This window comes from Manacus candei, unplaced genomic scaffold (genome assembly GCF_025592945.1).
Source record: "Manacus candei isolate 608988 ecotype Guabito, Panama unplaced genomic scaffold, ASM2559294v1 h1tg000008l, whole genome shotgun sequence".
NCBI lineage: Eukaryota > Metazoa > Chordata > Aves > Passeriformes > Pipridae > Manacus > Manacus candei.
Window position 1 is genome coordinate 6,041,994 of NW_026138056.1, and position 54,566 is coordinate 6,096,559.

At 40.3% G+C, this 54,566-nt stretch overlaps 1 protein-coding gene across 1 annotated transcript; it reads right to left on the reverse strand.

Annotated features, from left to right (window-relative positions):
* Positions 1-9,447: 9,447 nt before the first annotated feature.
* On the reverse strand, positions 9,448-38,555 carry VAPA (VAMP associated protein A). The gene is made up of 6 exons (XM_051774032.1): positions 38,333-38,555; positions 21,634-21,786; positions 18,893-18,996; positions 16,814-16,894; positions 13,073-13,249; positions 9,448-12,118 (listed from the first exon to the last, which is right to left on the reverse strand). Exons 1-6 carry the CDS (start codon positions 38,406-38,408, stop codon positions 11,960-11,962), a joined length of 750 nt encoding a protein of 249 aa, XP_051629992.1. The 5' UTR covers positions 38,409-38,555; the 3' UTR covers positions 9,448-11,959.
* Positions 38,556-54,566: the final 16,011 nt, after the last annotated feature.

The window sequence follows — 54,566 nt, forward strand, 5'->3', positions numbered from 1 at the left end:
AGCAGGCAGGCACAATTCCCAACATCCTCTCCCATGAGAACCACAGTGGTCCTTGTCTGCTGTCATTTGCAAGACAGTCTGTTGGAAAATGAGAAAGAAAGCTGTGCAGGGTAGTGCTGGTTTTGAATAAATAAAAAAAAAAAAAGTGGGGAGAAAAAAGTTTACACTTGAAGATGTTGGGCATTGGGTCCCTGCTGAATTCTACAATTTCACACACAAAATTAAAACCAGGATCAAACCTACATACTCTCATCCAGAGGACAGATGCTTGCTGTACAGACATATGCATCATGAATTTCTTTAAATAAATGCCCAACTACTGGATCACTTTACTTTTAGCACCAACCAAAAACCCACAAAAATAATCAGAATTAGGTATGGGCATCAGCTGTATTAACTGCCCTATACGAGACCCCACCTGGAATGCTGCATCCAGCTCAGCACAAGAAGGACATGGACCTGTAAGAGCAGGTCAAGAAAAGGGGCAGAAAAATGATCAGAGGCTGGAGCACCTCACCTATGAGGAAATGCTGAGAGATTTGGCACTGTTCAGCCTGGCGAAGGCTCCAAGGACACCCTATTGCAGCCTCTCAGCACCTAAAAGGGGCATATAAGAATGATGGGGACAAACTTTTTAGCAAGAACTGTTGTGCTAGGACAAGGAGTAATGGTTTTTAACTGACAGAGAGTCGATTTAGATTGGGTATTGGGAAGAAATTCTTTATTGTCAGGGTGGTGAGGCACTGGAACAGGTTGCCAAGAGAAGGTCTGGATGTCACATCCCCGGAAGTGTTCAAGGCCAGGCTGGTTGGGGCTTTGAGCAACCTGGTCTGGCGGAATGTGCCCGTGGCAGAGGGGTAGGAACGAGACGATATTTAAGGTCCTTTCCAACCCCAGCCATTCTAGGATTCTCTCTCTAGGGCATTGCAGGAAGCAACCGCATCTTCCAACAAACACGACTGATAGTTTCAGCACTACAAACAAGAGACCCCCGAGCCCCTAGACACTCGGCCGCAAGAGGAGCCCCCAGCGCGGGCTCTCGGGGAGGCGGGAGAAGGGACGCGGCCCGTGGGTCCGCCCGGGAGCGGCGAGGGCCGGGGACACAGCTCCATCTGGCGGCTGGAAACTGCGGAACGCCGCCTCTCCTTCCAGCGTATCCCCGACAAAATCCACCGGGGACACGATCATGGGGGAGCCCAAACCCAGCCAGGCCGTGAGGCTCTGTCCCCTTCATGGAGAACAACGAGCAGCAGCAGAGCCCAAGGTAAAGACAGGCTCGTCGTGCTGCCCCTCGGGCTGGTTATAGCGATTAACTCGGAGCGCTTGGGATGGGAGAGCAGGAACTGCGGAGCAAGGTGAGAGGGCGACACGCCCACCTCTCACGAAAGGATCATCAGAGCCTGCGTAAATGTACAAGACAGACATGGAGCTCCTGGAGTGGGTCCAGTGGAGGGCTACAAAAGGACTGGATCAAAGGACTGGAGCATCTCTCTTAGGAGGAAAGACTGAGGGAGCTGGGACTGTTCAACCTCAATAAGAGATGACAGCAGGAGACCTCGTGTCTAAAGAGGGAGTGCCAAGAGGATGGAGACGGGCTCTTCTCAGGGGCTCCAAGCAGTAGGACAAGAGGCAACGGGCAGAAACTGATGTATAGGAAGTTCCACCTGCACATGAGGAAGAACTTCTTTACTGTGTGACTGTGCACTGGAAGAGATTGGCCAGAGAGGTTATGGAGTCTCCCTCACTGGAGATATTCAAGAAATGTCTGGACACAATCCCGTGCCATGTGCTCTGGGATGATCCTGCTTGAGCAGGATTGGACCACTGTGGTCCCTTTCTACCTGACCCATTGTGTGATTCTGTAATTGGGCAAATTAACAGAAAATGTGTATGAGTAATGAAGCCAGTTTCTCTACGGAGGCCATGGGTTTAGCATACAGAAAATAAAACATCTGTTGAAGATATTTTACAAATCTTCCCTGAGAGTGAGACTATCACTACAGTTTCATTCTACGTGATGCTCTCTCCTTACCAGAGGGGCACACCATCCACGGGAGTAGTAGTGATGAAAGAAATCACAAGAATTACACTCAGAAAAAAAAAGTGAAGTTACCCTTGCAAGAGCTAGGAAATGCCAAAATGAAGTTTTGCCCCCCAGCCTTAGCTGAAGCCCCTCCTGCATGCCCAGCACCATCCAATCAGGGCAAAACTTGAACTTACACAGTATGCACTAAAGGAATCCCTTCTCTGCACTCTGTAAAGGATACAGAGGACATGATTGCATGGTCTAAGTTGCAGCAACCATTTCTGCCTTTTCCATAGAAGGAGAATACCGTTACTAAACTGTAAACCTTGCATGTCCCATTGATCCATATTCTGCATCTGTTCAAAAATGTATATATAGGTGATGGCAACTGAAAATTGTAATGATATCTACACGTAGCTCATATGAAAGTACTTTATGCAGGGAATTACCAAAAATTTTAATAAGGAGTATCACACACTCACTAAAACTAAGAGCAACATAAACTCTCAAATACGCTAAATATGCACTGAACTTTGACAGATACACTATAATTTTAGAATATATTTAAAATATATTTAAAATTTTTACATTATTATTGTTTCACCCAGTTATATGCTTTAGTTTCCATGATTCTAACCAGAACTAAGAGATATCTATGCATATTTAGTGACATGGAATGGAGCATACAGAACTCAGAGACTGGGAAGAATCTCTTATAAAAGTAGCTTAATTTCTAAAAATCTAAATTCAAATTTCTTAAATCCAAAATTGCTTTTGCACTGACAGCACAGATCTTTAGACTTCACAAAAGCAGCAGCAATTGCTTCTGAATGTTGGAAGTTCACCTTGTGTCAGCATCCTCCTGCCTAAGCCTCCTGTTTCTCTTTGAAGGTCTCAAATTAACACTTGCAGAGGCTGCGTGCATTTCAGATGGGTTTTGGATAGGATGGCTCCCATTTGGCAAGAAGGAAGGAAGCGTTTCTGTACTCAGTCACCTTCAAAATTAGCAATTTTAAATAAATTGAAAAGGATTTGAAAAATCAAAAATTGAAGGAATAAAACAGATAAGAGGCAACTGAAGTGATTACAAACATATCACACTGTGTGAAGTCCCACAGTAACCCAGCCTGCTGTAACCACCACCAGCTCCCATACTGGCACACAGGCACCCAAGAAAGATTTGTGTTCAGATGTAAATATGGACATACACAGACACACACAATGGTTTTGCATAACCCCACTGTCACACCTGCCCACAGGGCAGTCAGTGTTTGTGTGGCTCACCCAACGAGCTGCGCCGTGTGCCAGAGGGCTCTGGTCATGTGCTGCTCTTCTCTGCTGCTCTCTCAGAGCAGAGCCAAGGAAAGCAGGAGGTTCCTTCCATACACTGCTGGTTACCTTGCTGAAAACGTTCATGTTTACTTTTGATTGGCTGCTTCATTTCTAAACCTCTAGTTCCACAAATACAATCTCTACACACTGTTAGAAGTGGACTTAGAAATCCACAGTTCACCTTTTAAACAACAAAAAAAAGAAATAAAAGCACTGGTCTACATGAAGTTTTGAGCTCAGTTATGGTTACTCTGAACATCAAACTTGTCCCATCTGTTTGCAGTCATTGAATTAGTGTTTCTGAAGCACCTGAACAGAGCAGATCAGAGAAGTGAGGATGCATACATGAAGAGTTATACTTTCTACCAATTTTTAGCATTTTTTACTTGTTACTTAGCAGTTTTCTTGCATCACCCCTTCCCACTTCCCAGTAGATCAAACCCCACTCCCACCTCCACAGGCTCTCCATGAGCTTACGCTGGTGACCGCTGTAGACCCCACAGTGACTGATAACCTGCTCCCTGGTAACCCACTCATCTCTCACCCACATCACTGACAAGTGCTGAGCAGCTGCTGGGCTATTTCATCTATGCCCATGCTGGCAGCTTGGCAAGGATGCCAGCACTAACTGGTCCAACAGCAGCAAGCAGGACACACATCTTTCCAGTTCACCATGCAGGTTTGCCCAGGATGAGAGCCTCAATTTAAATGTCTTGTATTTGAGCTCTAATTTTCCCTTTAATTGGAGGTAATTGGTGTCTGTGAAACACACACCTCTCTATCAAATGTGGCTTGAATTAGATTTCAAATCCACACAGGGAGCAGCAGCACAAAGATGCTGCAATCACATAAACCTTGTCTCTGTACGTTTTGTCTCTTAAAAGAGACAAGTTTTTCCACAAATACACTGACCTTCCTTTGCCATTGTAACCTGTTTCCTGTGGAGGCAGGATGAAGAGATTATTTCACCTAATCAGGAAAGCAATCTGTTCTGATTTTCTTGGAGCTGGGATGTGAAATGAGAGGCCCAAAGGCTAAAATATTTCCAGGTATTACACAAGAAAGTGCAGTCTGAAAGCACTGCCACGAAGCTGAAGGCTGCACTGGAAATCTGAGATTGGACAATCCTGGGCATGAATACAATGAAGATCCTTCTCCTGGCATTCTCTTTACAAGGCCGACCACTATGTTTGAGGCTTTACATCCTAAAACTGGAGAGAAATTCCCGTTCCTGGAGAAGGCAGAGCAGTTTCCAGCATAGGTCTGGAAAGAAGGCAGTACATACACTCCTTTCTAACAGACCTTTCTATAGTCCTGGGACTACAAAGTCATCACAAAGACACTTCTGAAGCAGTCCATCTTACCCTTCTCATGGCCATCTCTTCTTACCACACTCCTGTTTTCTTCACTTGACACCAGCCACTGAGGTGTGGAACAGGTATTTTGTATTTATGACTTCAACATTTTAAACTAGATGGAGATGATTAAGGCAATCAGGGAAAAATAACCATTGCACAAGCTCCCACCTTCTAAAAATCACTCACTTCATCATCAAAGCTGCATTTTCTAAAACCTGTGATTACAGCTCCAGAGGGTCCTCTATTTACCTCAGGGTTCAAGTTTTGTTTTCTGCAGATTTTCTTCCTAAACCTTTCTAAAACATGGTTCTATAAACTACACAACAATTTAAAGCAATGCCTCGCGACTGTTAAGAAAAAGAGCCCCATCTTTATAATTAAGATTCTCATTACTAATATTCCTCAGAACAGCCCTCATACCAGTGCACAAGTCTACTGCAGTCTGAAAAGCAGTAATAACAGCATTTACTAATTTTGAGTGAAAACACAGCACTGGATTTAACTTCTGAGTCAGTCTACTATTACTGGAGCACCTTTACTTGAAGGAGTAGAACATGTTTAGGTTTTAAAGAAAAAGAAGTGCTTTGGCTCTTCTGAAGTAGTCAGGGAGTAGCTGTCAGTATCACCTGTACCTGGGCTATCAAAGCAGCAATGGAAAAATATTTTTCCACTTCCATGGGTAGAGCAACTGTGGTGGTTTGACCCTGGCTGGATGCCGGATGCCCACCAAAGCTGCTCCATCATTCCCCTTGGAGAGAAAATACAATGAAAGGCTCATGGGTCGAGATACGGGCAGGAAGAGATTGCTCACCAATTACTATCATGGGCAAAACAGACTTTACTTGCAGAAATTAATTTATTGCCAATCAAATCAGAATAGAATAATGAAAAGTAAAATCAAATTTTAAAACACACACACCCCAGTCCCCCTCTTCTTCTCAGGCTTAATTCTATTCCCAATTTCCTCTCCCTCTAAACAGTGCAGGGGGATGGAGAATGGGAGTTGCCATCAGTTCATCACACGTTGACTCTGCTACTCCTTCCTCCTCAGGGGAAGGACTCCTCACACTCTTCCCCTGCTTCAGCGTGGGATCCCTCCCACGGGAAACAGTCCTTCACGAACTTCTCCAATGTAAGTTCTTCCCACAGGCTGCAATTCTTCATGAACTACTCCAGCATGGGTCCCTTCCGTGGGGTGCAGTCCTTCAGGAACAGACTGCTACAACATGGATTCCTCACAGGGTCACAAGTCCTGCCAGAAAACCTTCTCCAGCATCGGCTCCTCTCCATGGGTCCACAGGTCCTGCCAGAAGCCTGCTCCAGCCCAGGTTTCCCGCTGGGTTACAGCCTCCTCCAGGCATCTACTTGGTCCAGTGTGGGATCTCTGCTCCACCATGGCCCTCCATGGGCTGCAGGGGCACAGCTGCCTCACCCTGGCCTTCCCCATGGGCTGCAGAGGAACTCCTGCTCCAGTGCCTGGAGCACCTCATCCCCCTCCTTCTTCACTGATCCTGCTGTCTGCAGAGTTGTTACTTACGTATTCTCATTCTGCAGTTGCAATTTGCTCTTCTGCAGTAGCTTTTTCCCCTTCTTAACCATGTTTTATCCCAGAGCTGTGTGTTACCACCAATGCTGATGGGCTCAGCCTTGGGTCTGTCTTGGAGCTGGCTGGCATTGGCTGTGTTGGACAAAGGGGAAGCTTCTGGCAGTTTCTCAGACAAGCCACCCTGGTAGTCCCTCTGCTACCAAAACCTTGCCACAGAAACCCAATACAGCAATATACACCCCCACTAGCAGAGTACCTGTACAGTTTTAGGACTGTTTGCTTTCTTTTACAGTGAACAGCACTGGCTCCACAGAATTTTTTTGGAACAGACACTCACTTCTAGGACTATAAAAGCAACACACCCAAATGTTTAGCATATTTCCCCCCAACCCTTTACTGTCTTCGCCCAAGGTCAGGCATTATAATCCCAGTGAGCACATTCCACTGTTAAACACCTAACAGCCACATTTTCTGTCTGTTCAACACTCAGCTTCAGGGACAGACAAGGCAACAGCTAAGCCTTTAGGAAGGTGCTTTAAAAGACTATGAAAGATTTCTAAGCAACACTAAGCAGCATTTTTGAAATTCAACAACAACAAAAAAACAACCAAACCTTGGACGAGGCCCAAGGAAGGCTCGATGAGAAACAGGACAGTGTGTGCTTGAACTGCCCCTTCCCAAAAATTTGCCTCAACACTTGTACCTCAGGTCTCCCCATCTCTAAAGCCAGGAAAACCCATCCTTGACAAGGCAGACTGAGACACTCACAAGGATTGCGATTTAACTACTGCCGGTTCTGAGAACAGCTTAGACACTGATCCCTAGTGATAATCTCTCTGAACTCACCTATGCACGTGAACCTGCACCAGCATTAGTAAAAACTTTCCATAATATCCTGAAATAATTATTCCCAGATTATGGCAGTTTGTTGTTTGGTTGGTTGGGGTTTTTTTCTTGCAGAACTTGGATGATAAGCAGTCTAATTTAAAAAAAAAAAAAAAAAAGTAAAACAACTTACAAGGCTTTTTTTCTTATAAACAGATTTTAAAGGTAACTATTTCAGCCACCTTTCAATTAGTTTCATTTATTTCACATGTCTGAGTTCAGACTACTAAGCTGTAATTATAGCTGTCTGTCTCACACCTCTATGCCTGGTTACCGCAACACCCTTTAAATCTTTTCTAAAGAAGAAGGAGAAGATCAGCATTCCACCACTGCCAGCAACAGAGCAGCTATGGTATAAACAGGGATTCAATACCCTGCTGGCAGCGTTGTGAACATTACATAAAGTGGTACCAAGTTTTAAATAAAACAGCACTGTAATGTGGTGAGACATGTTTATACCACTTATAGTTACAACATAATGTGTAGGGGATGAAACAATAACTTCATCCAAAGCAGTTTCCAGACCCAGTTCACCACACACACATAAACCCTTGTCCTAGCAAACGAGGCACAGGCACTGACCTTACCACCACCTGGCAGTAATGACAAAGCCAGATAAAAGATATGAATCAATTGTTTCGCCTTTGCACAAGACCTCATTTCAACACGGCCCTTTGTCACATAAAGGGCAACTCAATGGAGGTGACAACACCATCACTACCTCTGCGCTTATGGAGCCGTGGCAGAATCAGCAATTCTTCTTGAACATACATTCACATGTACTCACATCTTGAACATACAACACACATTCAAAAAGATAAACAGACCAACCTCAATCATACCCTCGGTTACACTTATTTGAACACCCCTGTGAAAGACATTCAGACAGGAAATAACCTGTCTCATTTTACCATCATTAGTTTGCCCTTCTCACAGGAGCTCAAACCCTTGTGAAAACTGACTCCTGCATTTAGCTCCCCCTCTTGGTCCAATATTCCAATGTGCCACCACTCTTAAAAGCTGCCACAGCAGCTCAGGATCAGCAAAGACAGCCTTGCTGGCAGCAGTGGTGACTGCTACACACGGATGGGCCTTCCAGGACATCCCCCACAAAGCCATTCCACAGGAACCAGAATAAAAGGCAAAGCACTATTACATTCACAGCAATGTGGCTAAAAAGACAAGTTACAGAATTTCAATCCTGCCTGTAAACATGCAGAGCAGAGCATTTCGGTATTGTACTAAGTATTTCTTAGGGTTGCTCTGTAACTGCGTAGCTCCCATTCCATCTTTTGCCACAGAACTGAAGGAAGTGTTTGCTCTGCCAAGTCAGATCATACATAAATATCTAGCGACTCCAAACAGGAAAAATAAAACTCTTTGTCAAGATGATTCCTATAAATCTGACAGACCTATCAGTGTTGCCTGGATCCAGGCACCTGCTCTTCACTCCAACACTGAATCTTCATCCAAGGCAGCTTCATGCCATTTCCCAGCTGTACCTCAGAGCAGAGCAGTTACACTGTCCACAAGGTGGACAAGATACACCTATTCATTATCAGCAGTCCACAGAACGTAGTCAGGGAGAAGTTCCAAAATAAAAAGGACACTACTACGTTTTTCATAGTTTATTAACACTTCAACTTTTAATAACTTTGAAGAAGGCCTGAAAGATAAGTTTTGCTTATTGACTTTGTCTTTTCCCCTTTGGCAAAATATCACCTTTCAACTCCTCCCTCCACCCTCCCTCCTCCCAGGAGGATAATGAAGTTCCAAGCTGGTGTTTGGTTGCTTCTTGTAAGTGAATTGGCTTCAAACATAGCAGCAGAAACATGCAAGCCTGGGCAATAGTGTTTGTCAACAGCTTTTAGAGAATTAGTAGAAACGCACAAGTAACTTGTGCATTGATACAAATAACTTTTTCTTAAATGAACTTTATATATATATATATATATTTTTAATTGGGTTAAATTTGGTGCCCAGAATTACTACAGAAGCAGTATCTTCTAGTTAACTAGGCTTGTTTTTTCCCCCTGAACCATTCCACTCTTTTTTTAAAGTGCTATATTCATAAAAACTTTAAAATACTACTTTGATAAGGTATACTTGTTCTATCTTGCCCTTTTGAGAAATCAGAAGAGCAACCTGCAACATGTATTTAACTGAAGTTACACATTTACCCCCACATGACTTTATGGGCATCATCATCTGCTCATTTCACTAGGAGCAGTGGAGAGACTGTATTTCCCTGTGCTTACATACACAAGTAAGCAGGCAGACAAAGCAAGAAGTTCTAACCATTTCAGGAACAAAGACAAACAATTTAATCCATATTACATAATTCACTGAATACAGTTGATCTCATCCAAAGTGACTCCTGAGAGCAAAATAGTTTTAGCATTACATTTTATATACAGCTATGAAGGGATTACGGGAAACCAGGACAGTCTCCTTATACCATTACTGAGTACACTGGTTACGAGACCGCTGTACACTTTTACTTTGAAGACATGACCAAGTTTTACCACCAACTCTTTTGTTATTTATGGAAAAAGCTATTTCATTCTCATTTTATCATTATTTTTACCTTATTTCTGCTGCCAGATACCAAAACCTGAGTCAGCTGCACTAAGCAATGACTTCTTTTTCTGCTTCAAAGTCCTCTAAGTGCTAGCACCCTTGAAAACCTCCATACAACATGCTGTAAACATTTTGAGATCTTCCAGAGGGTTTTGTTTAGTTTTTCTCCCTTCAACGCAGAAATGACTGCTCTGTCTGAAGTAAACTACATCCTGCACAATATTGCTTTCATTATTTTCCACGTAATCACTTTGGAACAGGCTAAGAAAGTTTGATGTGGCAATGTTCTGTTAGAGAAAAAAAAAAAATCAGGAGAAATACACCATTCTGAACCAGTGGAACAAAAACAATCAAGACCTTAACATAGTTTTTTCCAGTCACTGGGGTGGAAGGAGACTTGAATGCAGACACTGGAACAAGTAATTGGAAACATCAGTGCTTGCATGCTTAAGTGAAAAGATAAGCAGTATTTGCATTTTCTCCATCATCTTCCTTGTACATGTGCAAGATTTTATAAAAAAATGTTTATCACAGAGAGCAATGACAGAACATGATGTAATTATTGTTTTCTTTTTTTAAAAAAGCACTAAAAATCAAAGGCAACCAAGATAACGTACATCACTTCCAGAACATTTTTCTCAGCTACATAAGGTGTGCATATACCAAGGTCTAACACACTTAGCTGCACCACATCAAGTCAAGCTGTCCAAGAGCATACACAATTTTGCTTACAGGAGTATACCCCTTCCACAGTTTTTCAAGTTTACAAGTAATTCCCTGTACTGGATTATGCTTACTTAGAAGTACAGATAATATTTTGTTTCAATACTACTGTTTGTTTTTATGACATATTCAGAGATGAGGCAAGACATAAGACTAAGTGCAGGGAAGCATTTCAGACCCCAAAAATGCATTCTTTAAAACTTAGCTATACACAGTTAACACAGGTAGGTCTGCCAAGAGTTGCATAAAAATGATTTTTATTTCTCAAAGGTGAGCAACTGAGGCTCACTCAGCAAATATCAACTCTTCTGCATCATGGAATTCACTATGGGTGTCTGAATGATTCAACTTGCATTTCTGAATATCGGCTCCAACAGAATTACAAACCCAGTAAGTTAGTATATGTGAATTAAGTACCCTTAAGAAATCAAAGAATAATACTGACTCCTGGAAGACACCCAGAAGATCCAAAGATGGAACAGAAGGTTGATTATTACACTCCTGCACAATCCAAGCAAATTGTTAATATACTGAAAGCATTCACGTCTGGTATTTGTACCTGCTGGATATCCAAATTATTCTGTTCCAAAAGAAGTTTGATAACCATCCTCTCTGTAGCTGAAAGCAGTCAGAAAACAGCCTAAACAAATGGAATGGAAACCTTTTTTTTCTTTCCCAAGCTTCAATTACAACAGTCTAAGCCAGAGACTTAAGCAAATAAACTTCAAAATAGCCATTTGTTACAAGTAGCAAATTACCATGAACAATGAACTTGTTAGGAATCCCTTCTAAAAGTACGACACACACAAACAGGCTACCCAGCAGAAAAATCTGTTAACAATTTTATTTCTTTTGTCATGTTAAATATTATGGGACAGGATTGTAAGGATGAAGAACTCTCAACAATGCCTCACAAGGAATAAGAAAGAAATTCTGCCATGATATTAGCAAAGTAAGGTAAGGAGAAAATTTACACAGTAAGAGGCACCATTTCCCCCAGAATACCTCTTGTATTCATATTCCTGAATGAGTGGGATTAGCAATCTAATAAATCATTTGTCAAGAGGTAACAGCAACAGATAAAATTTTAAAGGATTATTAAAATAACATTTACAAGACTCTGAACAATTTTTGAATTCTTATTAAAACCACAGAAAGAAAGAACAATTCTTTATTTATGAATTTTCATAAAGGACTGACTGTGCAACTGGTACCTGCTATTGATGACTTAATGTACAATTTTGTCCAGCAGCCGAACAGTTTGTCTTTTTCAGATTGTGTTTTCTAACCGTGCGAGATCATTAAAGGCAAAGCCTGTTATGATGCTGTACACAAAAAGGGCCACTTGGGCCATACTACCCATGATGTGGTAGGTAAACTTTTTTCTGGCCAAGAGAAAACAAAAAAACAAAACAAAAAACCAAAACAAAACGAAACAAAAAAAAAAAAAAACAAAACAAAACAAAACAAGGAAGCTGCACTTTTGCATGCTTCTCTCACTCATTCTTTCTACAAGATGAACTTCCCTAGAAAGAATCCAATGAAAATGGCTGCAATTACAACAAGAAGTGAAGGAAGAGAATTAGAGCCATTATCTCTGAGGGCCAAAGCTGTGGGTGATCCAGATTTATCCGAGTGCGCTACCTTTCTGAGCCTCAAGCCTTCATCCTGAGGGGGAGGAGAAAATACAGATAGAAAAAAAGTATAAATACATCTTCTTAACAATACTAAAAACTGAACTAAAAGGCCAAATTTACTGGCGAATATTTAAATGAAGTAAAAAAACCCAAAAACCCACACACACAACATCACACCACACTGAAATCCAAAACATGGACATAGAAAACCATAATATTTCAAATAAGAACAGATAATCCACTAGTCGCTCTCCATGTTCTGGTTAAAAAAGATTCAGAAAATCTTGACAAGCACAATGAAGTATTTTGCTTTTATTTACTATGTGTCAAAATTAAATAGCAGTAATTCCTTATCATTAAGAAACATCTGCTTTGTGTAAACTTCATCAGAATTGCAGGTGTGGAGACATCATTATTTTATGGTTCTTTAAAAGGCTATCATGGCCAATGAAATTGTTAGAACTGTTCCAAAAGCAAATATATAGAAAAGTCCCATAAAGTCATGTATTGACTAGTTACAGGTTACTGAAATGACACCTTTACATAAAGGTACTGGAAAGCAGTGTTTGCTTACCTCTGACCAGCAATTGTTCTTGTTCACTATCAATTTGTAATACAAAATGTTACTCGATCCCATTTACTCACTCTTAATGAAAAATAATGCACTTCAAATAAAAGCTACTAATGCACTATTTTTGATTTAGACTTAAAGTAACTAAGACCACCTTAAATAGGACAGTTGCATTTAAGAAGAAAGTTATGTAGCTTCAATGTCTCATCCATGACAATCGCAAAGTCTCAATCACTGACAAGTTCAAAATACACAGTATATACAGGACAGTAAAATTATATTACAAATCAATCTTGACATTCTAACAGTTTTATCTACTTGCTGAAATACACATCTTTTGACCTAATTACAAATCAGACCTTTCAACCAAGGGGAGTGAAGTCACTTCAATGTAAACACGGAAGCAGAACTTACCCTCAGGTGCCGATTTTCATCTGTCAGCTTCATAATCTCTGCTTGAAGTCTTTTGCACTCCTCCACCAGCTTCCTTGTTTCAGTATCATTAAGTGAAACACTATGTGGTTTTGGCATCGGTCCATCCTGCTTAGATGTATTCAGTACTGGGGCGGATTTGCTTGCATCTATATCATTCTACAAATATTAAGAATGACTTGAGAATTTTACTTCCTAGAGAAAAATCATCCACAGCTTAAAACTAAAACAATGAAGTTACTACTACAGTTCAATGAAGTTTATATTTACAGTAATCTGAACAGACAGTTCTGTTATCAGTTCAATTCTGATTAGCTCGAATATTAAAAAGCAAGAGAAGATCGCACTGTTTACATCTGGTACTACACACTACTGAGACACAAATTAATACTTCAGCTGCTTAACACTGACCCAAAAGGCATCCAAAAGAGAGCACAAAATACACCAAACAGCATTTGAACTTGAGGGGGAAAAATAAAATGAAGAAAGTAATCCTGCAATAGTAAGAAACAAAACAAAGTAAAAACAAAACAGGTCTTCTCACAAACTCCTATGAATTACGTATGACACAAATGTTCTGCACTTTCCTTTTAGTGAGGGAATATAGAGTATTGAACAAACATGAAATTTAAATCTCATAGCATCTGAGATACACATTAGTAACTTTGAATACTAGTGAAAAGTCACATAAAAAGCTGTGAAATAGCAAAAAATAAAATTAAAATTTAGTTCCCACAGCTCTGCTCAAAAACACAGAATCATAGGATGGTTTGGGTTGGAAGGGACCTTAAAGATCATCTAGTTCCAACCCGCCTGCCATGGGCAAGGACACCTTCCACTAGTCAGGTTGCAAGCCCCGTTCAACCTGGCCTTGAGCACTTCCAGGCACGGGGCAACCACAGCTTCTCTGGATAACCTGTTCCAGAACCTCTCTACCTTCTGAGTAAAGAACTTCCTCCAAATATCTAATCCAAATCTCTCCTCTTTTAGTTTAAAACTGTTCCCCCTTGTTCTATCACTATCTATTTGTGTTAAAAGTCACTCTCCTTTTTTTACATAAGCCCCCTTTAAGTACTGGAGAGTTGCAATGAGGTCTCCCTGAAGCCTTTTCTTTCCCAGGCTGAACAATGCCAGCTCCCTTATCCCATCCTTCCTAGGAGGGCTCCAGCCCTCTGATCATCTTCACGGCCCTCCTCTGGAGCCTCTACAACAGGTTCATATCTTTCCTGTGCCGAGGTCCCCAGAGCTGGATTCAGGACTTCAAGTGAAGTCTCACAAAGGCAGAGTAGAGATGGAGCATCACCTCCCTCAACCTGCTGGTCAGATTTCTTGTGATGCAGCCCAGAATGCTGTTGGCTTTCTGGGCTGCAAGCACACACTGTAGACTTATGTCCAGCTTTTCCATCCACAAGAACCCCCAAGACATGGTGTGGTAGTTTGGCCTAGGCCTTCCTTGGTGACCAGTTTGTAACCAAGGAAGGGTCCAGATTTACCCAGTATTCCCTACGATTTTTACGTGAGCCAGATTATAAGAAGAAAGGAGGAGAGGCCTTCACTCTCTTTCCTTCTGGCGGCTTGGAGGTGTAGGTTCCCTGCTGTTGAGTCTGCCGTGTTGGGGAGCGAGGCCTGGCAAGGCCTTGTCGACCTTGGGAGGCAGAGGTTGCTGGCGATCGTTCCAGTGTGACTCTCCGTTGTCCCAAGGAGAGTAGTAAGATAGTTTTTTGCCAATTCTTTTAGTTGCTAGATATTGGGCTACTAATCGGGATATATATATATTTTATTTTGGTTTTGTTCCTTTTCCCTTCCCCCTTCCCTTTCCCTTGTGAAATTATATATATATATATATTTCAATTGTATATAACTGTAACATAAGTGTAAATATATTTATATATATTGCTTTAGTTGTCTCTCTCTCGTTTCGGTTTTCTTGGTTGTTTTTTTCCCTCTTCTCCCTGAGGTTTGGGGGGGGGACACAACTTCTTGTGGTAAGGTTTGGAGACTTGGCAGGGAGCCAGCTTCAAACCATATCACCCAGAAAGCCTGACTTCCAGTGAAGACTGAGGCAAAGAACTCAAGGAGTACCTCAGCCTTTTCCACATCTGCTGCTACCAGTTCTCCCTGTTTAACAGGGGAGATTCACTCTCCTTGACCTTTCTTTTCTGACGTAAGTCATAAGAATTCCTTCTTGTTACTCTTCACATCCCTTGCTAAATCCGATTCCACCTGTGCCTTAGTTTTCCTGATCCCATCCCTACATACCCAAACTATATCCCTGTACTTCTTAAGTCACTTGTCCCTGCTTCCACTGGCTCTGCATTGCCTTCTTAACTCCTCAATGTGAGGAGCAGATCCTTGCTCAGCCATGCCGGTTTCTGGCCTGCCTTCCTTGATTTCTTACATATCAGGATAGAGATCTCTTGCACTCGTGGCCTTAAAGGGGCCTATAGCCCCTTAAGAGTGGCTCTAGAGAGCTGACTTAAAGAGTCCCTAGGAACAGTTTCCCAGGGAATTCCATCCACTTATTTGAAACAGCTGGAAGTTAGCTCTTCTAAAATTCAGGGTCTTGGTCTTTACCAGGTCTATGTTCCTTGAGATTATGAACTCAACCAGGGCAAGGTCACTACAGCCCAGGCTGCTCCAACCTTAACTTCTTTAACGAGCTCATCCACACTGCTGAAAGACAGGTCCAGCAATGCTTCTCCCCAGTTTCATTTGTCTAGTACCTGGATCATGGTTTTACATGCATGCATTCATGCTATTTACCCCTATACATGTGTTACAAACTATCATAAACTCTGGACAGTACTAAAAAAAAAATCTCAAAGCCATAAAGGCAGTAAGGTTGCTAACAGAAATCCTACTTAAGCTCTCTCATTCATGATGTTAAAAGCAGCACCGAAAAAACCCACCCACCCTCCCGAAAAAGGATATACAGTATTAAGACTCCGTAAATCAGAATTTCAAGTATGAGCGTAAAAAATATGTTAATGCTTAGGAATTTAGTCATATTCTGCAAAACTTCTAGGCAACTGACAGTTAACTATTATTCCAAATATCAGGCAACACAAAACAGACATCTTCAGTCTATATATAATTAAACTGTCATCTCCTACACAACCAGAATAGATTTTGTCTGAAGGCAAGAGCATGAAAGAGGCAATAATAGGTGCTTTTTTTGTCTGATTATTTGTCTTTACCACTACCTTATAAAAATGCACTTATATTCCCAAAGCATGCATTAATTCCTAATCAGTACTTTCTTCTCTAATTCAACTGAATTAGAAACAGTATTTCTAAAATTGAAAATAATTTTATACTTTATAAAGAAAAGAATGCAATTCGCTTTTCACGGTATGCAGTATCAAAGATTTTCTTTTTTTTTTCTTTTTTTTTTTTTTAAGTCTGACAGCAAATCAATAAGTAAAAAAAGAATAATAATTTCTGGCACTGGTCTCCATTGCTGGAGTTTTTTGAGATGTGGTTGACAGCATGCTCCCTTTCAGAGAAAAGGCTGAACCAGATGGTATTTCAAGGTCCCTTTAAAACTGGGTTGCTCTGATTCTATGAATCCTTAAAAAGTCATATACTGAACACCCCTCCTGTCTAATTTAGTACAAATTCCTTCGATCCATTTAATCATTAAATCAAACAGATTAAAAAAACCCTCAAATTTCTGTGGGATCCTATCAGTCAGTGTACGGTAATTTCTTACCCCTTACTTACCAGTTTATCATTTTCGTTGGGCATTTCAAACACACATCTCAATTTGGAGTCCATTAATTCATCAGGTTTTGCTTCTTTCCACTAAGACAAAAATTAATAGTTACTTAACTTGCCAGACTCATGCAAACATCTGAACAGTTCATAAGCTTGCTCTTAGTACTTGCCTCCTCTACAGCTGGATACTATCCTTACCCTAGCTGCAACTTTCAGACTTGCTTAAGAACTATGCTTTTTGTTCACATTGATTACTGTGAAGCAACAAAAGCCAGAAATGGTTATTCAAGTCTGGAAATTAAAGAGAGTAAACTGAATGTAAGGATGGATCCATCAGAGGTTTGTATGGGACAGGGAGGGGACAATGCAGCAGTTTCTTTAACACACAATGAGAAACAAGTACCACCTGAGTCAGTTTGAGAAGGAAGTTCTATTACGCCTCAGTAAATGTATTTCTTACATTCCATCTTGGAAGCACCAACTTTAAACAAGAGATTGAAAGACACTTTTTAATGACTCTATATTTGTTCCATAGTAAATTTCTTTAGTTCTTCATATTTTAGATTTTAAGCACTTCCTCCTTTTACTGCATATTACATAACAATTTGGGCCTAGAGAATTTTTCAAAGCTGTTTATAAAGAACATTTTAAATTCCAGTGCTTATCAATATAGTTAAATAACTGAAATACGCTAGAATTTCTCTGCTCAACTGACAATCACCTTTCAAAGCATACATCATGTAGTTTCCTTAAATCTTTAGGCTCAGAGACTAATCTGAAGTCCGCAGTAATTTTTCTAATAGGTCCTCTACAGTTACCTTGGAACTGTAGGAGTTACATACTTGAACACTCAGGTTTTTCATAGCATCCTTCCTATAATTTTTTTCTTCTTTTTTTTCCAGTGGCATTAGTTGCACAGTAACGTAGAACTACAATTACCGATTTTCTGCAAGATCTGTTTCTCAGCATTCTATACATGAACACACTAAGAAAGCAGTTATTTGAAAAGGTATTTCTAAAGTTGATTTTTACATCCTCAGTTACGCTTCATTTACCACACATAACCAAGAGCTATTACAGCATATTAAGAAAAACTAAACCAGACCAACAAGGAAGACAGATGCTAACTTTCTAGCTACAAATCTCAAAATATTCACAAAATCTAAAAGGTTTTCCACTGTTTTCAGTGAAGAGTGATGCCACAGTACTCTCTCCCTTCATAGAAGGGGACAGAGCCTAAACCTGAAAGCTCTAGTGGTCTTCAGTGATTTGTAAAACCTCATCTTTATTCTTTGTTTCCCCTCTCCTTCTCTGCCTTGAGAGAACATCAAATGTACTTGTGTAAACCCAGGCATTCCTTACAACAGTTTATAGAGACAGAAGCATCGTTGACCTCCATCTTAAAATACACACTTACGGGAGTCCACAAGCACCCTAAAAGGCTTGTTCTGACAACTGAAGGCTTCATTCCCATTGCAGCCAGCCAGTAATGTCAGAAATAGCTGCTCTACTTCTGAAGCAAAAAGCACAAACCTTTTTTCCGGATCAGACCAACCCTGTCTAAGAACTGAATCTATTAAAAAACAGAACATGTTTTCTATCATTTATGTCCTCTTTAGTCACTTGGTATCTTGTAGAAAGACACATCTTAGTCTTGAAATGTTTTAATTCATTATAATCCCATTCAACATTTCACTAAAACACTTTTCATACCAAATGCACCCCTTTCATACAGCTTCAGGCTTGTTGTTCAAATATACTCTTGATTCCTTCAAATACAATCTGTTTATCCCCTTTAAATTAGCTCCATATAAGGTACAACATGTACATATTTTCACACTGAACTGACCTGACCTCACCTTAGATTCACTACTATTTCCATTCAATAACTTCACTAGGCAAGTTCTAAGAACTGACCTTGTATTTCATATTAAAAACCCTGAATCACATATGAAGTCACCCTTGTTCAGAAAAAAAACAGTTCTTCTCCAAAAAGAAACTGCAAAAACATGAATCATTTCCAGGTAAGCCTAAATTTTTAAGAAAAAAAAAATACACAAGTTATTTTACTCCATTTTTACTTACCACTGCCTCCATATCTGTAATATTTGGTGGTGCATAGGTTGTTTGTACCATAAACTTGTGTTTACTCTTCTCATTTGGGTCATAGTCAAAAGGCTGCAGCATTACTGTTCCAAAGAAAAAATAAAGCATAAAACTGTGATTCTTCAGCTAATCCCTGTAGCAACCATGCTATCCACTTTAGATTTGCTCTTCACTGAACAACCACTGAAATTTAAAATGCAAAGCCCATGTTGAAAATAGAGCAGACATACACTGTAGCAACAGGTACTGAGAGGTCAGAGTCTGGTGTAGCTGACATAATTATTTCTCTAATTACTATAGCTAAAAGACATTTCATATACAAATATGAACAAACAGGTCCCAGAAAAATATTAAAAAAATTACATGGACTCCTGTACTAGGTATCTATACGTGTACCTATTTTACAGCAATGAAAAAACTGTAGCAGCAACACTGATATAGCTAGAAGAACACAGGAGCAGAAGGAAGAACAGTAACAAGTAACAGCAATAAGATGTGAAAGAAGAAGAGTAACACGTTGTATTATGAAAAGAAAAATCAACAACAAGAAATTGCTGTTAACAAGGTAACAACAAGCAATACATGATGTGATAATAAATAGTAAATTTAGGCATCAAGGTAAAGAAAAACCAAATTAGTGGTTTTGGAAAAAATGAATACACATGGCAGAAGAAGGTTACTTAGTGATTCACAACTGAATGATAAAAAAATGTCCATGGACTTCCTTAAAATGACTAAAATCACATCTCCCACAATGAAATTAAAAACTGACTTGGTTCTGAATCAGCACGATGCGTTAAACAGGCTGAAGACAGCTAACACTATCTCAACATTTAGTTTTGAACATAAGAGTTTCAGCCCACAGTATCCTATAGTTATTTCTCTCTGCACAACAATGTGAGAGAAATCTATTTTTAATTATATGAAAGATGACTCAGCACTGAAAACATTCAGTTGAGAGACTGATGAGATAAAGTGGGTCACTAGAAAAATAATCTGTGGATTTAGTTTACCAAGCGATCCGAAAGAAATTATATGCTTAAAAACAAAAAGATGAAGCTGACACTTTGGGGAAGAGAACTCAATTCTGAAAAGCACTGTGGAGTCACTATAACTAAACAACTGCACTTGAGAGCATCTTGGGGTCACTGTAGCTGAATAACTGCATGAGAATCCAGTAATACAGAAACAGGCAAATCAAAGATTCCCTGCTATGCAAACTGAAAAGTCGAGCAGTATGACACTGTTTCCCTTTATTGGTGATCCTGAAGCTGAAATATTGTTTACAGCTCCACTACTGACTCATGTAAAAAGCCAAAATATTTAAAGCATTAAAAGGATGATTTGAAAACTATGAAAACACATAGGATGGAATCCTTCAGTCTATTCAAATCCCTGAAGGGAAAGCCCATCAAGATTGTGATGTATGACTACCCATTGGAAAGATCCCGGATACCAGATCAAACAGACAGTTAGGACAAAATGGCTGTAAGTCGTAGCTGGAAATAAAGTAGGTTTTTGACTATATCTTAAACCAATTCTCAGTAAAATGATCTTTCATCCACAGGATGCTGGACCTCTTGCCTGTGATCTCTACAACCTAGCCTACAGGATCTCTACAAGACCATAGCCTATAAAAAGGGGATTCCCCTCTCTCTAAGCTGGGAAATATGGCAGGTCCAGAGAAATAAAAAGTTTCTCACCTAATACTGGTTTTAGAATTCCCTTTTTCTAGAGATTCTATCTCAACATCATCAGGAGAATGACCTACGAAAATCATTTGCCAAATCAGAACACTGATATCTAGTCTTTTCCCATTTTCTTGAGAATGTCCACTCCCACATTATTAAGACCTCATCTTCTGGACTTACAGTCCACTACAGGATTAGACTATTGGACATCCAGTTATCAAAATCAGTTATCAAAATTGTCAGTATGAAGTATGTAAACCAAACCCAGTGGAGGTTCATGCAAAAAAAAGAAAAAAAAGATAACATTGCCTGGCTTCAGGGCTACACTCTGCTGAAAAGTACAACTTCTTTTTTTAACCCCTCACCAAAAAAACCCAAACCAAACCAAACCAAAATCCAACCAAAATAAAAATACCACCCACCAGGATAAGGAGAATGTCTCTATAGTGAAACGTACTAGATTTTTCAAACGTAAGGGCTACAAACTGTTCCACATATCCAAACCAACAGAAACTCTTATTTTTTAAAAGCAATTTAATTATTGCCCCTTAGCACAAACTACTGTGATTAATGGAAGAATTATGAAACAATAGAGTTCAGGGACCAATACTACAGTCAAAAAAACTAGCCTACAATTGTACATGAATTTTTTTAAAATGCAATGAACTATGAAATGTCATACTTTAAAAAGATCAGAGCAGTCAAGCAATGCTCTACTTCAAGATTCATAGCAGTCTGTAGCAAAGGTACTGTTAATGTCACTGCCCATTTCCAACTTTCTTTTCTGCCTTTCAGAGAGCCACAGATAAATGTGACAAATGGCAAGTATTTCTATATGGAGCATTTTTTACCATATCATTGCAGCTCTACATCAGGTTGCCATCACATAATGAAGGGAAACAGTTCTACTTTTAAACTAACTTTTAAAAAAACTGATATCTTCAAATAGTCTTTAAGATCAAGCATTACAGAACTTTTATTAAAGGCCTTAAAAGCATGTAATCTAAAACTGTATATATTTGTTTTTACCAGAAACAATTACAGATGATCCTGGGTCAATAATTCCACTGTTGGGCCTCACACAGTATCGGCGAGGTGCTGTGGTCTTCACTTTGAAGCATACTTTTCTATCTGATGGATTTCGTAGTTTAAGATTTGTAGTTACTACATCTGTAAAGGGACCTGAAAAAAAAAAAAGGTGGTTCTTTTTTAAATATACATGTAACTCTGGAAAAGAAATCTGTTTATACAGTACAACTAACTCTTAAAATATAACTTGATGCCAACAAACTTCTAAAAGTGAGTTAAATCATGTATCTGGTAGGCACATACACTGTGTTACATGCAAAGAATCCTCTATCACCTAAGTTATAATAATGTTCATGACAGCAATGAACAAGTAACTCTTAAATAGTATGACAGACTCAAGCTGCTGTCGCAAGTAATTTATATATATGCTAATTTTACCAAATCACTCTTAACATTTGGAATACCTAGAAGGTAATGGTCATATACAAAAGTAAATTTTTCTGAATTTTTCTTTAGGAGCAGAAGCAACACATCCTTTGGAATTCTTTCAACTGTTTAGAGAAAGAAAACACTGATACTGAAATATAATAACTGCTCTTGAGATTTCAACTTCTGTAGGCTTCTGAGTTCCTATAAAGTTGACAGAACAAGGCATCAACCTCATCTTTTAAACTCAAAATAAGCAAGAGAGATGATACTCTGTTTATGAATATATTCTAACTGATCCATAAAAAAGCAAGTTGTAGTTGCTGTATTTACGTATTCTGTGCAGTGTACTCTCTAAACTGAGTTTATGTTAAACCAGCAGGACAGGAATTCCCTCCAAGACTGGATGGAACAAGAGGCACCATTTCAATGTCAAGCTGCAAAAGCACATCTTCCAACAGGGATCACCTCCATGCAATGCCACTCAGTAACAGCACAAAAAGTAAGTAAGATTCACAGCATTCTGAGCTGTGTTAATCTCTCTTATGCTCGTGTCATCTGAAGGTAAGACTGCACAGGCTCTAGAAGAATGTAACTTAGAAAATGGTATTTCATATGAACATGAAATATATTCAAAAATATTTCATGTGTACATTAACTTTTGAGAACCTTTACAGTTGTTTAAAATTACACACTAAATTACTACAAAATAATTTTCATCAGTATTGAAAACATTACAACTTTTCTATTAAAAAACTACGAAGAAAGCAACCTTTAGATTAAATTCAATGGAAAATATGTGATATGAATGAGTGCTAATGTACAACAAAACCATTAACTGCATGAGACAAAGGAAGTCAATTTTTTTCCACAGAAGTCAACATCTTATTCCACAGAGGTGTCTGCACTATTTCCAAAGGAAATAGCTCTGGCTACTATCAAAGATGTTACTACACTAGAGGGCTCACTGATGTCTTTGTTTCTATACTTCATTCCAAATCCTTGATTTTGAGAGAGTGATAAACAGATGCTTGACACAAAACACCAAGATGCAAATCAATAAAGAACTAAAAAGATAATTACTGAGAACCAGAATACTGATATGTAGATGAAGATACATGTGAGATAGGTTTAAATTCAATGAGGCTCTTTTGAGAAAACAGGAATTGGTATTACTTGTCTGAAACTTCACTTTAATCTGACTTTATATGGTGGATGAAAAAACCCTCTCAGTCCAAGCAAATTTGACACAGCCCCCAAGAGGAAGATTTACAAAACTACTTCAAAGTTTTCTGCCACTTGTGTCTTGATGGTTCTTGAAGGATCCAGTTGCCTTTACTTACAGGGTGTGACTTAAAACAGCTCCCATCACCCCCACCGCAAACTGAACTAAAATCAGGCAGCGGAATACTCTAAATCTAGGACTGGTGATACACTCATAAAACACCAAACATTTATGTTTTTCAAGCTACACACACATTTTTGAGGAAGTTATCTGGGGAGTTTTACTAACTATTAGCCATCTAATAACCACTGCTCTTGCAGTGCCTAGAGGTAAAGAGCACCTTGAATACGGCTTTCAGTGATGCAGGTTGCTTTTTTTTAATTGCAACTCTAGGCAACCTGAGGAGCTCTGCTTCTCAATCTACACAACTATTTCTACTAAGGATATTTTGCACAAAAGAAAAAAGGCACAGTTCAAAGGCTCATTTTGAAAGGCACAGTGATCTAGAAAAGAAGTTATACTATTCAAAAACAGCTTGTTTCAAGACAAAGCAGCTATGAATTTATAAACTGATGATAAACTGGTTTTTAAGCCAAAATAAAAGATGTTATGTTTCTTTTGAGACATGAAAGGTCTCCTCATGCCTGCCTTTTTAAAGTGTGTAATAATGAGATAGGATTCAAAATACTCTTCAGATTATTCTGATATTTACTGTCAGCTTTAATACCTCAGATAATTAGAAGAAATCTGCTTTTCTTCCCCAGGTACATGAATGCAGTGGCCTCCTTTGCATTTCCTGGATACTTCACACAAAAAAAAAGCTTTTAGCTCAGGGACATTTTTTAGCATCAGACATCTCTTTCAGAGGGGACTGAAATCTCTTCTAAGGTCTAGAGTACCCTTCTGCTTTACCTTTCACCTGCTTTCTAAAAGCTTTAATAAAAAAAGCTGTTTAAAGTCTCTCAAGACCTCAACCATCAGATTTAATCAAGAGGTGGTAACAAACTGCTGCACAAAAGGAAAAGATGACTGAATTTCACTGTTCCTGCAGAACCCAGCTGTTTTGGCAGTTAAGTGGCATATTGACAGCGTGAATCGGAGCATGGACAGGTGGGAGCAGGAGGATGGTAAATTAGAAAAAAAAAAAATCTATTACCATTCAGAGGACAATCAAAATTAGCATGACATATCCTTCAAAAAAGAAACAGTGCAACACCTGAAGAGGATTCTGGAGTTCACAATCACACAAACATAAATACCACTACCTCTAGGGGAGTGGGGAAATAAAGTACAAACTGGAACTAACAGTCTAAGTGCAAAACCCTTATTCATGACCATTGCTAGAGAAAAAAAAGGGACAGGATGGACAGAGAACCAGGAAGAAGAAATGTTTTGGATCACACCACACAGACTGCATCTGAACAAGGAAAAGAACAGGCGAAATGGATACAGACATTCTGCATATGCACCAAAATGGACAAATGCATGCCCACTTCATCTCAGAAAACATTCAGCTATACTAGGACAGCATTATAATCTCAAAAATAGCATCTCACCTGCTGCTTGCATGACACCTGGGCCAAAGCAGGTTTTTATTTAAGCACTTAAACCTCAGACAGGCTCATGTCTAACTGTACACACCATACAAAAGCTTAAGACTTTCCTTTATCCTGTATTTGTACAACTTAATACAACAGACTTCTGGATCCACAACTAGGGTTTTTAGAAGCTGTGGTAATTCAACTAACAAAATTCTCAAGCTATACAGATGATAAACTACGATATCTAATGACAGGAGATCACTGCTTTATAAACCTGTAATTTCAATCTAACAACCTCTGGCAGTTACAGTTACTTTAAAAGGGACAGGGAGTTCAGCAACTTCCTTAGTAGTGTAAATTCAAGACACCAATTACATCATCTTCCTGGAATAAAAATTGTGAGAGTGCCAGGTTATTCCAACCATTTCGAATAGAGCAGTGACAATCCATGCCACAAGTTTTCCTGTCGTCTTGACTTAGAAAGGAATGAGAGACAACTGCCTAATCACACTCAGAAATACTGGACATCTCCAAAAACATTATGTGCTGAATTTCTACTTCAGCAATCTTGCAGTGCAGTTACTGCAACATTACTGCCAGGGTTGCCTCTGGCAACTACACATCTTGGACTACAGCAACTAGTGGGCAGAAGAAATGCCACAGATTCTGCAGAGCCAGTTTCCACTGCTGAAACACAGCGCCAAGCTTCCCAGCTTGCCACAAACTTGCCAGTTATGCTGCATATTACTGGATATACTACATATTACTGGATAGGTAGGACCTATAGAGAGATCTGTTTAATCAAGTGTCATTTTCTCTTCAAATTAACGTGTCCACTGTCTCAGCTCCAAAACTCATCCTTCTACCATCTGAGATGGTCAAACACCAGGGGAAAAATGATGTGAATATGCCTTTCTAGAGCAGGAAGGAAGACCTTAGACAAACCTCCTTAGGCTGTGATCCCCTTGGGTGAGGTGAGAGACCAATGTCAGTATCTCTAGTTGTGGGCACTAGAGAGTAAACAAAGCACTTCTGAGAACCAGGCAGGTTTAGTTAGCAAGAAGTTTCATTTAAAATTAGCAAGGCTTTCATAATGTACACGCAGAGTCTGTCTTAAAATATCACCTCTACCTAAAACTGGATAAGAAGAAATCATAATTCTATTAAATTACATAAAATCTTTTATAATTAGAAGGCAGATCACTCGTATAGAGTTGCACAAAAATGAGCATGCATTATTAAACAAAATCAACAGCACTTTATGAAACAGCTTAAGTGTTAAGCATATTGCCCTCTTCAATTTAAGACATTGAACTGTAGCTGTTACAAAAGCCAACACCTAAGTTGACTGCCAGAAAGCACTCTATTTTATGCACTGAATTAAAGTTTATTTAAGCTGTAAACTGGCACGGTAAAGTGATATATTCAGCCACATCTAAAAACAATATAAGTAAACATTAAAAAGTACACAGATTGGCAAAAGGAATCCAAACTCCTTAAAATATGTAAGGTACAGTATTAACTTCAATTGGGATTATATGCTTTAAGTGGAATGCTGTTTTTTCACAACTGCTGCATCACCTTTGAAATCCCAAAAGCCCTTGAAATATACAGAACACTTCAAGGCACCTTTACCAAAACAAACTTCAGGCAAGGTAGTTTTCTTTCAGTGCACAATAAAGTCAGGCTGAGCAGACAAAGAAACATCATTTTACTGCATTTGACAGTTTAAGCCCTAATGAATGAGAAATGAGTTCAAGCAAGCAGGATAAAAACTAGCAGTACTATTGTAAATCCAAAAAGATAAATTTTGAGAACAAGTTAACTGACTTTTAGGATAAACCTAGTAAGAACAGAGTAAGATCTCCATCAACTCGCTCTGCCGAAATCAAAAGTAACAATGGAATAAAGAAAAGTTAAATTAAGATGGTCCCATGTAATCTATATTTTTATATAGTATATTTGTATGATGTAATAAGGAATTTTTTAATTAGGCCAAAATTTAATTGTTTTTCTTTCCTATCATTTGACATAGCAATCACAGAATGACTGAGATTGGAAGGGACCTCTGGAGGTCATCTGGGACCTGCTCAAGCAGGGACACCCAGAGCCAGTTGCCCAGGAGGCTTCTGAATATCTCCAAGGACAGAGACTCCACAGCCTCCCTGGACAACCTATGCCTGTGCTCAGTCATCATTACAGTAAAAAAGTGTTTTCTGATGTTCAGAGGTAACCTCCTGTGTTTCAAGTTGTGCCCATTGCCTCTGGTCCCACCACTGGGTACCACTGAAAAGAGCCTGGCACTGTCCTCTTTGCACTCTCCCCTCAGGTATTTGTCAATAAGATCCTCCCCAGCCTTCACTTTTCCAGGCAGAGCAGTCCCAGCTCTCAGCCCTTCCTCACAGGAGAGATGCTCCAGTCCATCATCTTTGTGGCCCTTTGCACTCCCTTCAGTATGTCCAATGTCTCTGTTGTAGTAGGGAGCCCAGAAATGGACCCAGCACTCGAGCTGTGGCCTCACCAGTGCTGAGCAGAGGAGAAGGATCACCTCCCTCAACCTGCTTGCAACATTCCTAATGCAGCCCAGGATACCATGGCCTTCTTTGCAGCAAGGGCACATCACCAGTTCACCATCAACTCAGTGTCCACCAAGACTCCCAGGGCCTTTTCTGCAAAGCTGCTTCTCCAGCTGGTCAAATCCCAGCCTGCACTGGTGCCCAGGGATTGCTCCTTCCCAGTTGCAGGACTTTGCACTTCTTTTTGAACTTCAGAAGGTTCCTGTCAGCCTGTTTCTCCATCCACCAGCTCTCTCAGCACTTGTGCGTGCATTCCATCAAGGTCCATGGACTTATTAGATCCAGTTTACTTAAGTATTCCTTGACCTGATCATCTTCGACCAAAGGTACTGAAGACATCTAAAAATGAGAAATATTTGTGTTCTGTGGCGAGTCAAAACTACCTGGACTATCAGATAAGAAAACTATTCTTAAAATATACACGAAGCACTTAATTGTTCAAAATTTAATTTTATAGGCTTTCTGAAAAAAGCATAGATGACACAGCCAACACAAAAGAAATTGAGTAGAATGTTATTTCCATAAATTAGTTTTAAGAAATTAATATTCAGACTTCTGTGAATAAAACCTGAAGAGAACACATAACCTGCATTGTCAATGAACATAAATAACTCCTTCCTCTTGAAATACCAAAACCATGACCATTCAAATACCTTCTCCAACTGGAAGAAAAATCCCAACTCTAACAAATCACCTACATTACAATTATTCATGGTCTATGAAGCATAATGGCTTAGGTTTCATGGATCAATACTTCAACATGGGTCTGAATGATCAGAAATAATCAGGGTATGAGGTGCAAGATTAATAATACCTACAAATAATCATAGCTTTCAGGAAGATATTCATTAGAACAGTATTAGAGAATCTTTAATTTCTTATTCTACCCTGCCACTTGAGAAATAGATTTATCATCAACTTGCATGTAACATTTAGAATGCAAAAGGGGCTTTATAGGAAAGCTGACACACCTCAATGTCCACAATTCCTGAAGGCTGATTCTAGGCTAGCACTGTTTACCAGGGGTAACATCAGATTTTATCTGAGCTCCCCACAATGACATGCTGTCAGTATCCATGTTGATACTGTGTCTATCAGAGATTTTTCTTTCTAAAAAATGCTGAGACTGCCCATTTTTGAATCCTAAAATAGCGCATCTTCCTCTGTCAAAGGGCAGAGGCTCCATACGGCTACACAGCTTATTAGAGGTGCTTGTGCAGATGCTGGCAGAATGCTTTACTGGAAGCTGGTATAAGAGAAATGGGAGCTGAAACCTTCTGCTTGCCATTTGGACAGAGAAATGACAAAAATACAATACAGTGGCATTTCAAAGCAGAGAAAATAATTATTTTCCTTACATTTTCTTTCTGGATCAAAACTTATTCATTCCAGCTTGTTACCAAAATGTTGTTAGTAGCCAATAAACCACAGCAAAAATGCAATAAGCATCTATCTCAAGGGTAAAGTACGGCCACATATCATTACCAGCGAATTCCGGTAAAGAGAACATTATCTGCTTCATATATTAGATAAAATACAGACTAAATGGAGATTGTCCTGCATTTAAATATGAACAACTGTTTCTTTAGCCTTAACAACAAAACACCAGATTTAATAAGATAGTATAACATGGAAAAACTTCATACAAAGATATTAATGCTGGTACTAAGCTTAAGCTTTATAATCTAGCAGTCTAGGCCCAGTTTAGTCATAAATGTCTATTCTTCATATTTTTCCAATTGAAAGAGTATCATTACTAAAGAAATGTCATGTTACTAACATCAAAGGCATTTTTGTTACTTAAACTTAACCTCCATAAAATGGTGAATTCTTTATTTCCTATTTATTTTTATCTGGTTACATTTTTCTTTCTGCCACACATTAAGAGCCTACTTAAACTGGTAGCTCTTAATTCTACTAGGATAAAGTCTTCCTAGATTTCTGAAAGCCAAGTACAAGCACATCCTACAGTCACTCAGGAAAACAAACACCTGCTTCAAATAAATATTACATTTAGTCAGTCTTGTTGATCAGACACAACCACAAACTCCATTCCCTTACCAACTTCAGGACAGAGTATTGAGCTGAGCTAAAGCAGCCACGCTTCCCAGGATCAGTCAGCTCACTTCTACAAAACAGCTCAAGTTCCAACTTGAGGTGTACGTTGGAACGTGTCTAACAGATGGCCAGTGGACATTCAAATTAAAAACCGGTTTTTACTTTCATTGCTCTGCTACACTTAGTGGCCACATTAGCATCACAGTGTTAATATGTTAAACATGTAAATCAACATCATGCCCCGTGAACTATAATTACTAAGTTTACTTCACGTATGGAGCAGTTACTCCTACATATATGATTTTTAAATTCACAAACATCCCTTTTTACAAAGACAAGACATTAAACACATATCTCAGTCAAGCTATTCTAATGTCTTGGAACGTAACATGACATACCTGCTCTAGCTTAAGTACATAATTAGGTACCACTGCTGTCCTACCAAACTTTCAAGAACATTGTAAAGTCATGACCTAGGAGAAGCCTTCAGAAGTCCACAAGAAACTAAATATTTTGTAAGATGGTATCTGATGAATTTAAAACTATTTTTGCCCATATGATTTTCAGAAGGTTGGTTCAGACTGACACGATTCAGATTTGAAATTCAACTAGTTTCTAATGATCTAAATACAGTCATAGCCACTTGAAGTCAATTCATTTTTATACCAATCCTATCCTTTAGCCTACAGAGATTTTCTTTTCCCCGGTGCTTACCTCTTCTGATGTATTTATGGACAGCAATCAGACCCCCTTTCAATCTTCATTTTGCTAAGATTAACAAGCCAAAGCTATTCTACTTCACTTATGTTAATAAAGTTTTCTTTGCACCATTCCCATTTGGGTTCATTTTATGTGACTAGGAGGTACCAGAGAAGCATTCAGATAAAGCTTCATCAATGCCACAAATCTTGACATTAATACTTCCCTCACTACAAAATTACAGTCTCACATTTGGCCCATTTCATGATTTGTCACACAATAAACCTATGATTAAGTCCTAGTCTCTAGTTTTACTCCTTTTTCATCACTTCTATGCAAAATGTTCTATTATTAGCACACATCAAATGCACATTTTCTTTTGGTGTTCATCACATCTCCTAACTCTGCATCACCAATGAGCTCTACCACCACAGTCCCACCCACACTAAGGTCATTAATGAAAATACTAAACCGAGTTCAAACACAACACTGGTCCATCATTTAGAAAGGTCCCATTATGCTTCCAACAGCCCAACTGCTGTGCTGCAACTTCTTTTATAGCTCGTCCCTTCTCCACCTTATGTTTTTCCACTAAGCTTTTTTACCTGCAACTTAACTAGTTCTTTTGCAGATACCTCTGTATCAAATAATCAGTATTTATATTATGGAACAGACCCTCCTGGAAGATATGTCAAAATGTATGGAAGACAGGGAATTAGAGACAGTCAACATGGATTTACCATGGGCAAATCATTCCTGACTAATCTAGTGGCCTCCCATGGTGGACATATCAATGGATGAGGGAACAGCTACAGATGTCACCCACCTGGACACCGTATGGTCTATGATACAGTCCCCCACAACATTCTTACCTCTAAATTGGGAAGCCACGGGTTTGATGCATGGACTGTTAGATGGACAAGGAACTGTCTGGGTGGTCGTGTCCAAAGACTTCCAAACAATGCCTGAACGTGCAAGTGAAAACCAGTAACGAGTGGTATCCCTCAGGGATGCATACTGGGACCAATACTATTCAGTATTTTATCATTATATCACTACATAATGATATATCATTCACTGACAGTGGGATCGAGTGCACCCTCAGCAAGTTTGCAGGTGACACCAACTGAGTGCTGCAGTTGATTCACTTGAGGGAAGGGATGCCATCCAGAGGGACCTTGGTGGGCTGGTAGGGTGGGCCCTCGGGAACCTCATGAGGTTCAACAAGGCCAAGTACAAGGTCCTGCACTTCGATCAGGGCAATCTCCAATTTCAGTATAGACTGGGAGACAAATGGATTGATAGCAGCCCTGCAGAGAAGGATTTGGGCATACTGGTGGATAGGAGCTGGCCCTGTGCACTTGCAGCCCAGAAATGTACCCTGGGTTGCATGAATAGATGCAGGGCCAGCCGGTAGAGGGAAGTGATTTTTCCCCTCTCCTCCCTTCTCATGAGACCCCACTTGGAGTACCGCGTACAGCTCTGAGACTCGCAGTACAAGACAGACATGGAACTATTGGGTATGGAAGCAGAGGAGGGCCACAAAGATGGGCAGAGGACTGGAGTACCTCTATTATGACAAAAGGCTAAGACAGTTGGGGTTGTTCAGCCTGGAGAACTCCTTGGGGAGACCTTACAACAGCCTTCCAGTACCTAAAGAAGGCTACAAAAGAGCTGGAATGGGACTTTTTTACAAGGGCATGTAGTGACAGGGCAAACAGTAATGGCTTTAAACTGAAAGAGAGTAAGTCTAGATTGGATATTGGGAAGAAAGTCTTCACTGTGAGTGGTGAGGTTCTGGAAGGCATTGCCCAGAGGAGCTGCGGATGCCCCATCCATGAAGTGTTCAAGGCCAGGCTGGATAGTGCCCTGAGCAAACTGATGGCAGTGACAGACATCGACGGGAGCTGGACTAAATGATCTTTAAAGATCCCTTCCAACCCAAACCATTCTATGACATTATGAAATAATGTGACGGCATCCAGTAAATCCGGAGGTAAACCAGGTTTTGTTCAGGAGATGCACAGAGAAGAGATGAAGATAACAGAGATACAGATAGAGAAGGTCTTAGATCAGACTGCCACATTGTATGTGGGACACTCATGCTGTATTTTATTCTATGATTTTATTCTAAGATTCTATGTCAAGTAAGACCACATTTTGAGAAACAAAGGAGGGAAAAATTCTGATTTGACTATATTTTTCTTTTTTTTCTTTTTATTTTCTTCCTTACTCATTATTAAACACATGAAGTCTTACATCAGGATAGTATTCCGCAAACTAGCTTAACTCATAAGTGAAACTGAACAGAAAATATTTAATTTACATAATCACTTATTTTTAAAGACTTTCAAATCATAAAATGAAATATGACATTTACATTGCCAAATAATTCACAATTGCCATGAATTAACTGTATAAAATACCAAACAACACTAAAAGGCAAGACAAGCTACAGGCCAAGATCACTATGCACCAGATAAAGTCTTACTACCTTAAGAAAAACAAAGTTACTGAAATTCTAACTCATGTTTCTGCATTTTTATTTTCAACAACAGCACATCAGAAATTATCTTAGTAGAGTCATTTTGCTGAATTTTTTTTTAATGAAATCAGCTTACACACTTATCGGGCTCATCTGACAATACAAGCCTTGTAAACTGGTAACTGCCAAAAAATGTAATACTTATCTTTACTCAGGGTGTTTTTTTCCAACTTTAAATGCAGCAAGTTCTCTTCAGGAGTCTTTTCCTACTTAAATTCATGGCTTATAAGAGGAGCATGAAATAACCCTTTAATGATGGTCACACAGGTCTGGTTAACAAACATCTCCCATAGACAAAGTTGGTCAGAAAGTAAAACGTTCACAAACCGCAGTCAAGCCAAAACAGGAACAATTTATAACACCACACTGGACAGTCAGTGCACTAAATATTCAGACCTATTAAATGATGTATAAAATAACTCCTCTCAATCATCATAAGTTTCTACTTCTCAACCTGGCCTTGAACAAACGTACACTGTTCATGCATAATACAGTATTTTTTTATACTATTAATAATTATGTCTTACAGTGATCTAGAACACTTGGTTAGGCTATCAACAAGCAGCATGAGTAGGCACTTTATACTAAATACAATGTAAAGGTGAAGCTTTTAAACCAATAATCATTGGTACACATTAGAAGTACAAGATGGTGAGATTCAGATTGTGTTTCACTGTTTAGTGAAGCAACGGCAATATTAAGTAAAACAACATCCTATAAATTGCAGGTAAAGGACAAAACTTCCAAATCCTCACTACTGTATACCTCTATCACTACAGGAAATTTTTCCATTATTGAATCTTAAAACAAATAACAAACTAGTTCTGACAAAATATAATCTAACACCTATAATACACACGACTTCACAGATCAACAGAACTCCCTTTTTACAAGGCAGTTTTAAATGCAGTCTAACACAATGGTAGAGACAACTGTATTAATGTAATACCACCTCATAAGCAACACCAGGTAAAAAAAACATTATCTTCCTTTCTCTTCCTCAACACATTCCCACAAATCATTTTGTGCTTCAATTTTCATAAATACATATAATTTAAAAAATGAAGACACTAAGAAATATTACAGTTGAGCCATGAAACAACAGATAGAATACAGATATATAAGAAGAGCAAACAATGCAAGGAATCACTCTTGGATTTAAAAGAAAAAAAAAGTCAAATACTACACATTGAACACTGAGTTATTCTATGGGATGTTCAATCTTCGCCACTACGCAACACTCAGCCAGCAAAAATAATAACTCATATGGAATCATCTCAAAGTATGAGAAAGCCACAACTATATTAGTAATCACTTACAACCAGTTTTTCCCCTCTGCACTCCCACTGTTTAGTCTCAAAAATTCTCTTGAATGAAGATACCAGAAAATTGACATCGCAATCACCTTTTTTTCAACCTATCTTAGAAAACAGAGACATCACAAATTTACTGACACTTTGAAGAGAGTGAAAACAGGCATAAAATCTGACATAATCAAGACACACACAAGTAAAGCAGTAAGATCACATTTGAGGACTTCAAACTCTGCCTACACTAAAAGGCATCCTAGGCCAATTCTGGCAACAGACCTTGAGGGCAGGGGATGCATTTAACATTGAGCTATTTTTGCCTTTAAATTCCACCTTCTCGATTTGCAGCAACACATAGCCTGTGGCTTTCAATGTTACCAATAGCAGCGTAATGATTACAAAATAACCTACAGCAATATTTCTGTATTATTTAAAAGGTTGTTGAAATCTGCATTTCAGAATAAGTCGTAACACTTAAGTGCTCCCTACCTCACATGAAAAGTCATTTGAACATATACCAGCTGATAGCTGATTTTAAACACTAACAATTCTAGACTATGAGTCAGATTAATAATCAGAAATTAAATATCCCCTGTTACACTGATCTCTTCTAGTAACTCAAACCATCAAAAGGAAAATTTATTGCACAGACACACTTAAAATTTTACTTTAGTCTGTTAAAGGAAGTATGCCTTATTATTTTGTGTTGTTTACAAAGGTAACATAACTGGATTTCACACACTTGTAAGCAAGAACTTTAGTAAGGGATATCAATTTAGAATATTCAGACATTTTTATGATGTCTGACAATTGCTAGTCAGACACCTCTGAATCACATGAAATTCAAATTCTGAACACTGTCTACTAATCTTCCAAAGCTCATCAAATCAACTAATGTTGATTTTCAATTAGGTGTTGCAGAAACACATCTTACGACTGATTTAAAGATTCGGCAAAGGTTTTTAAAGGTTTTTTTTAAAAAGGACCATCATCCAATACCAACTTAAATACATCTTACTCAAAATTGCAAAACTCGTTTCTTCGACTTAAGGAAGACTGAGCTTCCACAAAAATGCTACAAATCTTTGAACTCAAAGCTTCAAATGCTGCTATTAAACTCCATGACTGTTTTAAAAAAAGTGTTAAAAAAACCTTATTTACTCACAAGGAACCAACTCCAGATTACCATAATCTCCGCTAAACTAGAGCTACAGACAACAATCATACACAAGACACATAGACACCAGTAAGAAGCACATGTTCCACCTTCCAAATCAGATGCCTTTAAGTGTCTCGTGCTTCCATTCTTCCTATCCTTGTCCTAAACAAACTCAACCACCTTCAGATTTGAGAAGCTAAACAAAATACATTAGAATACAGAAGAAAGCCAACCCACAGGAGCAATATGGTTGAAGACCTGGGCACAAGGACCACAAGGCAAATTCTCTAATGGTCCATACTGAGTATCTGAAAACGATATCATGCAGTGTATCGACTGCCTCCTGGTTTCATCACTTTTAAGTAAAATTTTTACCATTGTCACATTTGCACAACACTATCAAAAGTACTTATTTCTTTTACTGCTTTCCTTAGATATTCCTGATAGTTTCAGAAGCCAGAAAAGAACCTAGTCATGGGGACAGAGGGAACCATGACCCAAAATACTATTAAATTTCTAGGACTACAAAGCACTATAAAAACAGGATTCTAATCTTTTGGACACCAGGGGAAATAAGTAATGTGTTAGCCACCACAGGACGTGTTCTTTAGACCTCCCCTTGAGTAATGCTGAACGAAATTCAAGGAGAAATGTATTATAGAGCTTATTTTTGCCTATTGAGCAAATTAAGTTATATCAATATTAAAAAAAAAAGCAGTTTCACCATGCAACAATGAATTTAAAGCCTTGTTAACAGCTCCTTAAGATAAGTCCCATGTGCTTTTTAATTTAAATTGTTGTTTGCACAGGGGCATACTATCACATTTCACTGTTACCCTAAAGGTCAGCAACCCATTAGAAGTTCCTGAGGCAAGAAAACCAACAAAACTATTTGTCCAATCCAAATGTTTAAACTGAATCTCTGTTACACACCCATCAACAGATTTAAGTCAATAATAATAATGGATGATTGTACCAATAAAGTAAAACTTGGAATAACCAGCTGCACTGAAAAAACGTATACTTTTATGCTTTCAACAAAGTTGCATGCTTTTCCTACACTAAGCTACGTTTATTCCAAGTCATACATTCTCTTACTAACCAATTACTTTTTTAAAGGTAACACTGAGAATTCCCTTCTGCCAATATTGTATTCTTCAATGTAGTACTTAAAACTCAAGTCGTTTGTGGCCCACAAACCTTTTTAAACACCTCCAAATAATAAGCAGTTAGAAAATACTTACTGAGTGTGCACTCAATGCTCTCTCAGTTGATAGCACTTTGTATAGTATATTACTGAAATTATATAGCCATAGAAAGTGCTTTCCATGGAGTATTAAGACTGCAGTCTCATTACGCTTCAGATTTTGTTTTTGCTTAGTCTGCTCTATAGAATTTTTCCTAATATATGCATTAACCTCAAACTAAAGTTTATGCCTAAAGAATACACATTTCATGCTCCAAGTACATAAACACACAGCACAATAAAGATCACTGCCTGACAACAGCTTCACACTGACAGAATTTCTAATCTAGTATTTATTCTATCAACACACTGTTTCATATCACACAAACACAGCTTAGTTCCAGCTCAAAGAGAGCTCAACATATGAAAGATTCTAATTAGATACAGCAGTTTTTTAATTAAAAAAAAAAAAATCATGCATTTTCCTCCAACCTATTCTTGCAGTAAGAACTCAGCATATTGAACTGTGAGTGCAGCCAGACCTGGCAGCATTCTAACAATATGTAACCAAAGTGAAAAAGATAAGTTCCTGCTATGGTTTTGACCCTGTGTATGAACGTGTGATTTAAAAAATTTTAAATTGAAGCTATCAAGAAATTAATATGGGTGATCAAACAGATTTTGGGTTTTAATTGATTTGAAGGATCAATAAAACAAGTATAGCTTGTTAAATTTGTCCAAATGCTAGGCCAGCCAAAAGTATTTGGGGGGAATAAAGTGTTTTTTTCTAATATGAACATTCATTTGTTCTAGTTGTCCATTTGAAGATTGTTACAACATCATAAATTCCACTCTATCCCTTGAAAACAATGAAAAATGAGTCTACTAAAAGTGGAAAATAGAAGCATGTACATGTCCTGACACTAGTCACAACATTTAAAAATGTAAATTCACATAACATTAACTGCTTTAAAAAAAACCAACTAGCGTTGTTGATTCTAAATCTGAAACGTTTTTAGATTTTTCTCAATGCCCCTTATAGGTACAGGATATAATCACAAGATTACAGGTTCTATCGCGCTGTTATTTATGCCCTTACCTTCCAAGGGTCACTCATTTTTGATAGCTGTGAAAGGGAAGGCTCTATCTAACTGATGAGGACAGAAAACCCCCCTCGACAAGGTAGCAGCACCAACCGGGACCTATTTTGACAGCAGCGCGTCACGCCGGTCACAGCCATGCGGTCGGCACGCAGCACACATAAAACTTCCGAAACGCACGCATTCCTTCTCCCTCCCTCCCTCCCAAGGAAGAGGCGAGCTCCCTGTTTACGTTCCGATAACCTGCCTGAGCCATGACAGCTCTGGCGAAAGGGCGGGGATCGCTTTGCGGGGCCGGGATGCGCCGGGGCGAGGGCGCGGGGAGCGATGGTGCAGAGCCGCGCCAGCCCCGCGGGGGCACCGGGGCTCCAGCGCGCCAGAAAGGGAAAGTGGGACAAGGCCGGACGCGAGGGCAGCCTCGCGAAGCCTGGAACCCCGCAAGGCTTCCACCGCCCGCTCCGCGGCCTCTCCCGCCCGCCGCTGCCAGAGAGAGCCCGCACCGCCAGCGACCGGGGAGCGACACGGCCGTCGCCGGGCGCCGCTGCCGCAGGGCTGGGCCTGCGAGCGGAGCGGTGACACGGCGGCGGGGGGCGGGGGCCGCGCGGGGGCAGGGGCAGCACGGGGAGCGGGCGGCCGGTCCCACCCGGCACGGCGGATCCCCGCGGGATCCCAAGATGGCGGCGGCCGATCCCGCTCGCCGGCTCGGCGGCGCCCCCCATCCCCCGGCGGGCGGGCAGCGCCCGGCACCGCGGCCCGCCCGCGGCAGCCGGCGGGGAACCAGGCACCCGGAGGCGGCCCGGCGCCCGGGCAGAGCGGGACACCCCGTCGCCGCCGCCCCCCGCACCTCCGCCGCGCTGCGGTCCCCCCTCCTCACCTTTGAATTTGAGGTCGGTGGGCGGATCGAGCACCAGGATCTGCTCGTGCTTCGCCAGAGCCCCGGCGGCCGCCATCTCGATCGCTCGCTCCGGCTGGAGGAGGGGCGGGGGAGAGGGCGGAGGAGGAGGAGGAGGCGGTGGAGGAGGAGGGGCGGAGGGGGCCGGCGGTGCTGCCGCTCCCTCACGACGGGCGGGCGCTGTCTCGGCGCGGCTCTGCGGGCGCTACCGGCGGGGCGCGGGCCGAGAGCGGGCGCTGCCGCTTCTGCTGCGCGCCCCCGAGCGCGGCCCCGCGCCCTCCCCGCCCCGGCAGCACCGCCCCCTGCGCGGGCACGAGGACGGCGGCGCGGCCCCCTCCCCCTCTGCGCGCATGCGCGGGCGCGCGCCTCGGGGTCCACCCAAGAGGTTGAGGGACGTTCATGGTCGCAGCCCTTCTGGGCTCGCTGAAGCGAGTCAGTCACGGAACCACAGTATCAGTCGGGTCGCAAAAGACCTCCGAGATTATCGAGTCCAACCTGTGACCGAACACCACCGCGTTAACTGAGTGCCTTCAGTCTTTCCTGAAACACCTCCAGAGACGGTGACTCCACCACCTGCCTGGGCAGCAGTGTCAAATTTGACATTCCAGTGTCAAATCACCCTTTCTGTGAAGAAATTCCTCCAAATGTCCAACCTAAACCTGCCCTGGTGCAGGTTGAGGCCATGTCCTCTGATCCCGTCACTGTTTTCTTGGGAGAAGAGACTGACCCCCCCACCTCGCGACAACCTCCTTCCAAGTAGTTGTAGAGGGTGATAAGGTCCCTCCTGATCCTCCTCCAGGTTAAACACCCCAGCTCCCTCAGCTGCTCCTCATAAGACTTGTGCTCCAAATCCGTCACCAGCTTCATTGCCCTTCTCTAGATATGTCCAGCACCTCAGTGTCCTTCCTGAATTGAGGGCCCAGAACTGGATACAGGATTTGAGGTGCAGCCTCACCAGTGCCGAGTATAGGGGGACAATCACTGTCCTGGTCCTGCTGGCCACACTATTTCTAGTACAAGCCAGGATGCCGTCGGCCTTCTTGGCCACCTGGGCACACTGCTGGCTCATGTTCAGCTGGCTGTCGACCAGCACTCCCAGGTCCTTTAATGATGAGCACCTTTTCAGCCACTCTGCCCCCAGCCCGTAGCGCTGGATGGGGGTGGTGTGACAGAAGTGTAGGACCTAGCACTTGGTCTTGTGGAACCTCCCACCACTGTGGTCATGGATCCAGCCTGTCCCCCACCGCGGCCTGGTCCCCACAACAACGCTGGCTGGAACGGAGCGGGGAGAACCGGCACCCCTGCTCCTCGCCTTCCCAAGCGCGCACACACAGTTCGGGCGGGAGCGGGAAGGGCGCCACTGGCCGCGCGCTTTGGGCGGCCACGGCGCGCTGGGCGAACTACAGCTCCCAGCGTGCCGCGCGGCGGGCGCGGAGCCTGCCGGGAGTTGTAGTCTGTCGGGGAGCCCCGGCGGGCGCCCTCTCCTCGGGCCTCAGGGAGCTGTGGCTGGGCCGGCCCTGCCCTTCAAGCTGGCGGAGGCAGGACGAGCCTGGGTAGCGGGTCCCACGGTGGCCAAAAAAGCCAAAAACACTGCTCAAGTGGGAAAATTGTCATTATGTGAAGGCTTAGGAATATTAACAGTGAGTAAATGGGCCTGTTTAGTCTAGAGAAGACTGAGAGGGGATCTCATCAAGACCTGTAAATATTTCAAAGGCAGGTACTAAAAGGATGGTGCCAGACTCTTTTCAGTGGTCCGCAGTGACAGGACGAGGAGCAATAAACGGGCCATAAACTAAAACACAAGAAGTTTCACCTCAGCATGAGGAAGAACTTCTTTACGTGGAAGGTGGCAGAGCATTGGAACAGGCTGCCCAGGGGAGTCATGGTGTCTCTGTCTCTGGAGACATTCAAACCCACCTGGATACATTCCTGTGTAATCTGCTCTAGGTGACCCTGCCTTGGCAGGGGAGTTAGATTAGATGGTCTCTGGGAGTCCCTTCCAACCTTAAGAATTCTGTGATTCTGTGAAATGCTGAGAGAGACTGAGCTCTTGCGAAACCTGAAAGAGAAATAAGAGCCATTATTTATTAGTAGGCAGGAACATGTTTGTCATCCTCCTCGCTTGCAGTTTTTGTCACACAGAGTGTTGTCACAGTGGGCCTTTTCATTAGTACCATACTTTCAAGCAGATGGTGCATCTTGGGGTATTTGAATACACCAGTAACAAACAAACAAGAAAAATACAGTTAGGCAGCCCAATCCATCCAAACCTTGATGATTCCTGGGTCCTAAATCTACTTCTGAAGAATCTGGCTGTAAGATATACAAGATTGTGTTCAGGTGAGGTTGGAGTACAGGTAATGGAAGATTACACGTTTTTTTCTCTCTTGCAAAATCTGGTCTAGGTGTGCTAAGAACATGTATAGGGACATAACAACCCATTTGAAAAATATGTCCTAATAATAAATACATTGAAATGACATAAATGCTTTATGTTCAAAATCAGCTCATCATAGTAAGACTTGTGAATCACGTAATTTCTTTGGTGGATACCTCTAGTTCAGCTCCAGCCATGAAGGAAGGGCTTTAGGGCCATTCAGCTGGAGAGACCCTCTGAGTAATTTAGGTTCAGGCTCTGCCTTGTCTCCAGTAGAGCCTCCATCCAGGCCTGCCACCATCACACATACCTACTCAGGACTTTTCTCCATGCTGTTCTTGACAACAGCAAAGTGTCATCCATGTGACTTTTAATACCATCACTGACTGAAGAAGAAATAAGTAAAAAATGCTCTGGAAAAGTACCTCAGAGCAGTCCTACCTGATTGGAATTGGCTTCAACAGGTGGAGTTATGTGGCATATGTGTGAGAATGTCACTAGAACTCTGCAGCTACTCTGGCTCCAGTTTTCCCGCTACAAACTTATTTTATGATGCGCATAAAACAGCGTCTTAAATTACATCTTTTACTTACAGTGCAATACTTAAAGTTGTTATCTGGTGGTCTGCTGGGCTTTGTTAGCAAAACCAATGTTCCACTCTGTTTATGCATTCTTACCCTTGGGATCTGGGAGAGTAACTGGAAGATAGAGGTTTTTCTTCTTCTGTTAACATGGAAGAAGAATGCTACTTCTGTTATCTCCATGTATCTTCTGTTATCTCTGTTTCTGTTCATGAATCCACTAAAGATTAAGCCATAGTGTGCACTTCTCAGAAAGTGGTAATTTAGGTCTCGAATTACCTGGTGATTATGTACCAGAAGAACTGGGTCTCAGCTTGAAAAAAACCAAGACATGGGAAACTGCTGCAAAATACTAAATGCCACAGAAGTTTCTTTTTTTTTTCCTTTTAACGGGGCCAAAAATTAATGCTGCAGACTAAAATTCAAAAGAAGCTTCCTCTATGCAGGTTTAGAAGACAGGGATACCTCTGCTGTCTAATTCTTCTATACATCTCATGTCTAAGAAAAACAGAGGAGAACCAGAAGTTCAGATCTCTCCTTAATATGACAACAGGTCTTACAGGTTTTCCCATGCATGGTTTTCAGTATGAACACCTTGTTGGACATGGTTGTGCAATAGATATAACTGACATCAGGGGGTGTGCACAGGTTGGGGGAAAACTGGGTTAATACTTATCAGCAGCATATGGAGAGGTAGTGAATGAAGGACAGGGCACAGCCTCAAGCTGTGGCTCACAGAGGGACACCAGAGCATCGCTGAGGCTGGAGGAGACCCCACTAGGTCTGTAGTTCAATTTCCACCTGAAAGCAAGGTCAAAGCTTAATTCAGCCCAGGTCACTCAGAGCTTTGTCCTGTGAAATCATTAAAACCTCTGAGGACAGAGGTTTCACAGCCTCCCTGGGCAGCCCAGCTCAGTGCTTCCCTGTCCAGCTTCAACCCACTCCTTTTGTGTTCTAGTATTGGCAAAGTTAGTACATAAACACTGAGTGGGTGGCTTAATGGTAATTATGCAAGAACATGTTTTTTTTTTAATGTAGTCTTTGTTGTTGTTTCAACACATTTTGAACCTTAGTAATGCATTGATCTGTTTTATTGCATTTAGTATCATTTCTGATCTAATGCTGTTATTTCATCCAGACTGATGTGATTTTTTAGACTAAACGACACCTGTGCTGTTGATCAGCAATATCTAGCAACCTTCTCCAACATCTGATTCATTTCATTTCAACACCTCATAGGTTCAGGAATGAAATCTTGGATCTGTTGCAGTCCATAGAACTCCTGTCACTGATTTTGGTAAGATGATGGTGTCATTCCAGAAGTATCTTTAGTGCATTTATCACTGCTTGCAAAAGGATAACAATTGCTTAGTCTGAGGTCAACATTTGTCCTGTGTATTTGGACATCTTAATGTTTTTCACACTGTGAACTCATCATTGTTAAGTACAATATCTCAGTTTGGAGATGGTTTGACATCTTTCAAAACTGTTTGCTAATAAATATTAAATAAGCACTTTCTATACCTGAGAAGTAGCAGGTAGATTCAGTTTCTTAACAGCTTTTTCCACTGTTTCTTGTGCAGGTAGTTTATTCAGTCCCACCAACTCTTGAAAATGTCTTGCAATAAAACATTATCACAACCTTCTTTGCAATTTCTTGGTGTTATTGAGACTGTCAGAAAAAGCAACCAAGTGCCACATTACTTGTTTTGTTAATGGGAAAGTTGTAAGTCTCCCTCAGTGAAGTATCTCATGCATCCTGCACTGCTAAGTCAGTAAATATTGCAAAATGCAAAGGTACAAAAGAAAGAGTATGTTCCAATTTCTCTTCAAGGAAATACCTGGCCTTTTGGTGCTGCTGTTTATCTTCTGAAATAGCAAAATGTTCATACAGCAGGCTCTAGTTATCATTTACTTGACTGCTAGTGAGTTCCATATATAATTTTAGGCCCACTTTTTATACTGTAAATCAGAGGTAAAATTTCAGTCCACACTATTATGACGATTTATGGCACTATTCAAATGTTGCCGCAGATTGGAAAAGTAGATCTTAGTTGAATATCTTCAATTTAGTTCAAAGACAGTGTATTTCTTTACCTACTAAATTACTATAAAATCACACAAAGCATGTTGAATATTCATATAGAAAGAAGACAACAAGACATAGTGGTATTCTCATAAATAGCTATAGTGTAAAAGTTTATGTGCTTTTCATATTTTGGACCCAATTCTGTTCTGCTGAACACAGAAATTCCCTAGACCATTAACTTCTGTAAGAACAAGATAAAAGTGGTATCTTGTCTTTGTGGTTTAAAGTACAATTTAAAGAACTGAATGATTCCTCGGACAATTTCAAACGTGCTAACAGCCATTCGTCTTTTCATAAAGGACAAAGTTATTAAGGAAATGGAGCTTTGAATACTCTTTTCAAGAATTGATTCTTACACATTCCTACTGATTCATGAGGGATACAGTGAGACAATTCGATATGTAAAATACAGACAGAGTGTGTGTGTGTGTGTTGGTTGGTGTTTGCTGGTGTTGCATATCTAAAAATCAACAAAGACTTCCCTAAAAAGTAGCCAAAAATCAAATGTGCACAGATAAATATACAAACATAAGTAGGTAGTTGAAACTTGCCTCCAGAAGAGTAGTCTTAAGGACTCCTTAATGACTCTTTAAAGATTCTTAAAGACTTAAATAAGCCTTACCCTGAGAAGTAATTCTGCAGAACCAGCATGATGGTGCCCTGTGATCATCACATCTCTTTCTCAAACTGACAACGTCATGGTCTTTCTCAATCTCAGCTTGAAGAACTCATCCAGCAACTGGGATTCAAACTCCCCCTTTCATTTGCTCTGTTAATACATGTAGCAGCTCTGCATTGCTAATTCTTGCTCTCAGCAGCTCCCCAGTACTCCCAGGAAACCCTCAAATTATATTTTCAAATTATGCCTGGGTTCAGTTCTTATGGGTCACAAGATAAGTGGGAGCAAATAGTGTCATATCAATGTGTGAAAGACAAGCACTCTGTTGAGTCTGTGCCTGACATGTGAACTGCTCTTCCTCTACTAAGCACTGATAAGACCTGTGCTGAAGTGATTTGTTTGGTTTTGGGCACTATCTCTCAGGAAAGGTGTGGAATAAGTGAAGTGGGTCTAGAAGAAAGGACCTGTAATGACTAAAATCCAGAAAACAGACAGATTGAAACATAAGAACATATTGAAATACCAAGGCTGTTTAGCCTAAGGAAGACAAGATTGTCTCACGTGTTCAGTAATAGTCTTCAAATACATTAAAAGCTATTGCAAAGAGAAAGAAAATAGTATTCTCTCTTATTTACTTTGAATAAAAAAAGGAAGTAATGGTTGCAGATTAGAGCAAGAACTGATTTAGAGCAGATATGAAGAACTTTTTACATCATGGCTGGGCTTCGCGAACGAAGATTTGGGAAGGGCTCTACCCACATTTGCTACAAGCACACTGGTGGCTAAAAAGGCCAATACGAGATAGACAAGTCCGGTTGCAAAAGGCACAGCAGAAAGACTCCTTAGGTGGTATATTCTGCAGGACACGATTCTTTCTGCATTGTCTTTTCTCCTCAAAAGTGATCCTGCGTGTGTTCTCAAAGGAAGCAGCTGCGTTATAGATGGTGTGTCTCCAGGCCTCCTCATTGGAGGCCAGAGTAGACCAGTTATGGTGATCAATATGACCAAGGTTGAGATGTTGTTTCAGGGAGTCCTTGTATCTTCTCTTCAGGGCTCCTCTCTTGCGGCAGCTGGTGGTAAGTTCACCATAAAGCAAGATCTTAGGGAGGCGGTGGTCCTTCATCCTGGAGACGTGTCCTGCCCAATGCAGCTGTGTTCTCAGCAACATGGCATCAATACTCATAAGTGCTGCCTGTTTTAGAACAGATGTATTGGTCACATAATCTGACCAGCGGATGTTTAGGATTGTACAGAGACAGCGTTGATGGAAACATTCTAGGAGTTGGAGGTGGTGGCAGTAGATGACCCATGATTCGGATCCATATAAAAGAGTGGACAGCACAGTGACTCTGTAAACACTGATCTTTGTACTTTTCTTCAAGTGTTTATTTCGCTGAACTCTTCTATGGAGTTTTCCAAAAGCACTGTATGCCTTTGCTAACCTGTTGTCTATCTCTCCGTCAATCTTACCGTCCGAGGAGATGAGGCTACCTAGGTAATTAATCTGCTGGACTGATTTGAGCTCTGATTCGCCAATGGTGATATGGGGATGATGGAAGACTTCCTGAGATGCAGGTTGATAGAGAACTTCTGTCTTCTTTAAGCTGACTTCCAGCCCAAAGAGCTCAGCAGCCTCTGCAAAGCAGGATGTTAAACGCTGCAGAGCTGCTTCTGTGTGGGCAACGAGGGCATCGTCGTCAGCATAAAGCAGCTCCTGGACAAGATGGTTTAAGGTCTTAGTGTGGGCCTTCAGCCGCCTTAGGTTGAAAAGGCTTCCATCAGTATGGTATCGAATGTAGATTCCGTCCTGATCATTGAGATCTGCCGTGGCCCTTTGGAGCATCATGCTGAAAAAGATTGTGAATAGGGTTGGTGCAAGAATGCAGCCTTGTTTCACACCATTCTTTATTAGAAAGGGCTCAGAAAGTGCGTCGCCAAATCTGACTTGGCCGTGCTGATCCTCATGAAGTGAGATGATCATTTTAAGGAACTTAGGGAGACATCCTAAACGTTCCAAAATCTGCCATAGACCTTTTCTGCTCACAGTATCGAAAGCCTTGGTGAGGTCAACAAAGGTTACATAGAGACCTTTGTTCTGTTCCCTACACTTCTCTTGCAGTTGTCTGAGGACAAATACCATGTCTGTGGTACTCCTGTTGGCTCTGAAACCACACTGGCTTTCAGGTAGAATTCCTTCTGCTATAGCAGGTATTGATCTGTTCAAAAGTATTCTTGCCAGGAGTTTGCCAGCAATGGAGAGCAGAGTAATACCTCGGTAATTTGAACAGAAGAACTTTTTAAGAGTAAGGATAATTATAGAAAAACATTGCCTGGGAGCACAATCCATGGAGTTGCTGTCTCTGACCTTTAAAAACAGGTTAGACATCTGTTGGGAGATATAAATTTAGCTGATCCTGCCTTGAGATGTGACCTCTGAAGTCCTTTCCAGCCCTGTGAGTCTATCATTGCGTGAATTCCAGCATGTTCAAAGATTAAACTCCTCATCTGCAGTGGAAATATCCGTTCCCCAATGTCTGAGTTACAGCCCATTGAAATCAGGAGGAATTTTTCCAGTGACTTTAATAAGCATTGGATCAGGCCCTAATTGAGTGTGTAATTTGAAACTGCGCATGGAATTTGGTCCACAATTTTGGTAATGGTATTTGCAAATGAGAAGAATTCAGCTCCTTTTCCCAGGGCACATTAGTTGGCAATGGTTACAAAAGAAAGTAAACAAACTGAAGGAGCAGTGCTAGATTTTTTTACAAAATTGAGTAGAATTGACTGAACACAGACACAAGGAGAAGATCTCTGGGGGAGAATTAGCAAGTTTTCTCAAGGAAGAACATTTTATACAGCTATTTTTTACATCAATTAAGCAAGGCCAGACAGAAGGAGACAGCTAAAACTATGCTAACAACACTTTAAAAATAAATAGGTATCATGAACACAAGAATGAAATGTTTGTCTCTGCGGAAAGATCAAATTAGCTGAGAGCCTGAAAATGAGCAAAGGAAAAGAAGGGAAGACATTGAAACTGTCAGTGGATTCAATCATTTGCATAGTGACCGATGAGGAAATATCATTCTCCCATAGTCTGTTACCAAACAACATAAAGATTTTTCTTCACTCTGAATGATCAATTAACTCACAAGCACTTGTGCCAGCTAAAGGTCTGCCTCTGCAGTTGCACATGTTTATGCAACCAAGAGGAATACTGGATAGATAAAGTTCTACATAAAGTTAGGAGTTTGCAGGTTTGCAAGATCACAGCTCCTGTGGGCATCCATAGCCGCTCTCCTCTCGTTAATTGTGTGCATCTCCTGGAAATTCTTTCTTTGTTTCTCTTGTCTTGTGGCAGGAAACAGACAAGTACTTAAAATGCTTCTTTAGCAAATGCAGGAAGCTAAGGTTACTAATGTGGGACTAATACACACATGAAAAATCTTTGCTTTTGATTAATTCATTATCTCTAGGAATAAAGACACAAGGTTTCTAGAATCAGCTCCCCACTCTGGTTTCTGTGTCTGCACAGAAGCTTGAACACTGTACCTGAGAGATCGTCTATGAAATATTTACTTTGCATTTGGGGAAGAAAAAAAAAAAAGGAAAAAAAGTCTGCATCTTATTAGGGATGGAATCTTTGAATGCCAAATACTGAATTATTCATAGCTTCATTGTGCAAATGATACCCATGAGGACCTGTTAGATTGCAATATGCAATTGATACACTACACAAAAACAGGGCTGTGTCTTTCACACTTTGGGGGTCACCTTAAAACAGGTATGAACACTTTGCAGAGGCAAAGCAGGAATAAGTGACAGCACTTTTGAAGTTGCAAGGGGTCAAAAGGTCTGCATAAAGCCCCATGTAGCAAAAGATGCTCTCACCTGGATTACCCCACATGGGACGTTTCCACTCCCAACCCATGTGCACCCACCAGCCAGCGATCTATCATGCTTTCCTGATGCTCCCCTTCCCTGTGGGCAACCCAGTCCCTTCTGCCCTTCAGAAGTTCCTACCTACACTATGGGCACTGTAGCCATGTGCAGGGTTTTCCACCTACAACCATGAATATTCACCACTTTCCCCCTCCAAACACCAAGCACTGACAAGGAAGGTTAAGGAAGTATAGTCACTCACCCACTACTTTGATCCTGTGCCTACATACCTGTTGCAGATAAAAACATGAATGGAACTTTCTCTGTTAAATTCATAAAGTTAAATGCTTGTAAATATTTTGTGAGTATGCCTTTCAATACAGACTTTAACTGTACAGTATTTTAATTCCACAAGTTTCCTGGCTTCATTTCTGCTTTTCAGAGGGAAACACACTACAGTGTGAGAGAGACTCTTCACCTCCCACTCCATCATCCCCTAACTAATTCTGTCCTCTTTTGCTGGTGTTTTTTTCCCTTTCCCTCTCTCCTAATTCACATTGTTCCTGCCTCTGCTTCCTGCTGGCTAGCTGGCATGCCAGCAAACTTCTACTTTCATCTTCAAAGGAGACAGCTGGGTTTTTCCCTCCTTTTTCTCTAGTATAAGAAAAAGAAATTTAATAGAAATTAATAGCAATCTAATAGAAAAACAAAGTTAGGCACTGCCAATCTGGAATGTGATTTTTTTCTTGTGTCTTCATTCTTTGCATTTTTTCCTTCCCCGAGTAATGCAAATAATAGAAATTAGGAAAATGGGAATCTATAATGGATCAGAGAGTAGTTTCTATTCATTCATCACTCTTCCTCTCTGGAAGAGTGGAGGCACCAGAGGCTTCAGAGGATCCCACCTCTGAAGACAGCAGCTAGTATATCTTCCACATTGAAAGTCATCCTATTTTTAAATACTGGTTTAGTGCTTAAGATCTGAAGCACCAACTTCAATACCTTTATGTAATTTTTTTCTCTTCATTCTTTCCTTTCCAGCAATTTTGGTGTAATTTGCAAAGTTACCAGCAGAGTTTATGTTTTCTTCCAGATCACTGATAAAGATATTGAGCTGCATTAGCTCCTTTGAAGCTGTTAAATAACCCAACAGAGGAGAGCAGAAACATGCTGATGTAGCTGCTAATTGGTTCCCAGAGCATTTGATATAGGTAAATTGATTTTGTATAGTACTGTGTTTCTTTACCAGATTGTCATACAGGGCTACATCAAATGACTTAAAGTAATCCAGGTGTATTTAGTCAATACATCTATCTTAAGCAACTGCATTTTAGTCTCATCTTGTTGCTTGAATGCATCTATTTGCCACCAAAAAAAAATTTATTAACATTACATAAGCTACTACCTATGAATTAATTTCTGTTTATTTCTGTATTTATAATCTGTCTTTATTAGTATTTTGCCAAGGGTCCATGTAATGCTTGTAATTATACAAACCCATTGCATTTATTCTTTGCAGTGTGCCACATTCACTTTTTACCAGTCATTTGAAATCTCCCAATATCATTTCAGAATGAAGATGAATGAATACAACAGTATTTCCACCAATTTTTTGTCTTACTCTTGGGAGCATTAGAGCCTGAAGACTTAAATGTGTTTTGTTTTCACTGATGAACACTCTCTCACACATACAGTGAAGGGGAAAAAATCTCATATCACTTCATTATTAGAACAGAAAAAATCCATCTTTTCAAAGTAGCTTAGGAAAAACTGTGCTTTATTATCCAGAAACTAGTACCTACATGAATTCATATCAAAGTCAAAAAAGAAACTGTTGCATTTTGTTCTTGTTAGCTATTTAGAGACAATACAATTGTAACAGAAACACCTGACCTGGATTTTGGCCTATGCATCAGTAACAAAATTTTTAACCAAGTTAAATAAAGTATTGGATGTTCAATCTTAGAGACGACTAAGCTAAAAAGATTACTCTTTAGGCAGCTTTCACATTCTGAGTTTTGTTTCCAAGCCTGATACGTAAACTTCAGCAAATCTTAGGAGGCTTTATCTGGATAGCTTTGATGGACAGCAAAGCAAGGACCTGCATCATTACATTTTTACTGTCACATTTTAAATCTGAGAATTGGCTCTTCCTCAAAACATGTCATGTATTTGGTAAAGTTTGTGTATTGCAGTAACATCAAGTGTGATATTTCTTCACTATTTTTCCCATTTATTGAAAAGAAAAATGAAGGTTTCAATCTTACATTTGTCTCTTAGAGAGTGAAGTGGATAGATGTTTTTGAATGATTAATTTAGGCCACTGACTCAATTTTAACAAATTTCAGTAACAACTCACAGGATCAGATGACTTCTGACTGCATTATGACTGACCTGACTTCTGACTATTTCAGCCTCAATATCATATATGGGTTAACTCTTAAATGCAAGGAGAAGTAATTCAGTTGATGAGATGACCATAGCAATGTCTATCAATTATCTGAATCCTTTCCTGGAAACTAGAACAGCTGAGTTTGCCCAAGATGAGCTTAAACAGACTTTTGCACATCTTCAGTTTTTTCTGTCCTTGTTGCTCTCGTGTGAGTTGAGTAGGTAATAACATATAACACTTTCCTTGATTGTGTCCTCTGCAGATACCAGATGACACCATAAGGAAATGAAATATTTGCAGTTGCCTTACAGGAAAACTTAGAAATGCACAAAACCACTCCTGAAGCCATGAGGCAATACAGAGGCCTGTTCTGATGGAGGTAATGGGGGTTGCCATGGAGGCCTGACAGTGAGGTTATTCAACCTCAAGGTCTCAAAGGCCTGACTCTAAATTTTCCTTATTCAGTGGCCTCATAGAAGGATGGCATAGAAGGATCCATCCTCTCTGACCTCTCTCCAGAGAGAATGGATATATAAACTGGAGGCATTTACCTGGGTGGGAGAAGTATGACAATTTACACTCTGTCATCATCAGTCAAAATCTGCCCCTCTATGGACCAGCTCTGAGTATGAAAGATGTAGGCAAACAACAACTATGACATTATAGTAATGGTTATATATTTAAAATTGCAATGAGTACAAAATTTGATAGAGATTTTTTTCCATCACCTCATCACCCTCATCACACTTTTTTTTGCCATGGTTGTGCATAAAATCAAATGTCCTAGCTTGAAACACAGCCTCCTTACATTTCCGGAATGATCTGAAGATACCAGAAATTTCTGAACTCTGATTTCTTGCCTGTGTCTCCCTGGCTTGAAATATACATTAGAATTATCTAACATTCAGGATTTTTTTATGGCTTGGATCTCCCACTAAATGGAAGGAGAATTTCTGAAGGTGGTTGAAAATGGCAGAGACCGTGTCTTTTCTTGAACATCTTGGGGAACAGGGACTTCTCATGGGAATCCTGGCACCATTTCACCAGGAAAGCTAGCTTTCTTCAAAAGCAGACCTGTCAGAAGGCAACCTCAATTACTTCTGCACTACCAGAGACATGGGCTGAGTAATTTTGCCAAATAGCTAAGTAACCACTTTCCTAGAGCTTTGAAACCTGTAGCTCCCAGACATCCTCACCTCGCTGTCACTGATGTGACGCGAAACAGGCTTCTCAGATGGCGGCTCTCCTTCTAATCTAGTAGTTGCTTCAGGCCCTGCAATTTTTTAAACTATGTCTATCAAAGTTTAAAAAGGAAGGGTGCAATTTTTTGCCATGGTATGCACCTTTGACTGCCGTGTGATTCACAGTGAGATAAGGCGAAGTGTCTGAAAGACGTGTCCGCTGACAGTGATGACTTGATGACTCCAGCCTTGTGGATTTTCTAAGGCATCAATTTCCTCCTGGGAGAAATAAAATAAAAATCCCTCCATTTTAACTTTCAGTGATGGATGTTGTGTTATACTGCCAGCAGCAAGTACCTAAGTATATACTACATGCTGCGGTTAAATCAGTCAATGCAAACCTACTTGGATGCATTTATCGGCACCTCATCCTTTCTTCTTTAGTCTTCTCTGGAGCAATTTGCCCATTTTGTGCAAAACCACCCATCACTCCAAGACATCATTCAGGCAGCATCAAGCTTCATGAAAAGCTAAGCCATGTAGGCAGGGTGGCTGTGTAAATGCACTGGAATATATTAGCCAAAGCCCTTTGCCCAGGGTTCCAACTCAACCAGTGTGTCATGGACTATGTGAAAGGGTATCATCTTTTACTCAGTGGACTTTGTACTTTGTAAATTCAGACATACCCATAGGTAAAGATATGGTATCATTTTAATAGGTGGAGCATAGGCACCTGATGTACTCAATCTCGTGTTTGTTTATGCTCAGTTATTAGCTAGGGTTTTCAAGTAACAGTGGTGTTAACGTGGCTGTGCCATGAAATGTGTGTATATGCAGTCTGACCATTTATAATGTGATATCCTTTGTACCCCAAACCCAGATTTTGTGTTTCAGACATAGCTTTTGTTTCTTATCACCTCAATGGGGTTGTGACCCACCATCATCATCACGTCGTTTGTCCTTTCTTTTCAGTTCTAAATATTATCTTCCCTCTTCAGAATTTAATAATAAACATTCCAGCTTTGTTTTCATTCCAAGAAACCTATTTCCTCTCCAGAAATTTAATCTCCTAAAAGCATAAAAACAACCCCAAACAAACAAAAACTGTGGTGAAAAACTTATATTAAAAAAAGAAGTTTCCTTTTCTGATATCCCTGTTACAAGGAAACAACTCTATCTGTTGAAAGCCCTTTCCTAGGTCATTGTGAGTTCATATTTCCAGCATATCTCAAGAACCTCCTTAGTATTCTAAACTGTCAAGAAACTGAGTCACCTCCATTAGGCACGTCAGCTGCTAGTAAGACTTCTGTCCCTCCTTACTGAGTTTATGAGAACCACTCAAAGGCTGTGGCGTGGGAGGAGAGCTGGTTAGGTGCCAGCAGGCTGTTCAGGTTGCCACCTTGAAAGCAAATTTTCCTTGAGAATCAGGAATGACCTACAGAATGTGGCAAAACTCAAAGTACAAACAGTATCTCTAAAAGAAATGGTGCCAGAAGCGCTATTTCATTCTCATTTGTGTTCCTGACTTTCTCAAGAAATAGCACAGTAAAGATAAATCTTTATTTTGAAGGTCCTTCTTTCTAAGGGCTTTTATTAGATTTCTTCTACACATTTTATGCTTTTTTTGGTAAATATCCACCATGCAAAATTGTCCCATGTGATAAGTGATGAACACAGACAAGACCTTGGATATTGGTAGTGATTGCAGGTTTGGCGATGACTTGATTTTTTGCTGAGCTAGAATATAGGAAAGTGATTTTGAAATGCACTGTTTTATCCAGATTCTATCCATTGCTGTTTCTTATTAAACTGCTGTGAAAACTCCAAACATATACTTGCCAGCAAAGCAACTTGAGTCTTTGAAGACAAGAAGCAGCAGGAATTACTTTTATAAGGTGCTTAACCTACATTTCAACCCTATTAAACAAGTGAAGAGAAAATGTTACCATCTTCTTACTCATTTTTTATTTATTTTTAGTCAGTAACAACAATGCTATCACTTGCCCCTCAAGTCATGTTATATTGACCAGGAGGAAGGAATGTGATGTTCATTTTCCTCAAGGGCATCTCTCAGACATGTAAGCTGACTTCCTTATTGATCGGTACTTGTCAATATGTAATCAGAAGCATAAGGATCATTTCTGTTTTAGTCTGTAACAGATCATCTCCCCAGAGTACTCTATATACTGTGTGGGAACAGGGATTTAGTTGTTAAGTATTTATCTTCTTATTTAAACATGTATTTTACTGTTGTGGAGGGAGCAGAGTGGCACTGACTAGGTAAAATAAATGTGAATTAAATGGACTTTAGTGGAAAGGCACTTTTGTTTTCTAAAATTCCCAAAGTGCAGCAAATAGAAAGGTTGAATGCATCATAAATAAGGTGTGTCTCAAAGAACTTTTGACAGGTGATGGGAAGAGAAAGCTCGGGTTCTCAAGGAGGTTTTGAGAAAACAAGGTCAGTACTTTTCAAAGAAAGCTTTCTTTTTTGTTTCGTTCTTCAGGGAGTCTCAGGGATAAAAATGATTTTGTGCTGGAGTAATCTTACAGCCAGAAAAGAGAAATCACTCCTGAGCTGCTAAATGTTTAATACCTAATCAGAAGACTCAAAATTCTCTTCCCTGCACTGAATAATGACATCTGATTAAAAACTTGTTAATTGCTGTGACGTAAAATGCAAGTTTGTACAGGTCTCTTACACCAAGTTCTGTCAGTGTGCTGTCCTCAAGTTTTCACAACATCTATGTTACAAAACAATTCTGGTAACACTTCTATACCTATCTCTTGAAAATGCAATGATTATGACTGCTAGTATCATGAGTCTGTCCTCATATTCCCGCAAAACACACAGCAGTGGTAGAGGTAATGCAAACTAATCTGCATCAAGATCCACTTGGTAGTATCAGAAATACAGGCATTTGGCAATTAGGACTCTTAATCAAAATAGAAGAAACCCATCTGAGATAGGTATTTCATACACAAAAAAGCTGTATTATGCCGCTTTATGCTAGTGCGTATTTTGTCTCATCTTAATCTGTTAAATGTGGTCAACCATTGATTTCAGACTTTTTAGTGGAAAGTCTTACTTCTGGACA

Excerpts from the sequence above, each read along its gene's own strand:
- VAPA (XM_051774032.1), bottom strand. The coding sequence starts at position 38,408 with ATGGCGGCCGCCGGGGCTCTGGCGAAGCACGAGCAGATCCTGGTGCTC. Across the intron at positions 16,895-18,892 it reads TTACAGATATGGAGGCAGTG|TGGAAAGAAGCAAAACCTGA; the intron begins GTAAGTAAAAAT and ends TTTTTGTCTTAG. Across the intron at positions 12,119-13,072 it reads ATGAAAATCGGCACCTGAGG|GATGAAGGCTTGAGGCTCAG; the intron begins GTAAGTTCTGCT and ends CCTCCCCCTCAG.